The sequence below is a fragment of the Rana temporaria genome, chromosome 4 (genome assembly GCF_905171775.1).
Source record: "Rana temporaria chromosome 4, aRanTem1.1, whole genome shotgun sequence".
In the NCBI taxonomy this organism is placed as follows: Eukaryota; Metazoa; Chordata; class Amphibia; order Anura; family Ranidae; genus Rana; species Rana temporaria.
Genome location: NC_053492.1, coordinates 461,199,915 through 461,272,003, shown reverse-complemented (window position 1 = coordinate 461,272,003; position 72,089 = coordinate 461,199,915).

The window sequence follows — 72,089 nt, the reverse complement described above, 5'->3', positions numbered from 1 at the left end:
GACATCTGTAATGCTGGAACAAGAAGCGGAGATCTGTCTCTGAGGCCGGGTACTCACGAGCAAACATGTACGGTGAAACCGGTCCGTCGGACCGTTTTCACCGTACATGCCTGCCAGAGGGCTTCTGTACGATGGTTGTACTAACCATCGTACAGAAGTCCGCGCGTAAACATTACGCGGGGCGTGTCCGCGTCGTCGCCGCGATGATGACGCGGCGATGACGCGCCGACGTGGGCGGGCCTGCCATTTAAAGGCTTCCACGCATGCGTCGAAGTCATTCGACGAATGCGAGGGTCGGCGGGCGCTCGGACATGTACGGTAGGTCTGTACTGACGACCGAACATGTCCGAGCGGGCAGGATTCCAGCGGACGGTTTTAAAACACGTCCAGGAATATTTATCTGCTGGGAAAAGGCCCGGCGGGCAAATGTTTGCTGGAATTCGGCCCGCTCGCGCCTACACATGACCGAACATGTATGCTGAAACTGGCCCGCGGACCAGTTTCAGCATACATGTTTGGTCGTGTGTACGGGGCCTGAGGATTAACAGGGGGTAATGCTATTTCAAATGAAAGGAAAACGCAGATAGGCCTGTTGCTTTTCTATGCCAGGAAAGTAATAGTGCTAAATTGGAAAAAGCCAGAGGCTCCTTCAATAGTACAGTGGAAAAATTTAGTAAACAGCAACCTGATATTATATAGAGAGACATATTGTAATAGAGGATATGGGGAGAAATATAGGAGAGTATGGGCAAATTGGATAGAGAATCCTATAACAGCGTCAGGATAAAGGGGGGAATTGGGAAGTTAATCACACCATTGGGGGGAGATAGAGGAATGTATTGTATTGGATGGAAGGATATTGTATGGATGTTTTGAAGAAACAGAGGAAGGTTAATGTCATTGGAAATTAAGTGAAATATGAATGTAATGTATATAGTATGATTTTACTTTTTGTATGGAAAAAAAAGAGAACATTTAAATAAAGAGATTTAAAAAAACAAAAACAGGACTGTAAGCTATCCATGTTGTAGCATTACTCCCAGTGGAGCTGCTGGATTTTTAGGCGGCGTGTTACCTCGTGGCTCCTCCGAATTCTCTGGGGGCGAATGATGCGTATGTGCATAAACAGAAGTAAAGGAATGTCCACAACAGGTGCTCTTTTGCTGTGCTCTTTATTACCCAGCCAGGTAAAAACAATAAAACTTGTGGTGAGGAAAGTAAAGTTGAAAGGAGGAAGAATAGCAGATTCAGGCGTGATGATAGGAAACAGTCCTGCTCCCAAACATAACACTTCTCTGCACCACTCCTCCTGGAGTGGGGTCAGTGTACCCGGACAGGCCTCTCTCACTGACCTGGCAGCCGGAGTATCACTCGGACAATTATAGGATGAAGTCTTTGCCACAGACCCTCCTTGGTGAACTTGAACTTGGGAGAAATTCTCTGCCACAGACCCCTCTCAAAGAGCCTCAGAAGATCCCTCTGTCACAGGTCCCCTCTGGGTATGATTCTTGGAGATATGCCTCCTTGGTTGAGTTACGTCTGGATCTCCTTCAAGTTGTCGCCCAGGTACCGACTGACAGGTGATCAGTCCCGCAGTGTCCGGCTTCCTGTGATCCCTGGTGGTTTTGTCTAAGCCCTATGGGACTGCCATCCTCCTCAGACCGACTCCCCACCGAACAGCGCCCAGCTTGGGATCTTCAAAAGAGGGAACCCAGTCGCTCACTGGATCCCCATCGCTGGTTCAGATGTTCCGGGCCAACATGGTCCCAGAACCAGGAACACTGCCTGGCACGCACGCCCCGGCCAGGTAGGCCATAACAACGGGGCGCCGTGATGTGGCCACCCTAAAGGTGGGTGCCACACTGGATGAAGAAGAATCCAGAACCAATGACGTCTGTCCCATAAATACCCCTCCCAGCATGCACAGCGAGGACAAACCCTTGTGATTGGCTGCTGGGAAGAGCACCCAAACCTCAACTCCTCTGCTGCCACCTACAGTACCGGGGCTGGAAGAACACCCTGATACAGCAGAATGACCCACAGCACAGCCAAGCTGAGACAGAGGCCCTATTCTCACACCTAACAATCAGGATCGGAGTCTAACTATACTCTGATCTATACTTAAATTTGACTAGCACCAGTACTATAAAGTACATAGGCGCTACAATGTTATTTAGTGACAGGAGCTTTGACAGAGAGCTTTAACAAAGCCTGTACGAAGACTTGTTTTGAAGCCGTTAATGTGTGTTGAAGCCGAAGCAAGTGCAAATGAGCCCTTATGCCCCGTACACACGGTCGGAAATTCCGCCAGCAGTCCGATGTGAGCGTTTGGTTGGAAATTCCAACCGTGTATATGCTCCATCGGACTTTTCGAATTTCCGCCAGCAAAAGATTGAGAGTAGGTTCTCAATTTTTCAGACGGGAATAATTCCAATCGTAAATTCCTGTCTGTAGCAATTCCGATACGCAAAAATCTGAAACGTGCTCGGAAACAATTCGACGCATGCTTGGAAGCATTGAACTTCATTTCTCGGCTCGTTGTAGTGTTGTACATCACCGCGTTCTTGATGGATGAAAGTTCAGAGAACTTTTGTGTGACCGTGGCCCAGATTCAGCATAGCTTGCGCTATATTTGCAGGGGAGCAGGGCAACGATTTTGCCCTGCGCCCCCGCAAATATTTTGCGCTGCCCTCGATTCACGGAGCAGTAGCTCCATGAACTGCGAGGGCGCGCCGGCAAATTTGCCTGGCGTAACCGCGCGCAAGTTAAATGATCCCGCCGGGGGCGGGAATCATTTAAATTAGGCGCGCTCCCGCGCCGAGCGTACAGCGCATGCTCCGTCGGGAAACTTTCCCGACGTGCATTGTGGCAAATGACGTCGCAAGGACGTCATTTGCTTCAAAGTGAACGTGAATGGCGTCCAGCGCCATTCACGAAGCACTTACGCAAACGCCGTGAAATTCAAATTTCACGGCGCGGGAAGGCCGGCTATACTTTAGCATTGGCTGCCCCTGCTATTAGAAAGGGCAGCCTTGCGCTAAAGTTGCCGTACGGAAACTCCGTACCTGGCTTGCACGGGGCCCGCGCAAGCTTGTGAATCAGTGGTAGTATGCAATTTGCATACTACAAGCTGATACACAATGGGAGCGCCCCCTAGCGGCCCCCGCAAGAATGCAGCCTAAAATCTGCGAGGCATAAGAGCCTTATGCCGCGCAGATTTTAGGCTGCAGCCGGTGTAACAAGGTTCCTGAATCAGGAGCACTCGTTACACCGGAGCAAGTAAGCAATTGCGCCGTGTAACTTATGGTTACACGGGCGCAATTGCTTCTTGAATCTGGGCCCGTGTGTATGCAAGCCAAGCTTGAGCGGAATTCCGTCGGAAAAAACATCCAAGGTTTTCCCGATTTAAAATCCGATCGTGTGTACGCGGCATTACACTTTTATCTACTAGATGCCCATTGTGCTACTCCTACTTTTCCAGGATGTCCACAGACCTCCAAGGGAGATTGGAAAGACAAGCAGAATCCAACTGCCTCGTGGCACATGGACTGGTAATCAGTCACAAATAGAAGAAGAACATTTGTGTGAATGTAAAGAGGGAAAGGGGTGAGCTGCTTTTCATTAAGAAAATGTTTTACTTTCATGTACGTAGCACAATAAGTCACTGTGGCTATGCAAGCAAGGTTGACCATAGACAAGCAGATGTCTCAGCTTTAGAGATGGCAGTGGTGAGACATCTGTCTTTGATCTCTCACATTGCCAGAGCACATGCCCTGCTCAGACTGCTCTCCAATGCACCCAACATACTACTAGAATATTCCCTGTTAAAAAGAGGAAAACATACAAAATACATGCCCCAACATGTTGGACGACATCAGCATGTAAAAACAAGCACTTCTGACACTTGGAAGTATAGTGACAGCATCCTGTTAATGAGAACTTACATAAAAATATGAAAACATAGGGCTAGATTCAGGTAGGGGCGCGCAATGTTACGGCGGCGCAACGTATCGTATTTACGCTACGCCGCCGTAAAATATAGAGGCAAGTGCTGTATTCACAAAGCACTTGCCTTCTAAGTTACGGCGGCGTAGCGTAAATGGGGCCGGCGTAAGCGTGCGTAATTCAAATGTGGATGAGAGGGGCGTGTTTTATGTAAATTCTTGGTGACCCGACGTGATTGACGTGACCCGACACATGCGCCGTCCGTGGAATTTCCCAGTGTGCATTGCTCCAAAGTACGCCGCAAGGACGTCATTGGTTTCGACGTAACAATAAATGACATCCAGCCCTATTCGCGAACGACTTACGCAAACAACGTAAAAAATTCAAATTTCGACGCGGGAACGACGGCCATACTTAACATTGCGTGCGCCTCCTAATAGCAGGAGTAACCTTATGCCGAAAAAGCCTAACGTAAACGACGTAAAAAATATCGCCACGAGCGTACGTAAATTTGTGAATCGGCGTATCTAGGTCATTTGCATATTCTACGCCGAAAACGACGGAAGCGTCACCTAGCGGCCAGCGTAAATATGCACCCTAAGATACGACGGTGTAAGAGACTAGCCATTCGCATCTTAGGCTAATGTCAGCGTATCTTGCTTTCTGAATACAGAAAGAGGATACGCCAGCGCAGATTTGAATTTACGCGGCGTATCTATAGATATGCCGGCGTAAATTCTCTCTGAATCTAGCCCATAATTTATTGTGTATTGCCCAATAGCACAGCTACATACCAGAATTACCATATGTGAGAACCTTCACCTTGTAAAACAAACCATTCTGTTTAAAATAGAAAGAAAAGGCAAAACTTTTGTGTATACATAGAAAAAACATTATAAATACCTTTTTCCCCTGTTATAAGTGATCACATACCCTCTGCATAAGGAGGGCAATGAGCTAGGGGAGAGAAACAGCAGTACATTGATCTTCCCAGTAAATGGCTGTTCTTTGGGGGTAAGCACATGTCCATAGCTCCCAACTGTCCCTGATTTCGAGGGACTGTCCCTGATTTGGAATAATGTCCCTCTGTCCCTCTTTCCTTCTCATTTGTCCCTCATTTTAGTCTGATCAATGTAGATGTACTGTATATAAAATGCACTTTTTATCTTTCAAAAAGTGTTTCCCAGTGCTAAACCTTTCATCTGATTTCTAAATTGCTGCATTTGTACATTTTAGAAGTCAATAAAAAGGAATAGTAGTGTTAAAATAAGCAAGCCCTTGTGGATTCAATTAACTTTTTTTGGGGTTAATTCTCCTTTAAGGGGGGTGTGGCAGGGGGTGTGTCCTATGCCTACATATGTTTGTTAGTAGATGTCCCTCATTCCCATCTCAAAATGTTGGGAGGTATGCAAGTATAATCAATCGAGGAGAACAGACTGAGGGCCAGATTCACAGATGAAATACGCCGGTGTATCTACTGATACGCCGGTGTACTTTCAAATTTCCCGCGTCGTATCTTTAGTTTGAATCCTCAAACCAAGATACGACGGCATTTGGGTAAGATCCGACAGGCGTACGGCTTCGTACGCCTTCGGATCTTAGATGCAATACTTCGGCGCCTGCTGGAGTGGAGTTTGCGTTGTTTTCCGCGTCGGGTATGCAAATTAGCGATTTACGACGATCCACGAACGTACGCGCGGCCGTCGCATTTTCTGACGTCGTCTGTAGTCGGCTTTTTCCGGCGTATAGTTAAAGCTGGTATTTTGCGGCGTATAGATAGACTTGCCATGTTAAGTATGGCCGTCGCTCCCGCGTCAAAATTAGAAATATTTTTTTTTGCGTAAGTCGCCCGTGAATAGGGATGTTCGTAACTCACGTCTAAGTAAAAAAAAATGACGTCGTTGCAACGTCATTTCGCGCAAAGCGCGGTGGGAAATTTCTGGACGACGCATGCGCAGTTCATTCGGCGCGGGGACGCGCTTCATTTAAATGAAACCCGCCCCCTGATCGCCAATTTGAATTCCGCCGCCAGAAATACACTACGCCGCCGTAACTTACGGCGCAAAATCGTTGAGGATTCGAAATTCCGCCAGGTAAGGTACGGCGGCGTAGCATACCTCTGATACGCTGCGCGGATCCAAGTCTCTCTGGATCTGGCCCTTAGTTCCCAGCACAGACAGACAACTGACCACGCTGAGTTCCCATGCCTAGTGTAGTCAGTTTTTAATAGGAGAGCAGAGATACTGTGACAAACACCAGGTATTTCATACAAAGGAAGCAATACAAAGAGAACAGGAGACTTTTTCACACAAGCACATGGTACAGCAGGCACATATCAGGAATAGGGAATGTTGGGGTAACATATTCTTAAAAATGTTAAGAAACGCAAATTGGATGCGTAGGTCAAAGCAAACAAGTTTCTAGATGTCATTTTTCTAGGGCAGGCTAGAAAATAGGAATTCATTCTGGCAAAATTTTTATTTTATTTCTACAATAAACAGCTGGTTTTCCTTCCATCTGTTGGGCACCTTGTTGTCCTGGCTTCACCTAGAGCTATGGTCTGTACCACATGGTGAGGAATCAAGTTAAGGGGCCAGATTCACAAAGAGATACGACTGGGTATCTCCTGATACGCCGTCGTATCTCTGAGATCCGACGGTCGGATCTATGCGACTGATTCATAAGAATCAGTTCCGCATAGATCTCCCTTAGATCCGACAGGTGTAAGTGACTTACACCGTCGGATCTTAGGATGCAATCTCCCACCGGCCGCTAGCTGTCGCCTCGTTTTTTTACGCGTCGGATATGCAAATGAGGAGAGCCGCCGATTCAGTAACGAACGCCCGCCCGTCGCTTTTTTTTTTTACGTCGTTTGCGTTCGGCTTTTTCCGGCGGATAGTTACCCCTGCTATATGAGGGGTAGCTAATGTTAAGTATGGCCGTCGTTCCCGTGCCGAGTTTCAAATTTTGACGTCGTTTGCGTAAGTCGGTCGGGAATACGGATGGCCGGAATTTACGTTGCCGCCGAAAACAATGACATCCTAGCGACGTCATTTGGAGCATGCGCACTGGGAAATATCGCCGGCGGCGCATGCGCAGTTAAATCGGCGCGGGAACGCGCCTGATTTAAATTGTACACTTCCCCTAGCCGCGGAATTTGAATTCCGCCAGGGGAGTTACGATCCGCCGGCGCAAGTTTGGAGGTAAGTGCTTTGTGAATACTGCACTAGCCTCGCAAAAGTGCGCCGGCGGATCGTAAATCACATAGATTACGCGGATCTAAAGATCCGCTAATCTATGTGAATCTGGCCCAATCAGTTTTCTCCTTCAGTCAACAATTTTTTTTTTTTATTAAATATATAAATGAGGTGAAATAAATGTCAATGTAATAAAGAGAAAGCGACAAATAATTCCACAGTAGCGCACTAAATGGTATTTACAAAACTCCTAAATATTAACATAGTAAAACGATCAACATAAACACCCATAGATAATGAAAAGTGTCCATATGGCATATCCAAAAAAATATATACGCTCCAACATATGCAAATCAATATGGTAATACAGTCCAACTAAAAGTGATGAAAAAATTGTGAATCAAAATCTTGTTGATCCACCAAAATCCTTCACCAAAGTGATGTGTAATGTAATGTGTGCCAATTCTACTCCCTAAGAACAAAGCTCACCAGATGCTGTGGCCATTCACTCTCGTGTCTGGTAAATATCGCCTTATTAGATGTAATTGAAGAGCCGCTTTTACACGCCAATCTCCATCCACATTAATAAAGACCCTCTCCACATGTGGGGATAGAAATTGAGACAGAGCCTCCAATAGTGTAAAAACACCTTAACCCCTTGACGACCGACTCACACGATATACGTTGGCAGAATGGCACAGCTGCGCAAAGTGACATCTATATACGAGCCCTTGCCGCAAGCGCGTGACCGTGCCTGCGGGACCCGCGGACTCGATGTCCGCTGGGTCATGTCACAGAGCTGCAGAATGGGGAGAGGCAAGTGTAAACAAGGCATCTCCCCATTCTGCCTATTGACAGGACACTGATCTTCTGTTCCCTCTCATTGGGAGAAACGATCAGTGATGTGTCACAATATGCCACGCCCCCTAACAGTTAGAATCAATCCCTAGGACACACTTAACCCCTTCCCAGCCCCCTAGTGGTTAACCCCTTCACTGCCAGTCACATCTATACAGTAATCAGTGCATTTTTATAGCACTGATCGCTGTATAAATGTGAATGGTCCCAAATTAGCGTCAAAAGTGTCCGATATGTCCGCCATAATGTCGCAGTCACGATAAAAATCGCAGATCTCCGCCATTACTAGTAAAAAAAAATATTAATAAAAATGACATAATCTATCACCTATTTTGTAGACGCTATGGCCCGGATTCACAAAGCACTTGCGCCGATGTATCTCCAGATACCCTGCGTAAGTGCAAATATGCGCCGTCGTATCTGTGCGACGTACCCACAAACTAAGATACGCCTAATTCCGCCGCCGTAGGGTGGGCGCACATTTACACTGGCCGCATGGTGGCGCTGCCATTGATTAGCCATTCAAATATGCAAATGAGGAAAATACGGCGATTCACGAACCTGCGCCCGCCCGACGCAGGCTACGAGAGGTGCGCGTAACTTGTACGTCCGGCGTAAAGTTAAGCCCCATAAAGGAGGTGTAACTCAGCAGCAGACATGCAAAAGTCTGCATCAGGGAACAGAAGACGGCGGTTTTTACGTAGTTTACGCTGGACGTGTGTCTGGATGGGCACAGATTACGTTCATGGCGTAGGCAGAGATCTGGCGTATCTTAGGCAGTTGTTCCGACGTGGTTATGAGCATGCGCACGGGGATGCGTCCACGACACGACGCATGCGCAGTTCGTTCAACAGACTTGTCTGGCTCTCAAACCATCATTTGCATGGGGTCACGCCTCATTTACATGGCTTTGCATGGGGCAAGCCCACTTCCACCTACACCGGCCTGCGCCTTCTAAATATACGCCACACCGACGGAGCATTGGGAGCACTGGCTTCCTGAATTCCATGCTTGCCTCTCTGCGCTGCGTCGGCGTAGCATACAGGAGATACGCTACGGCGGCATAAATGGGCGCCGCTGTCTGTGAATCCGGGCCTATAACTTTTGTACAAGCCAATCGATAAACGCTTATTGCGATTTTTTTATCAAAAATATGCAGAAGAATACGTATCGGCCTAAACTGAGGAAAAAATCGTTTTTTTTATATATTTTTGGGGGATATTTATTAGACCAAAAAGTAAAAAATATTGCTTTTTTTTCAAAATTGTCTCTTTATTTTCATTTATAGCGCAAAAAATAAAAAACGCAGAGGTGATCAAATACCACCAAAAGAAAGCTCTATTTGTGGGGAAAAAATTACAATTTTGTTTGGGAGCCACGTGACACGGCCGCGCAATTAAGCGACGCAGTGCCGAATCGTAAAAAGTGGCCCAGTCATTTGGCAGCCAACTGGTCTGCACTTACATCATAAAAGTTTCAAAATCGCCTTGTTTAAGATCCAAACATGCCAGGTGACTCAGCGTTGCGATCTCCTCACATCTTCCTTCGTACACATGGAGTCACCATCTCAGCATTGCTGTGTAGCCACAAACCAACACGTTTTGTCACTTCTGACTTTGTCACATACCCCCTGTGACAAAGTCCGAAGTGACAAAACGTGTTGGTCTGTCTCAATGCTGAGACGGTGACTCCATGTATACAAAGGAAACTATGAGGAGATCGCAACACTGAGTCACCTGGCATGTTTGGATGTTTAACAAAGCGATTTTGAATCTTTTATGATGTAAGTGCAGACCACTTCGTCACAGACCCCCTGTGACAAAGTCCGAAGTGACGAAACGCGGCGGTACGTACAGGGCCGTCTTTACCGCAGGGCAAATGGGGCAGGTGCCCTGGGCCCTGTCACTGTTGGGGGCCCAAAGCAACCCCCTTTGAAAAAAAAAAAAAAAAAAAAATTTTTTTTTTTTTTTTTTTTAATTTTTTTTTTTTTAGGGGTCCGGAGGCCCCCAGGGGCCCAGAGGACCCCAGGGCCCCAGATGGCAACCCCCCCTTTTTTTTATTTATTTTTAAATAAAAAAAAAATTATATATTTTTATTAAAGGGACAATTTTTTAATATATTTTTATTTTATTTTTTATTAAAGGGCCAATTTTTTTTTTTAGAGGTCTGGGGGTCCCCAGGGGCCCATAGTTCCCCAGGGACCCGGATGACAACCCCCCTTTTTTATAAAAAAAAATATTATATATATATATATATCTATATATATATATATATATATATATATAAAAATATAAATGTTTATTATTATTATTATAGGACCCAGAGGTCCCCAGGGCCCCGGATGGCAACCCCCCTTTTTTTTATAAAAAACATTTTTTTTATATATTTTATTTCATATATATATATATATATATATATATATATATATATATTTTTTTATTATTATTAAAGGGCTCAGAGGTCCCCATGTGGCAAACACCCTTTATCTTTTTTATAAATGTTTATTTTTTTATTTTTGTTTATATATTTTTTTTATTTATTTTTTATTTAAGGGCCCAGAGGTCCCCAGGGCCCTGGATGGCAACCCCCCCTTTTTTTTTATAAATGTTTCTTTATATATATTTTTTATTAAAGGGCCCAGAGGTCCCGGATGGCAACCCCCCTTTTTTTGTAATTTATTTTTATTAAAAAAAAAATATTAAAGGGCCCAGAGGTCCCCAGGGCCCCAGATGGCAACCCCCTTTTTAAAATATATTTTTTATATATATATTTTTTATTTCTTTTTTTCTTTTTATTAAAGGGCCCAGAGGTCCCCAGGGCCCCGGATGGCTACACCGCTTCTAAATTTGCGGCAGCCCCCCCCTGCTTCTCAATTTCAGGCGGCAGCACCCCCCATCCCGGTTCTCTGCTCCAGGGGGCCATGCCTGAAGCTGTGTAAGTGGCCCCATAATTCCTGATGGCGGCCCTGCCTCCCGTTAAGCCCCTGTGCTGCCCACAAATCAGGCTGAAAATCATCAGCGGCACGCAGCCAGTGACAGTACTGCTTCCCTTCCCAGTGTTTTAAAATGTACAGCACCCCTGGCTTCCCTTTAGACGTGCACTTCTCCCTTCCTGCCACTGGGTGCTGCTTGCATATAAAAGTGAATTAGAATGTGATTTTATAACATCCCCAGTTTGCTCTTCCTGAGGCTGACTTCTTCATGTCCTGCTCCTCAAGGTATGTCACTGTTTGCTAATCTATATTGTAAATAGAAGTTTTCTGTAGAGTGTGCCCAAAGTCTTTATAATATTTGATGATTCACTGCAGGTCTGGTCAGTGTTTTAAAGAGTTCCTCTATTTTACACATGGCATGGCATGGGGTCACAGCACCATCTGTCCATTCTGCTTTAGCACCATGGGACCCCCATGCCATGCCATGTGTAAAATAGAGGAACTCTTTAAATCACAGACCAGACCTGCAGTCCAGGCTGAGTAAGGCCTCAGAGCACATGGCATTACTGTCTGTATTTAACTGCTTGATGGGCTTATTTTGGGCCTGGCTGGTTCACATGTATGTGTTTTGGCGGCCCACATTCATTTGAATGGGCCGCCATGCCTGCGTTTCCTGCAAAGAAAAGCGCATGCCTCATGTAATAGGCTGCGTACAAGGCACACCTATGCCCATCAAGCAATGAAATACAGCACTGTCTGTCCATTCTGCTGTCTGCTGTGACTTATCTGCAGTTCCCGCACTGTCAAACTTGCTGCATTTTTAGACGTTTAGGTCACGCTTTTAAAAACACAGTGCGTTTGTGTGTGCAAGAACTGCAGGTAAGTAGCATGGTGCAAAAGCAGAATGGATTTCAAGGCAACTGTATTTTTAAAATGCTGAATGCACCTTTTTTCTGCAGGAAACAAAGGCATGGCGGCCCATTCAAATCAATGGGCTGCTGTACCTGCACAAATGTGGGCCGCCAAAACATACATGTGAACAAGCCAGGCCCAAAATAAGCTGGAGGGGGGCCCAAAAAAAATGTTTGCCCTGGGCCCAAACCATATTAAAGACGGCCCTGGGTACGTAGCTACAGGGCAACGCTAAGACAGTGACTCCATGTGTACAAAGGAAGCTATGAGGAGATCGCAACACTGAGTCACCTGGCATTTTTTGAATTTTAACAAGGCAATTTTTTATCTTTTATGATGTAAGTGCATTACTTTTATTAAACCGATTACCTTAAGGTGTTTTTACACTATTGGAGGCTCTGTCTCAATTTCTATCCCCACATGTGGAGAGTTTCTTTATTAATCTGGATCGAGATTGGCGTGTAAAAGCGGCTTTTCAATTACATCTAATAAGCCAATATTTACCAGACACGAGAGTGAATGGCAACAGCATCTGGTGAGCTTTGTTCTTAAGGGAGTAGAATTGGCACACATTACTTTGGTGAAGGATTTTGGTGGATCAATGAGGTTTTGATTCACAATTTTTTAATCACTTTAAGTTGGACTGTATTTCCATATTGATTTGCATATGTTGAAGCGTATATATTTTTTTGGCTATGCCATATGGACACGTTTCATTATGTATGGGTGTTTTATGTTAATCATTTCACTATGCTAATATTTAGGCGTTTTGTAGATTAATTTAGTGCGCTACTGTGGAATTATTTGTCTCTTTCTCTTTTTTACATTGACATTTGTTTTACCTCATTTGCATGCTTATTGAATATTAAGTGGTAGCACAGATGGTGTTTTTCATTAGCGCAGTGCACACATATATATATATATATATATATATATATATATATATATATATATTATTAGCCACTTGCCGAACAGCCACTGTCATTATAATGCGGCAGGTCGGAACGTTCCAGTGAACCGTCATAGCTGTACGCGGCTCCTTTAAGTGGGGATAGCTGGTGCGCGTTGCAGAACTGCGGCTGTGCCGATGTGCGTGGCCGGCGGTCGCGGTGACCACCGGCCACGCGCGATCGCGGGGAAGAGAGCCAGAACGGGTATGTGTGTGTATAAACACACAAATCCCTTTTCTGTGAGGTGAGGAGAGACAGATCGTGTATTCGTACTAGGAACAACGATCTGTCATCTCCTCTAGTCACTCCCATCCTTCTACAGTTTAGAACACACACTAGGGAACACAGTTAACCCTTGATCGCCCCCTAGTGTTAACCCCTTTCCTGCCAGTAACATTTACACAGTTATCAACGCATTTTTATAGCACTGCTCGCTGAATAATTGTCAATGGTCCCAAAAATGTGTCAAAAGTGTCCGATGTGTCCGCCATAATGTCGCAGTCCCGATAAAAATCGCTGATCACCGCCATTACTAGTAAAAAAAATAATAATAAAAATACCATAAATCTTTCCCCTATTTTGTAGACGCAAACTTTTGCGCAAACCAACCAATATACGTTTATTGCGATTTTTATTACCAAAAATGTAGAAGAATACATATCGGCCTAAACTGGGGAAAAAATTATCTTTTTTTAAAAAAAAAAAAATGGGGATATTTATTATAGCAAAAAGTACAAAATATTTGTTTTTTTTTTGCTTTTTTTGTTTATAGTGCAAAAAATAAAACCGCAGAGATGATCAAATAAATGTAGCGCCTGTGTACTCTCGTACAGGTGCTATATTTAAATTTAGTGGGAGAATGAGAGAGTTATGTTGCTCTCATTCTTTAATTTGTTAAATTTAGCTGTCGCCAAATCTGGATTGTCCTGTGGGTCAGTCTGTGCTCCAGAGATGCAGTCTCATCTCTGGGTGGCAGGTGGCATCAGAGGGGTTCAGGCAGAGCCGCTTCTTCCCAGCAGCCAATTGGAGGAGTTTTCCCTCGCGGGGCATGCTGGGGAGGGATATTTCTGTGGCGGAGGCCGTTGTTCGGGGTTCTTTGCGGGTTCCTGGTTCCAGGTGCGGCACCCACCTTTAGGGTGTGCGCACATCACGGGCCCCACCACTATGGCCTACCAGGCCGGGGTCGCGTGCTACGCGGAGTTCCTGACTCTGGGCTCTCATAGCCCGGAGCAACTGATGCTGCCAGGGGACCCCAGTGATTTACTGGGTTCCCAAACCTTTTGAGAAGATCTCAAGCTGGGTGCTGTTCGGTGGGGGATCGGTCTGAGGAGAACTCGGAGGCAGGTGATCCAACAGGGCTTGAACGAACCACCGGGGATCTGGGCGACCAGACACTGACAGGTCGTATTCAAACTGTCAGTCGGTGACCCCAAAGACATACTGGGAGGATTTGCTCTACCGTCCTAACTTCCAAGCACTAGGCCTGTGGCAGAGGTCTCATCTGGACATCCCAATTTAAATTAGAGCCAAGTCGGTGGCAGAGACTTGTTCCTCTCAGAAGCTCTAAGTGGCGCTCTGGCTGCCAGGCCTGTGAGAGAGGTCTGTCCGGGGGTCACTTTGCCCACTCCGGCTGGAGTGGCGACGTAAACGAATACAATTTCTAAAGGGCAGGACTGCCTTACTATCCATAGCCTGATTCTGTGCAGTTGCTCTTCCTTCACCAACCTCTCCTGTCTACCTTAAGTTGACATGTTGGTCGTGTTCGACCGGAGAATAAAAGCATTGAAAACATCAACCAACGATCTGGACATTCTGTTACTGCTCTCAACACCACCATCACCCCTAGACACAGTATAGAGGTAACTTAAATACGCCGATCCCAAATCTAACCAGCGGCTCCTCGGGGGGTAGCGTTACATACAAGAAGAAAGCTCTATTTGTGGGGAGAAAAAGACATACATTTTATTTGGGTGCCACGTCAAACGACCACGCAATTGTCAGTTAACCACTTCCGGACCGCCGCATGTACATTTACGTCGGCAGAATGGCACAGACAGGCACATCAACGTACCTGTACGTGCCTGCCCAGATGTGGGTCGATCTACATGCGGCGGTTCCCGTGGCTTCAGGAGCGATTCGGGACGACGGCGCGGCTATTCGTTTATAGCCGCCCCCTCGCGATCGCTCCCCGGAGCTGAAGAACGGGGAGAGCCGTATGTAAACACGGCTTCCCCGTGCTTCACTGTGGCGGATGCATCGATCGAGTGATCCCTTTTATAGGGAGACTCGATCGATGACGTCATTCCTACAGCCACACCCCCCTACAGTTGTAAACACACACTAAGTGAACACTAACTCCTACAGCGCCCCATGTGGTTAACTCCCAAACTGCAACTGTCATTTTCACAATAAACAATGCAATTTAAATGCATTTTTTGCCGTGAAAATTACAATGGTCCCAAAAATGTGTCAAAATTGTCCGATGTGTCCGCCATAATGTCGCAGTCACGAAAAAAATCGCTGATCGCCGCCATTAGTAGTAAAAAATAAATAAATAATAAAACTATCCCCTATTTTGTAAACGCTATAAATTTTGCGCAAACCAATCGATAAACGCTTATTGCGATTTTTTTTACCAAAAATAGGTAGAAGAATACGTATCGGCCTAAACTGAGGGAAAAAAAATGTTTTATATATTTTTGGAGGATATTTATTATAGCAAAAAGTAAACAATATTGCATTTTTTTCAAAATTGTCGCTCTATTTTTGTTTATAGCGCAAAAAATAAAACCTGCAGAGGTGATCAAATACCACCAAAAAAAAGCTCTATTTGTGGGGGAAAAAGGACGCCAATTTTGTTTGGGAGCCACGTCGCACGACTGCGCAATTGTCTGTTAAAACGACGCAGTGCCGAATTGTAAAAACCCCTTGGGTCATTTAGCAGCATATTGGTCCGGTCCTTAAGTGGTTAAAGCGACGCAGTGCCGTATCGCAAAAAATGACCCGGTCATTGAGCAGCCAAATCTTCCGGGGCTGAAGTGGTTAAATATATAACCACATTTTTTTGTTAAATATAAGCCTGTAGTTTTATCTCCAACAAAAAACACCTGTAGCAATAAAAATGATTTTTTTCTAGCAGAGTGAGGAAGGTTTATAATAACTTTCATTGCTAACTGGGTACCCAGAAGGGGTATTCGCCTTCATTTCCTGTACAGGTGACAGATAAACAGAAAGATAATACAAATCACAAGGACAGCATTTAAAATCTGAAAAACCTCTCCTTTATATGAGCCAAAATATAAAACCCAACAGAAATACTAACCCTCCCCAATTGATACAAAACTACAAAGGCGCTCAGTTTGACTTTGGGTTTTAAAAATATATTTTATCATCTGAGAACTTCTATAAAAATATGTGTTTGCGCTCCCTTTGTACACCCATTAATCACGGAGCCATTTCTGGGTTACCAAATCCATTGCAAATTTAAGATCCAAATACTTTTTTAATGGGGCCTCGTTGGTGTACGTCTCTAAGACAATAAATATCTTTAAAAAGCTTTGGAGAAAAACACTGATTAGATTAAGTCAGCAGTCTTCACCGGACAGCCCATGTCTGATGGCATGCAGATGTTAACCGCAAAATGCACATTTCTTTGTACTGTAACTCTAATTACTACAGAAAATCTGGTCAATGAATGGCCATCCACTGACATACACTATATTATCAAAAGTATTGGGACACCTGCCTTTACATGCACATGAACTTTAATGGCATCCCATTCTTAGGGCCAGATCCACAAAAGAGTTACGCTGGCGTATCTATGGATACGCCGCGTAACTTCTATTTTGCTCCGGCGTATCTTTGTTTTGTATCCACAAAACAAGATACGCCTGAAGCTGTGCTAGATCCGACTGGCGTACGTCTTAGTACGCCATTGGATCTTAGGTGCATTTTTCCGCTGGCCGCTAGTTGGCGTTTCCGTCTAATTCTGCGTAGAGTATGCAAATTAGCTAGATACGACGATCCACGAACGTACGTCCGGCCGGCGCATTTTTTTACGTCGTTTGCGCTTGGCCGTCGTTCCCGCGTCGAATTTTGAAAATGTTACGTCGTTCGCGAATAGGGATTTGCGTGGAATGACGTCACCGTCGTAAGCATTGGCTTGTTGCGGGTTAATTTCGAGCATGCGCACTGGGATACCCCCACGGACACTCACGACGTATTAACATAAAACACGCCCCCATCACATAGATTTGAATTGCACGCTCTTACGCCGGGAGAATTAGGCTACGCCGCCGTAACTTTAGAGGCAAATGCTTTGTGAATACAGCATTTGCCTCTCAAAGTTGCGGCGGCGTAGCGTTACTAGGATACACTAAGCCTGCATAAAGATACGATCCGCTACGTTGATCTGGCCCATGGTCTGTAGGGTTCAATCTTGAGTTGGCCCCGCCCTTTGCATCTATAACAGCTTCAACTCTTCTGGGAAGGCCGTCCACAAGGTTTAGGAGTGTGTCTATGGGAATGTTTGACCATTCTTCCAGAAGAGCATTTGTGAGGTCAGGCACTGATGATAGACAAGAAGGCCTGGCACGCAATCTCTGCTCTAATTCATCCCAAAGGTGTTCTATCAGGTTGAGGTCAGGACTCTGTGCAGGCCAGTCAAGTTCCTTCACCCCAAACTCGCTCATCCATGTCTTTATGGACTTTGCTTTGTGCACTTGTGCTCAGCCATGTTGGAACAGGAAGGGGCCGCCCCCAAAACTGTTCCCACAAAGTTGGGAGCATGAAATTGTCCAAAATGTCTTGGTATGCTGGCACCTTAAAGCCTCGTACACACGATCGGTCCATCCGATGAGAACGGACCAATGGACCGTTTTCATCGGTTAACCGATGAAGCTGACTGATGGTCCGTCGCGCCTACACACCATCGGTTAAAAAAATTATCGTGTCAGAACGCAGTGACGTAAAACACAATGACGTGCTTGAAAAAAAGGAAGTTTAATGCTTCCAAGCATGCGTCGACTTGATTCTGAGCATGCGTGGATTTTTAACCGATGGTTGTGCCTACTAACGATCGTTTTTTTCCCCATCGGTTAGGAATCCATCGGTTAAATTTAAAACAAGATTGCTTTTTTTTTAACCTATGGTTAAATAACCTATGGGGCCCACACACGATCGGTTTTGACCGATGAAAACGTTCCATCAGACCGTTGTCCTCTGGTTAACCTATCGTGTGTACGAGGCCTAAGAGTTCCCTTCACTGGAACTAAGGGGCCAAGCCCAACCCCTGAGAAACAACCCCCCACCATAATCCCCCCCCTCTACTAAATGATTTGGACCAGTGCACAAGCAAGGTCCATAAAGACATGGATGAGCGAGTTTGGGGTGGAGGAACTTGACTGGCCTGCACAGAGTCCTGGCTTCATCCTGATAGAAAACCTTTGGGATCAATTAGAGCGGAGACTGCGAGCCAGGCTTTCTCATCCTACATCAGTGCCTGACCTCACAAATGCACTTTTGGAAGAATGGTCAAACATTCCCATAGACACTCCTAAACCTTGTGGACAGCCATAGTTGCAAAGGATGGGCCAACCCAATATTGAACCCTACGGACTGATGCTGGCCATACACTATACGTACCCATTTTCGAAAAATGGACATTCGACAGTGAGAGCAAACAATAGTGCCATCATTTAATGCCTGATAAACCGTTCAGAGGACATAAATTAATCAATTTTTTGTTCGTTTTTTTTTACATATACCTACATATGACCACGTAGGTTTATTGAAAATATGTCATTCATCAAATGACGACAGGTAAACGTGATCACAAATATAAAAACATGTAAAAAAGACAATGTGGGGTGCAGAAAAAAAATGCTCACCCGACGCGTTTCGACGCAAGGGGTCTTCAATTGGGGCATATGGCACATTGCCTTTTTTATATGTTTCTATATTTGTGATCACTTTTACCTGTTGTTCTTTGATGTATGACATATTTTCAATAAACCTACATGGTTGACCTGCACCATCTGGAGCATCTTTTTTATACTTTTTTCCATTGGAGTCTTTGAGGAGGTGTACAACCATTTTGACCTTGCTGCCTCTGCGGTGTTCGTCAGTGGAGAAGTGGAGACCCTACATCTCGACCCACCAGACCATCCTTTCCTTTCAGCACGAATCCAGACCATCTAGGATCACAAGGATCCACTCAGCACTGATTCAGACCATCTATGATCACAAGGATCCACTCAGCACTGATTCAGACCATCTAGGATCACAAGCTCGCATGACTCACTGTCGTACGACATGTGCGTCCATCCCATTTGGTAAGAGTACCTTATACACCTATGTTTGAAGATATAAGAGTGACTACAGGCAACTTGTCATCCTCTTGTTTGCTGTCATCCTAAGGCCCCTTTTACACCTGTGGACCATGGGCCAGATTCAGATAGGAGATACGACGGCGTATCTAGTGACAATGGTCAGTCCGCCCCTGCCAGTAGCGCTACACTATATTTTTCATGGAAAATACAAACATGTCTAAAGCCATCAGAAACATCCACCAAAACTTTTTTTCTGATGATGACATTTCTGATTATGTTCTCATGCCGCGTACACACGACCATTTTTCATGACGTCAAAAATTGCATTTTTTAAATTGGTGATTAAAAACGATCGTGTGTAGGCTCCAGAGCATTTTTCTCGATGTGAAAAATGGGCATTCAAAATTTAGAACATGCTCAAATTTTTCTCGTCGTTTTTCACGTCGCGTAGGCTCTAACGACGGGAAAAAAATCCAGACCATCTAGGATCACAAGGATCCACTCAGCACTGATTCAGACCATCTATGATCACAAGGATCCACTCAGCACTGATTCAGACCATCTAGGATCACAAGCTCGCATGACTCACTGTCGTACGACATGTGCGTCCATCCCATTTGGTAAGAGTACCTTATACACCTATGTTTGAAGATATAAGAGTGACTACAGGCAACTTGTCATCCTCTTGTTTGGTGTCATCCTAAGGTCCCTTTTACACCTGTGGACCGTGGGCCAGATTCAGATAGGAGATACGCCGTCGTATCTCTGAGTGCGGGCCGTTGTATCTATGCGCCTGATTCAGAGAATCAGTTACACATAGATTTCCCTAAGATACGACTGGTGTAAGTGTCTTACACCGTCGTATCTTAGGCTGCATATTCACGCTGGCCGCTAGGTGGCGCTTTCGTATAGTTACGTGAGGAATATGCTAATTAGGTAGATACGCCGATTCAGAAACGTACGTCTGGCCGGCGCATTTTTTTACGTCGTTTACGTTAGGCTCTTTTCGGCGTGTAGTTACCCCTGCTATATGAGGCGTAGCTAATGTTAAGTATGGACGTCGTTCCCGCGCCGAGTTTTGAACATTTTACGTCGTTTGCGTAAGTCATTCGCAAATAGGGCTGGACGTCATTTACATTCACGTCGAATCCAATACGTCCTTGCGGCGTACATTGGAGCAATGCACACTGGGATATTTCACGAAGGGCTCATGCGCCGTTCAAAAAAAGCGTCTAAAAACGTGGGGTCATCCTAAATTTAAATAATATACGCCCACAACATCCCCATTTGAATTAGACGGGCTTACGCCGCCACACATACGTTACGCCGCCGTAACTAAGGGCGCAAGTTCTTTCTGCATACGGAACTTGCGGCCAAAGTTACAGCGGCGTAACATAGCTAAGATACGTTACGCCCGCAGATAGATAGAGCATTCTATCTGAATCTGGCCCTGTATGTCCGCTTTTTCATCCGACCGTTTACGGATGAAAAAGGGACATACATGTATCCCTATGGGATAGCGGGTGTCAGCGGATGAACATCCTCTGACAACCAATCTCATCCGAGTCCACTATGCTCCGATTCTGCAGACGGAGGAAAATCCTATTTTTCCATCCGTCTGCGGATCGGATCGGGTGAACACGGACAGACGGTCCATGTTCATCCGATCCCCCCATAGGGGAGAGCGGAGATCTGACAGGGCGGTCCCTCCACAGTGTGCGGGGACCGTCCTGTCATCTGCCGGCTCAGCGGGGATCAGCAGGGCGATCCCCGCTGAGCAAGCGGAGGATCAACACGTCCCGTGTGAAAGGGCCCTAATGGGAAGAATTTCCTTTACCTTTTCTGTTTATATGGACTCATACTTTCACATTATATTTTGAAGCTCACAGGCTTGATTGGATTTCAATTTCTAATTGCATATGTGGTGTTTGATTCACTAGTTCATATTCACTTGAAGTTTATTCACCATGTATTCACTTTCTGTTGGTTTGAGTACACTCATTAGTACTCTCTTACATTGTTCACCAGTAGCGCTACACTATATTTTTCATGGAAAATACAAACATGTCTAACGCCATCAGAAACATCCAATCAAAACTTTTTTCTGATGATGACATTTCTGATTATGTTCTCATGCCGCGTACACACAACCGTTTTTCATGACGTGAAAAATATAATTTTTTAAATTGGTCATTAACCACTTAAGACCCGGACCTTTAGGCAGCTAACGGCCCCAGCCAGTTTTTGCTAAACGGCACTGCGTCGCTTTAACTGACAATTGCGCGGTTGTGCGATGTGGCTCCCAAACAAAATCGGCGTCCTTTTTTCCCACAAATAGAGCTTTCTTTTGGTGGTTTACTTTTTGCTATAATAAATATCCCCCCAAAAATATATAAAAAAAAATATTTTTTCCTCAGTTTAGGCCGATACGTATTCTTCTACCTATTTTTGGTAAAAAAAAATCGCAATAAGCGTTTATCGGTTGGTTTTCGCAAAATGTATAGCGTTTACAAAATAGGGGATAGTTTTATTGCATTTTCATTAATTATTTTTCTTTTACTACTAATGGCGGCGATCAGCGATTTTTTTCATGACTGCGACATTATGGCGGACACTTCGGACAATTTTGACACATTTTTGGGACCATTGTCATTTTCACAGCAAAAAATGCATTTAAAACGCATTGTTTACTGTGAAAATGACAATTGCAGTTTTTGGAGTTAACCACAAGGGAGCGCTGAAGGGGTTATGTATGACCACATCTGTGTTTCTAACTGTAGGGGGGTGTGACGTCATTGATTGTGGTTCCCTATATCAGGGAACACACAATCAATGACAGCACCACAGTGAAGAATGGGAAAGCTGTGTTTACATACAGCTCTCCCCGTTCTTCAGCTCAGGGGACCGATCGCGGGACTCCAGCGGCGATCGGGTCCGCGGATCCCGCGGTCACGGTCACAGAGCTTCAGACCGGGTCGCAGGAGCGCGCTGCATTTGCGCGCCCGCGACCCACGGCTGGGCAATTAAAGAGGACGTACCTGTACGTGCTTGTGCCCAGCCGTGCCATTCTGCTGACGTATATGTGCAGGAGGCGGTCCTTACGTGGTTAAAAACGATCGTGTGTGGGCTCCAGAGCATTTTTCTCGACGTGAAAAATGGGCATTCAAAATTTAGAACAGGCTTTAATTTTTCTCGTCGTTTTTCACGTCGTGAAAAACGGTCGTGTAGGCTCTAACGACGGGAAAAAAAGCGCATACTCAGAAGCAAGTTATGAGACGGAAGCACTCGTTCTGGTAAAACTAGCGTTTGTAATGGAGATAGCACATTCGTCGCGCTGTAACAGACTGAAAAGCACGAAGACTGAAAAGCGCGAATCGTCTCTCACCAAACTTTTACTAACACGAAATCAGCAAAAGCAGCCCAAAGGGTGGCGCCATCCAAATGGAACTTCCCTTTTATAGTGCCGTCGTACGTCACTGCGCTTTGCTTGAGCATTTTTTTTTTTCACGATCGTGTGTATGCAAGGCAGGCTTGAGAGAAATCACGTTGAGAAAAAATTTGTTTTTCCCATGACATGAAAAAAATATTGTAAGTTTGAAGTTCGCTACTTTCATTTAAAACACTGGCCCGGATTCAGATAGCAGTTACGACGGCGTATCTCCGGATACGCCGTCGTAACTCTGAGTTGCGGGGTCGTATCTATGCGACTGATTGATAGAATCAGTTACGCATAGATTTCCCTAAGATCCGACCGGCGTAAGGCTGCATATTTACGCTGGCCGCTAGGTGGCGCTTCCGTAGATTTACGCGATTAATATGCTAATTAGGTAGATACGCCGATTCAGAAACGTACGTCCGCCCGGCGCATTTTTTTACGTCGTTTACGTTCGGCTTTTTCCTGCGTAAAGTTACCCCTGCTATATGAGGGGTATCCTATGTTAAGTATGAACGTCTGCCCAGCGTCTAATTTTCCGTTGATTACGTCGTTTGCGTAAGTCGTTCACGAATAGGGCTGTACGTAAGTTACGTTCACGTCTAAAGCGATTTGCGGTGTAATTTCGAGCATGCGCACTGGGATTCTTTCACGAACGGCGCATACGTCAAATACGTGGGGTCACAATTAATTTGAATAAAACACGCCCACATCATCCACATTTGATTTAGGCAGGCTTACGCCGGACCACATACGTTACGCCGCCGTAGCTTAGGGCGCAAGTTCTTTCTGAACATGGAACTTGCGCCCTAATTTACGGCGGCGTAACGTATCTGAGATACGTTACGCCCGCCGAGAGATACACCATTGTATCTGAATCCGGGCCATTGAGATTCTGAAGATATAAAATTTCAGTCAAATTTAATTTTTTCTTCTCCTACCACTTACCAATACACATTTTTGGAATTTTTCCACTCTTTTGAAAAGTTAGTTTAATCATGAGAAAAAGAAATAGCCGAGCCGATGCAGAAGACATCACATGGCAATGCCAAAAAAAAATCCAAGGCTTTGTACCCGCATTCCGACCGCTAGAATAATATTTAACGTCTGCTGAATGTGTTCATTTCCACTTGTGTGTGCAAAGTACATGGACATTGACTTTCCCATAAGAACAATTGTTCTGTCTCTTATCTTTACCTTGCCAGCCAATGCTTTTTCCTTTTAAAAAAATGTAAACATTGTTCTCTTTGTTAACTGAAAAAAAAAAAAAAATTGATGCAATCATTAAAGGTTATAATGCCCTTAAAGATGGCCAGCGGCTGACTTCAGATTATTTAATGATATAATATATACACGCTTTGGACGCACACAGGAAATTTTCTGCAGCGCACAATCACATTTAATGGTTTGAAGATAATTAGGTTTCCGGTACACATGAGACTGTTTAAAAAAAAATGATTCCAGTACCATTAAAATTAGTGCCTTTTGTCTTGCCTTTGTCTTCCGTGGGCACGGTGTTTCAGCATATTATATGGCGCTGATTGGAATTTTGCTAGGTCACACAAATGTCATGTTTTTTCTTGTTCCGATATTTTAAGCCAGGTTCACACCTATGCGAATTGAGTGCGGCTTAAACCGCATCCAATACGCAGAACATTTCTAAATACATTGGGCCAGATTCAGGTAGAATTGCGGCGGCGTAACGTATCGTAGATACGTTACACCGCCGCAAGTTTTCATCGCAAGTGCCTGATTCACAGAGCACTTGCAATGAAAACCTACGCCGGCGGCCTCCGGCGTAAGCCCGCGTAATTTAAATGGGCGTGTGCCATTTAAATTAGGCGCGCTCCCGCGCCGGACCTACTGCGCATGCTCCGTTTCGAAAATCCTGCCGTGCTTTGCGCGCAGTGACGTAATTTTTTCGAACGGCGACGCGCGTAGTGTAATTCCGTATTCCCAGATGGCTTACGCAAACGACGTGATTTTTTAAATTTCGACGGCCATACTTTACACAGCAATACGTTTGCTGTGTAAAGTTAAGGCACCAAAAACGACGACTAACTTTGCGACGGGAAACTAGACTAGCGGCGACGTAGCGAACGCGAAAATCCGTCGTGGATCGCCGTAACTCCTAATTTGCATACCCGACGCTGGTTTACGACGCAAACTCCCCCCAGCGGCGGCCGCGGTACTGCATCCTAAGATCCGACAGTGTAAAACAATTACACCTGTCGGATCTAAGGGATATCTATGCGTAACTGATTCTATGAATCAGTCGCATAGATATTCTGAGAGATACGACGGAGTATCTGAGATACTCCGTCGTATCTCCACTGTGAATCTGGCCCATTGTTTTCAATGAGGCTGGTTCACATATGTGCGATGCATTTGCACTGCGCATTGCAGTAAAACCTTGTGCGTCTTTTAGGCATTGCGGTGCGGCTCAGGTGCGAATTCAAGACCATTGTCTTCTATGGGTACGCAGCTGATTCGCAGATGTGTTCAGTTCTCTTCAGGAAATTCTCTCATTCAGCTCAATACACCTCTCCCCCACTCTCCTCTCACCCGTAACTTCTCCCAGGTCTCCAAATTAGCATCTAAAACCTTGCTAATCTGCTGAACACTTCTCTTATCTCTCTGCAGAGATAAGAGAGCTGAAATTCGCACCGCACTAGTGTGATTCCGGCCTCAAAGTTTGCAAAAGTTAAAGGGCTAGAGTCACATAGATCAGCGGATCTTTAGATCCGCGTGATCTATGTGATTTAAGATCCGCTGCCGCAAGTTTGAGAGGCAAGTGGGTAATTCACAAAACACTTACCTCCAAACTTGCGGCGGCAGATCGTAAACCCCCCGGCGGAATTCAAATTCCGTGGCTAGGGGGAGTGTACTATTTAAATCAGGCGCGTCGCCGCGCCGATTTAAATGCGCATGCGCCGTCCGCAAATTTTCCCGGCGTGCATTGCTCCCACTGACGTCGCTAGGACGTCAGTGGTTTCGGCGTGAGCGTAACTTGCGACGAGCGGGTTTGAGAATCGGCGTACGCAAACGACGTAAAAAAAAAATCGACGCGGGAATGACGGCTATACTTAACATTGGCTGCGCCTCATAGAAGCAGGAGTAAGTATACGCCAGGAAAACCACTACGTAAACGTCGTAACAACACTGCGTCGGGCCCACGTACGTTCGTTAATTGGCGTATCTCGCTGATTTACATATTTCTCAGCGTAAATCAGCGAGAACGCCCACCGCGGCCATTTTTAAATTGCAGTTAAGATCCGACGGTGTAACACAGTTACACCTGTCGGATCTTAGGCATATCTATGCGTAACTGATTCTATGAATTAGGCGCATAGATACGACCGGCCTAAGTCAGAGATACAACGGTGTATCAGGAGTTACACCGTCGTATCTCTCTGTGAATCTGGCCCAAAGACTTCAGTTGCATGCCAATGCATGATGGAAATAACATAATTGCGATTGTCCTACTAGTTAAATTGCTTTGTCCTAAAGTGACTCTAAAGTCTAATGCCGCGTACACACCATCGGATCTTCCGTCGGAAAAACCTTGGATGGTTTTTCCGACGGAATTCCGCTCAATCTTGGCTTGCATACACACGATCACACAAAAGTTCTCTGAACTTTCGACAGTCAAGAACGCGGTGACGTACAACACTACGACAAGCCAAGAAAATGAAGTTCAATGCTTCCGAGCATGCGTCAAATTGTTTCCGAGCATGCGTCAGAATTGCTACAGACGATCGGAATTTCCGATCAGAATTTTTCCCGTCTGAAAAATTCAGAACCTGCTCTCAATCTTTGGTTGGCGTAAATTCCCACAGCAAAAGTCCAATGGAGCATAGACACGGTTCGGAATTTCCGATCAAAATCTCACATCGGACTTTTGCTGGCGGAAAATCTGATCGTGTTTACGAGGCATTACATGTTTGTTTTTTTTTATTCCTTTATTGAACCAAAAGTTTCAAATATACAATTTAAAGCGGGGGTTCACCCCAAAAAAAATGTTAACATTAGATTCAGGCGAGTTGTTGGAATCACAATCGGGTGTTTTTTTTTTTAAATCGTTGCCGTTCATACCGTTTTATAGATATATGTTCACCGCGGCTTCCGGGTATAATCTGCGGGACTGGGCGTTACTAAGTGATTGACATGCTTCCGACCGTCGCATACAGCGCGTCACGAGTTGCCGAAAGAAGCCGGACTGCTAGTCGGCTCTAAAAGGCGCCTGCGCACCGACGTTCGGCTTCTTTCGGCAACTCGTGACGCGCTGTATGCGACGGTCGGAAGCCTGTCAATCAAGTAGGAATGCCCAGTCCCGCAGATTATACCCGGAAGCCGCGGTGAACATATATCTATAAAATGGTATGTACGGCAACGATTTAAAAAAAAACACCCAATTGTGATTCTAACAACTCGCCTGAATCTAATGTTAAAAAACATTTTTCTGGGTAAACCCCCGCTTTAAGGCATGAGTCAGGCAAGTTACAAAAGCATACGTATACTAGAGACACATATTGAATATTCGCCTCAGCTTCAGCGGTAACTTAACCGCTTGCCAACCAGCCGCCGTCATTATATGGCGGCAGGTCGGCACGATCCTGCGAACCGTCGTAGCTGTACGTTGGTCCCTTTAAGGGGGATAGCAGGCCCGAGAGAGATTGTGAGTTCCTACGAGCTGGGAACCACGATCTCTCATCTCCTATAGTCAGTCCCATCCCCCATAAGAAACCTTCATTTGTTTGCAAATATTAACCGGTTCCCGACCGGCTCACGCAGATTTACCGCGGCAGAATGGCTCTCCTGGGCAAAATCCCGTACATATAGGGCTTCACACAGGTGAGCCACCAGAGAGCGTGCAAGCGCCTCCGGAATACACGTGCGCGTCGGCCACACGTGATCACGTGCAATAGCAGCAGTATGGGGGTTTGCTGTCAGAGGAGAGAAGACAGATTGTGTGTTTCTACAAAGTAGTAACCACAATCTGTCACCTCTCCTAGTTAGTCCCATCCTCCCACAGTTAGAACACACACCCAGGGAACACAGTTAACTCCTTGATTGCCCCCTAGTGTTAACCCCTTCCCTGCCAGTGACATTTTTACAGTAATCAGTGCAGTTTTATAGCACTGATCGCTGTATAAATTTCAGTGGTCCCAAAAAATTTTGCATCCTCACCACTAGAGGCTATGGTGAACACCTGCTACACCTTAGCCCCTGCGCCCTGGGGAATCTTGGGCTCACGTTTCCTTTCCATCCGCAGCAGTCAGCTATTGGGTTCACTACCTTGCGGTGCACCCCTGTCTTCAACGGGGTGCATTTGTCACCTGGCCACAGGTGACCTGACAACGAGGAGGCGTAGAACAGAAAACAAAAGAGAAGGACATGAAGAGCCAGAAAGAACGAGCGAGGCAGATTCTCTCACCCAGAGCCTTACAAAAAGCCAGAGAGAAAATCAGCGGTGTTTCAAGACCACCTGCAGATATGCGTCTGTGAAGACGAAGTGTTGCCATGGTCTCCATATGTCACGAAAGGACTCCTCCCGATTGTGGAAGGTGGCTGTAATGTCCTCCATGTCCCTACGTTCGTTGATTTTAGAAAACCAAAGAGACCCCGAAGGCAGGTTCACAGACTTCCAGCACAAAGGAATACATGCCTTGGCCGCATTTAGTAGCTGGATGGTGAGGGAGGACTTGTAATTTTGAATGGACCATTGTGTGAGGTGCAGCAAGCATGCCAAGGGATTATCAGCTAGATCGACATTGGTCAGATGTTTGTTAGTGCAAGCCACCTCTTGCCAGAATGGTTTAATTTTAGGGCAGCCCCAGAAGATGTGTAGCATAGTACCTAGCCCAGCATTACATCGCCAGCATGTGTCATGCACTTGCGGAAAAATACGGTGAAGGGTGGTGGGTACCCTATACCCTAAAAGTTTTTTTTACTTCAAACCCCTTTCACACTGAGCAGTGGCGTTGCTAGGGGGTGCGGGGGGTGCGGGCCGCACCGGGTGACACCCACTAGAGGGGTGACACCATCCCGATTTAAAAAAAAACAAAAAAAAAAATTTTTTTTTTTTTTTTTTTTTTAGCTGACATGACCAGAGGTGCAGGTGGCTGTGTAATGTAAAAGGGGTGCAGTGATGCAGGGTGTTGTGTAATGTAAAAGGGTCCAGAGGTGCAGGGGGCTATGAGATGTAAAGGGGGCCAGTGATGCAGGGTGCTGTGTAGTGTAAAAGGGTCCAGAGGTGCAGGGGGCTATGTGATGTAAAGGGGTGCAGAGGTGCAGGCGGCTGTGTAATGTAAAAGGGGTGCAGTGATGCAGGGTGCTGTGTAATGTAAAAGGGGTGCAGTGTTGCAGGGTGCTGTGTAATGTAAAGGGGTCCAGAGGTGCAGGTGGCTGTGTAATGTAAAAGGGTCCAGAGGTGCAGGGTGCTGTGTAATGTAAAGGGGTGCAGAGGGCTGTGTAGTGTAAAAGGGTCCAGAGGTGCAGGGGGCTATGTGATGTAAAGGGGTGCAGAGGTGCAGGCGGCTGTGTAATGTAAAAGGGGTGCAGTGATGCAGGGTGCTGTGTAATGTAAAGGGGTCCAGTGATGCAGGGTGCTGTGTAATGTAAAAGGGGTGCAGTGATCCAGGGTGTTGTGTAATGTAAAAGGGTCCAGAGGTGCAGGGGGCTATGAGATATAAAGGGGGCCAGAGGTGCAGGGTGCTGTGTAATGTAAAAGGGGTGCAGTGATGCAGGGTGCTGTGTAATGTAAAGGGGTCCAGAGGTGCAGGTGGCTGTGTAATGTAAAGGGGTCCAGTGATGCAGGGTGCTGTGTAATGTAAAGTGGTCCAGAGGTGCAGTTGTGGAGAGGACTACACAGTAGTAACAAAAAGATATTGAAGGATGCAGAGGTATGCAGGGGGCACAGTGGGGTGTTTTTACATTTTAACGTGGGGGGTGGGGTGCCAGATATTGGATCCGCCCCGGGTGCCAAATGCTCTAGGTACGCCCCTGACACTGAGGAGTTTTTCAAGCGAAATTGATGCTTTCACACTTGGGCTGTGCGCTGGTGGGGAGGTAAGTAAACTCCTGCAAGCAACATCTTTGAAGCATACCGGCAATATCAATCTAACATGAATTTATTAGAACACAATAGTCCTCATGACTGCCAACCAAGACAATAACAACGGAGAGGTGACGCGTTTCACACTGCAATAGTGCTACTTCAAACATAAGGAACCACTTAAAGGAGTTGTAAAGTCAGAAGTTTATTTTTTATCTTAATGCATTTTATGCATTAAGATAAAAAGCCTATGTGCAGAAGCCCCCTCACACCTATCTGAGGTCCCTCTCTGTCCAGCGATGTCCACGAGTGTCTCAGCCATCCCAGATTCTCCTTCCTGATTGGCTGAGACACAGCAGCGGTGCCATAGGCTCCCACTGCTGTCAATCAAAGTCAGCTAGCCAATCAGGGGAGAGAGGGGATGGGGCTGAGTCGGGGCTCGGTGTCTGAATGGACACACATAGCTGTGACTCAGCTTGGGTACCGCCATAGCAAGCTGCTTGGGGGGAGGGGCCAGGAGCATTAAAGAGGGACCTGAGACTGCTCTGTGCAAATATACTGCAACAGAGCAGGTATGTATAACATGTTTGCTCTTTTTATAGGAAAAATACAAGACTTTACAATCACTTTAACCACTTCCAAACCGCCCCCCCGGTGGTGGTTATACATTGGTACTTTGAAGAGGAATATCGATGTTATGGCAGCAACTAGCTACTATAACCCCGGTATCCTCTTCTTCAGCAGGTGGTCCGCTTACAGATAAAAGGGGTCTCGCAGTTTCGCCACAAGATCACTTTTATCGGCGGCGGGAGAGGGCATTTTTATTGGACCGCTTGTTCCAATGGTACTTTACCATTGGTCCAATGCTCCAAGCTGTCCAATGAGCTCAGTACCTCTAAGGCCTCGTACACACGACCAGGTTTCTCGGCAAAAACCAGCAAGAAAACTGCTTCTTGCCGAGATTCTCATTTGTGTGTACGAGGCATTCAGGTTTCTCGTCTGGAAATCTGTCCAGAATCTCGACGAGAAAAAAGAGAACCTGCTCTCTTTTTTCTCGTCAAGATTCTTGTCGGCCTGTTTCACGATGAGAAACCCGAGAGTGTGTATACTAACCTGTCGCCGGTGGAAACCCGCCCATGCTCGAAATGACTTTGACGCATGCGCAGTAGCTTCCACGGCATAGGTAGGGTGAAGCAAGATGGCGGCGACGGCATCGAATGTGATGACCTTACCGCGTTCTTTCCTTTCAAGAGAACCGCGGTTCTTGTGAAATGAAAGTCAGTACACTCCAGCGGCAAGAGTTTCTTGCCAAGAATCTCGTCAGGGAAAACAACGGGTTTTTCCTGACTAGATACTCGGACGTGTGTACGAGGCCTGACAAGAAGTCATCCTCTCAGTTTTCTGCAAACAGAGTGTGCCAGCTTGTATTTAAACTGGCCCTTCTGTATGTAACTTCTAACAGGCTGCCCAAGAAGCCCCGTATCTCCGGAACCATAGGTCAGAGGAGCCCCAAATCTTGACCAGTGGTAGGACTTCGACTTTGGGTCTCTGTGACCACAGGTCGCTGAGCTACAACCATTGAAGCTCAAACTTTTTTTTATGTTCATGGCATCACCTGCCTCCCCTGACTGCATGTCCCTGAGATATATATATATATATATATATATATATATATATATATATATATATATATATAATCTCAGGGACATGCAGTCAAGGGAGGCAGGTGATGCCATGAACATAAAAAAAAAGTTTTTTAGGAAAGGGAGGGTACTAGAACCAATTATAAACAGTTCGTTTTTAGGGAGAAGGTCTGCTTCAAGGTATGACTAACAATATAACCATTGTTGTGAGCCAACCTGAGTCTTAAAATAAACCTTTAATTTAAGAAAATACAAACCCATGCCCCTACCCTGTGGTTGGCGTCCACCAGTGCTTATACTTACCTGTGGTTGGCATCCCCCACTGCTTGCTTAACACTTCAGTGAATCAGGTTAGCTGATACTCACTTCTAGCTTCAGTTGGTGTTATTTGATGCAAAATTTATAATTTCATGGGTTATATTAATACAAATCTCTACTCAGATATCAGTGACAAAGATTTAACTTTCCTGATAAGGACTTTTTCAGCCCATAACAGATAACATGCACTCGGAGGTATACTGGGGTTCATTGCCCTGCCTGGTGCATACTGCTGACATATCATATTTGTCATCCATTGTCTTAGACTAAGCATTTCCCAGGAATAACACATTATCATGAAAGCTGTGATAACTTCCACTAAAATCACACTCCACGGCCAAAACAATGGTGGCACTTACAGTCTCTAACCTTTCACAGCTTGATTGCAATGATAAGCTCTATAGTATATTTACATTGCCACGTCCTGTTGTCAAATAATGCTGAAATGCACTAACAAGTGAAAATTGGGCTGCACATTAGTTGTCTGTTTTACAAATATAAAGAGTTTTTGGTTTCTCCCAGCAAGCAAATATATAGAGGTAGATTCACGTAGGACTTACGCCAACGTAGCTTCTTATACGTGTAAGTCCACGGATGCGCCGTCGTATCTATGCGCCGTATTCTTTAAACCAGATACGCCTGAATTCTGGCTCCATCTGACCGATGTAAGTCTCCTACGCCGTTGTATCTTGGGTGCATATTTACGCTGGCCGCTAGGGCGCTTCCATTGATTTACGCTTAGAATATGTAATTGACCTAGATACGCCGATTCACAAACGTACTTGCGGTCGTCGCAGTAAGCTACGCCGTTTACGTAAGGCGTACGTCCGACGTAAAGTTATCCCACGTCGGAACAGCCGTCGTATTTTACGTTGTATACGTAAGTCATACGTGAATGGGACTGGGCGTAGGTTACGTTCACGTCGTACGCATTGAGCCGTCGTTTCTTAGGGAGTATATGCAACGTGATTGTGAGCATGCGCGCGCATGCGCTGTTCGTTCGGCCATTCATTTACATGGGGTCAAGGTTAATTTTAATACAACACGCCCACTACCTTCCAAATTTAAATTAGGCGGGCTTACGCCGGCCCATTTACGCTACGCCGCCATAAATTAGGGAGCAAGTGCTTTGTGAATACTGCTCTTGCCTCTCAGAGTTACGTTGGCGTAGCGCATATGAGATGCGCTATGCATGCTCAACGATACGCCGAGCTACCTGAATCTAGCTCATAGTGTCACAAGTCAAGAAATTAATACATCCTAGACTGACCTTTACAATGTATTATTTGAAAAAGTAAATGTAAAAAAGATATACCGGTATATCGTTTTATTTTTTTACTTATTTTCTGTAATTGTTCTGGACTAGAAAATCCATTTAAAAAATGGTAAATATGATTTTCTACACTTATATATTATGTAGTGTTTTATCCAGCCAGCAGGTGTCACTCTTGTCTACCTATTATATCATTAACATTGTATCCTTTTCAGCTGTGCTCTATAAAGCCTACAGTTTGACCACGTGCCGCAAAATCACGTACCTCTACATCATTCTGTTTCAAGTGGTTGAGCTGCAGAGATCATCTCCATAGAGCCGACGGTCAGCTTTCTTGAAATAACAAACTATTGTTATCACAAGCCCCTCTTGCCACCATCGGCTGATGCGTCTGGGCTCTTGTTTGGGTACAACGTCACTCAACGTGTGCGCAATTGTCAGTTAAAGCAACGCAGTGCCGAATCGAAAAAAATGTTATGGTCAGGAAGGGGGTAAATTCTTTCGGGGCATTTTAACCTGTGTGTCCCACCTTCTGTGTCTGTACCAAGGCCAAACATTCAAGGGTATGTAAACTTTTTATCAGCACCATTTGGGTGATTTCTGTTATCATCATGATTTAAAAAGGATCCAAAAAACTATGTCATAATAAATGGCGGAGTTCCACCCAAAAATGTAACTTCCGCTTTTCGGAACACCCCCCCCCCCTCTGGTGTCACTTTTGGCACCTTTCAGGGGGGAGGGGGTGCAGATACCTGTTTAATAGTATAATACAGGTATTTGCACCCACTTCTGGGAATGACTCCCATTTTTTTGATCGATCAAAATTCTTTTGATCGGTACTCACCTCTCCGTTGGCTTCCAGGTCTTCAGGGAGTTCCCGTCGGAGATCCGGTGACATCACGGACACCGGCGGGGCTTTGCCATGTCCATCTGAAGGCTCCTTTGCTGTGCCCAATATCTGCATGCCGGCGGGACCTTACTATCTGCCACACGCAAGAGCTGTTACACTTCCCTCTATCACTTCCCTCTATCTACCTGGGATTCTACAGCCATTCACTGGGAGTTGTGATAGTTCCCTTCACGGGACATCTACATGCCGACGGACTGGTGTTAACCCCTCCTCATCTGGATTCAGCAGTGGTATCGTTGTACACATTTTTATACCAGTATACACGAAACAAAAATGGGCGAATTCGCTTCCACATTTAATGAACTGGTTGATGCCCATAATGATAGAGACGATGAGATTTTGCAAATACAACAAAAACTGGAAAATTTAGAGGATAGATCTAGGAGGAACAATGTTAAAATGAGGGGAATACCTGAAGCAATCAAGCCTCCTGATCTAAAAGATTACTTTTGCAATGTCATGAAAGCGGTACTCCCCGAGGCCCCTCTGGATGACCTCATTGTGGACCGGATCCACAGGCTTCCTAAGCCCAAACATATTGCTTCACATCTGCCAAGGGATACCATTGTTAGGATCCATTTTTATCATACCAAGGATCTCTTCATGACCGCGGTTAGAAACCGCGGTAATCTACCCTCTGACCTGCAGGAACTCTCTTTTTTCGTCGATTTATCAGCGTTCACAATGCAACGGCGCAGGCAATTAGCTTCCATCACGAAACCTTTGCTTAACCACAAAATAGTGTACAGATGGATTTTTCCGGCAAAGTTGTTGATAATTAAGGGTGGCAATAATCACATGATCTCCAGTGTCAAGGAAGGTATGCGCCTTCTATGAGATTGACAAATTATTCCCTCTGGAGATACAGGAGGGAGCCGTCCTGGAACACCTACTTCACCTAGAGGTGACTCGGATGCCGAGACAGGCCAATATTTGGGCCCCCATGCCCTATTCATTAATCTCTCTGTTGGCCCAGGGGATGGCTGTGCTAATTATCCCTTTTCTTGATCCCCCAAGTCGAGCGGTTGTTCTACCGCACAGATTCTAATTGGAATCGCATTTTGTTCCTCAATTGTGTTTTTGCCGTGTGTTTTTTTTTTTTCTCTCTCTCTCCTTTTTCTTTGCTTTATTCTATTCATTTTTTAACGGTTCTTAACGAGGTGATTCTATAGGAAATATCAGACCTGTATTCCGAGCCCAGAAGACTGTAACTCAACGCCCTTCGGGATTCTACTTTGAGTGGATATCCAACGCACAGTCTAATACCAGGTAATTTTTTCAGCATATGCACATACCTATCAGTTGTGCTCTCACCATCTTATACTGTATCAGCCTGCCCATCGCAATATCATCTCTCAATGTTAAAGGACTGAATAGTCCTCAAAAGAGGCAAATGGCATGGAAAGAGGCTATCAGACTCCATAGCGAAGTTTTTTGCGCCCAGGAGACTCATTTTTGTTCCCTTAAAGGGGTTGTAAAGACAAAAATATTTTCCTCTTAAATTAAAGTCTGACAGTAGCTGATAAAGTAAAAAGTAATGTTTTGCATTATAACTAGTTTGATACCTGTTGAAATCGAGCCGTTTTATTCACCTCCGTCACTCCTGAATCGTTATTCTCACTGACTTTCTGGTTTGCGGTGCGCATTCATTCTTGCTACATCACGGCCTAATGGAAACTACAGTTCCCATTAGGCTTAGCCTCCATGCCTGTGAGGGATAAGAGAGCATCTTCACGCAGGGCTGTAGTCATAGGGAGGGGGTGAGCACATTCTGCTTTCCACCATGCAAAACGGCTCAGATGCTGGTGGAAAGCAAGAAGAGGAGAGACAGGAAATGGCATTTTCAAACCTGGATTACTGTATTTTGGAGGTCAAAAGGAAAAACGAGGTAAGTGATATTTAAATGCTCTAGCTTACAGCAATCAATTGATCTAATAAAAAACAAACCTTTAGTGTTCCTTTAACCTCCCTGGCGGTATGATTCTGTCTGGAATTACGTACCAAAAGCGGTACATTTTTTTTCATGGAAATTTGGTGATATGTATTATAGGCCTGCAATTCTTAGTAATTACTTACTTAAACCTGACCAAAACAAGACTCTAGTAGACATTCCAGATGTGATAAATTTGAAACACAAACACATGAATTATAATTAATCAATAATATAATTTTATTCAACAAAGCAATGAAAAATAAAGAAATTAGTCAAAGAAAGAAATTCAATACACATCCATAGTGTGAAACACTTTGAAGCAAGGAAATAGACAAAGTCCGACATTGCAATCTGGGCAATAGTACCTTGATTCTTTTCGGACTTTTTTCCCATTTTCATCCCTCTTGGAGCAACAAACGACGCACATCCTGGTAGGCGCTAACTTTCGTGCGGTTGGCGGTACAGGTTCCAAAAAATGACGACCTGTCAGGCGCTCTGGATTCCCAACGTCAACAGAGCGTCGTCCGTGTCTGTTAGCAGACACTGATGCCGTCGGGTGATTGATAAAGATCTGCTCAGCCAACTTCCATATAAAGTCCGAATGAACAAGAGGTATGTTCGTGTTTTCTTTGTAAAGGATATAGGCGTTCCAAAGACATTGTTCAAGGAGATGCCTAAAAATCTTTTTATAGTACTTATTTTGTTGTTTTCGCATCGCCGGGTAAAAAGTCATCGCCTGATCGGCTCGGTCGACACCTCCCATTGTGTGGTTATAGTCGATCACGACTTGTGGTTTCAGCACTTCTTTTCCGTATTTTGTGCGGACCATGGCAGTGGAGGTGCTGTGCACGGTGCTCATGAGACACACGTCCTTTTTGTCTCGCCAGCGCATTGCCATCATTTTGCCCTTTTGAAAGGCAACCATCTCTCCTTTTTTTATTTTTTTCTTGCCAAACGTAGATGGCATGTCACGCCGGTTTGGCCTCACGGTACCATACCCGTCCGTTTTATTGAGGAGCAAAACCTCATAAAGTTCTGGTGACGTGTAAAAATTGTCTGTTGTCACGCAGTATCCCTGGTTCAGCAATGGGTCCAGCAGTGACAGGACAGAAGATGTGGCCATCCCATAGCGGCTGTACCTGGGATTGAATTTGGTACCTTTCCCGGTGTAAATTACCGAATTCCATATATAGCCGGTGGATGATTCACATAGCATGTAAAATTTTATCCCAAAGCGCGCTCTTTTGGACGCAATAAATTGGATCCAACTCAGGCGTCCCTTGTAGGCCATCAGACTTTCGTCCACACTTACGTCCCTTTCTGGCACATAGGTCCGCTGAAAGTTGGCAACAATCATCTGGCACACCTCCCAGATTTTTTTCAGCTTTGGCGCAGGATGTGTGGCCTCGTCAAATTCTTCGTTGTTGGCGAAGTGCAGGTTTTTCATTATTAGTGAAAAGCGATACTCGGACATCACAGTGCCAAAAAACGGAGTGGCCAGCATCTTATTGGTGGTCCAGTACCACTTCTGGAGCGGTTTGCCCACCACCCCCTGAAGGATGATGAGTCCCAAAAAATTCCAAATGTCCTCCTCGGTGACCGGTTCCCATTTTCTGGACCTGGAAAATCTGCCACGCAGCGTAGCAGATTGCTGATCGTGGTAGCGATTGGTCTCCGTCACAATTTGTAAAATGACCTCCTCAGATAAAAAGAGTTTCAAATACGCCATAAGGTTGTCGGCCTCCACATCTACCTTCATCCCAGGAGATCCAGTAAATCGGAACCTCGGGGGCGCTGTCTGGTCCGCATCGCTGTCTATAGGGCACCAAGTGCGCACATCACTCAGGTCAGGTGCGGGATCATCTGCGGCGTCACTTTCTATATCAGTGTCAGATCCAGATGATAAATCTCCATATGATTCACTGTCGCTCTGATCTGCGAGCAACTCCGTGTCGCTGCCGCTATCGCTGTCGCTCAGCTGGTCCAAAAGCGCATTTGGAGGACAGCGCTTTTTTGATGCCATTTTTTATATGGTTTATAAGGTTTTATATGTCAGCAATGACAATGGCAAGGGGCAATGAAAGGGCACTGTGTCAGTTTTCAAAGTGATACAGTGTAATCCTCTCAGATTACATTGTATCACCACCTTTTTATGTGTTTGTGTTGGTGCAACATTTGAATTTCCCTCCCAGTTCCGTTCCCATGCACCATTGCGGTGCAGGGAACGGAACCAGGAAGTCAGATGACTGATGGACGGCGCGGTGTGTGTCTCGGCGGCGATCACAGCAATGATAGATCATCGCTGGATCGCCTGGACAAGGTAAGGAACACCGCTGCGCTCTCTGCACATTCACCCCGAGTGTGACTCGGACTAACCGATAGTAACATAAAAAACCAGCCCCGAGTCGCGCTCGGGTTTACCGTAAGGGGGGTTAAGCCTCCTACCTTCAAGCACCGCAAATTTCCTCATGTGTATACTGCAAACGGCCCTACAAAAAAGGAGGTGTGGCAATAGCTATTAGAGACTCTATCTGTTTTAAAGAATTGGACGTCTATCTGGATAGCACGGGCAGATACATAATCTTAGTATGTGAGCTGGAGAACACCATATACACTTTGGTTAACGTTTACCTACCTAACACAAAACAGCTGAAATTTTTGAAGAAAATTTGGAAAAAAGTGTCCTTTATGAAACAAGGGGCTACTATTTTGTGTGAAGACTTTAACATGATCCCTGACAGAGATATGGACTTGTCCAGTGGAATTAATTCTCAACATCGAAGAGCCTCATTGGACTGCTTCATCTCTTCTTCAGGCCTGTATGATGTGTGGAGGTGTCAGCACTCCTCAGAAAGGGACTTCACGTTTTTTTCTAATATGCACAAAACGTATTCTCGCAAAGATTTGTTTTCAGTGGATACGTTTCTTTTGCAAACAATTGTTGAATCAAACATTCACTGTATAACATGGTCTGACCAATTTCCATAGTTGTGGGGGATCGTCGGACTGAAACCAGGGCTAACAGATGGCGTATGGACATTTACACACTGTGCCAGCCTTGAAATTTAGAAAAGATACGCTCAGCACTTACTGAATTTTTTACTATTAATGGTCCTTCGGTTGACGATCCGTTCATGCTGTGGAATACTCACAGGGGCAGATCCTCAAAGAAATTACGCCCGGCGTATCTCTTGATACGCCGGCGTAATTTCAAATTTTGCGCGTCGTATCTTTGTTTTGGTATCCACAAAACAAGATACGACGGCATCTGTGTTAAATCCGACAGGCGTACGTCTTCGTACGCCGTCGGATCTTAGATGCAATTTTTCGGCTTCCGCTAGGTGGCGTTCCCGTCGTAATCCGCGTCGAGTATGCAAATTAGCTATTTCCGACGATCCACGAACGTACGACCGGCCGTCACATTTTTTTAAGTTGTTTCCGTTCGGCTTTTTCCGGCGTATAGTTAAAGCTGCTATATGGTGGCGTACTCAATGTTAAGTATGGCCGTCGTTCCCGCGTCTAATTTAGAAAATTTTACGTCGTTTGCGTAAGTCATCTGTGAATTGGGCTGGACGCCATTTACGTTCACGTTGAAAACAATGACGTCCTTGTGACGTCATTTGGAGCAATGCACCCTGGGAGTTTTTACGGACGGCGCATGCGCAGTTCGTTCGGCGCGGGGACGCGCTTCATTTAAATGAAACACGCCCCCTACTCGCCTAATTTGAATTCCGCCGCGAGAGATATACTACGCCGCCGTAACTTGCGGCGCAAATTCGTTGAGGATTCAAACCAACTCAAAGTAAGTTACAGCGGCGTAGCGTATTTGACATCTGCGCCGGGCGCAGCGTATGTATGTGGATCTGCCCCATAAAGTGTACATTAGGGGGCTGTTTATACAGATGAGCTCTAGGTTCAAAAAACAGAAATCGAAAAAGCTTAATAATTTATTGGCCAATATTAGTCAATTAGAAGCTATTAACAAACAAAACTCCACCCATACAATAAGAGATGAGTTGTTTACTGCGAAACAAAGGACCACATAGCAACAGTGCTGAAGGGGTGAGAAAAAAAATTCCAAATGTTTTAGCTGATGCTGTGGATTTCTGAAAAATTTTTTTTTTTTTTGGGTGGAACTCCGCTTTAACTACTTCAGCCCCGGACCATTTGGCTGGCCAAAGACTAGAGCACTTTCTGCGATTCGGCACTGCGTCGCTTTAACTGACAATTGGTCGTGCGACGTGGCTCCCAAACAAAATTTACGTCCTTTTTTCCCCACAAATAGAGCTGTATTTTGGTGGTATTTGATCACCTCTGCGGTTTTTAGTTTTTGCACTATAAACAAAGAACGACAATTTTGAAAAAAAATTCAATATTTTTTACTTTTTGCTATAATATATATCCCACCAAAAAATCTATTAAAAACTTTTTTTCCACAGTTTAGGCCGATACTACATATTTTTGGTAAAATAAAATTGCAATAAGCGTTTATTGATTGGTTTGCGCAAAGGTTAATGCGCCTACAAAATAGGAGATAGTTTTATGGCATTTTTATTAATATACTTTTTTTTCACTTGTTATATCGGCGATTTTTATTGTGACTGCGACATTATGGCGGACACTTTTGACACATTTTTGGGACCATTCGCATTTATACAGCGATCAGTGCTATAAAAATGCACTGATCACTGTGTAAATGTGACTGGCAGTGAAGGGGTTAACCCGTAGGGGGGAGGGAAGGGGTTAAGTGTGTCCTAGGGAGTAATTCTAACTGTTAGGGGGCGTGGCTATGAGTGACATCACTGATCGCTGATCCTGATGAGAGGGAACAGACAATCAGTGTCCTGTCACTAGGCAGAACGGGGAGATGCTTGTTTACACCTGCCTCTCCCCATTCTGCAGCTCTGTGACCCGATCGCGGGACACCGGCGGACATCGAGTCAGCACGGTCACAGAGCAAACGGCAGGGGCGCACGTGCGCCCACACGGCGGCAAATTTAAAGGAACGTACCTGTAAGCCCATGTGCCTGTCCGTGCCATTCTGCCGACTTAAAAGTGCATGTGCTGGTCGGCAAGTGGTTAAAATTTTTTTTCATGAATATCGTTTTTTTTATTAATCTTATTTAGATTTTACGGAATGATCGCCGCTAAGTTGGCGATTTCCCAAAGTAAAATAACTTATATTTTGCCTTGCTGGCATTTTCCATATTGCTTGTGGGCATGTGAAGCCCACAAGCACAATTTTTCTGGGACAAGGTGCAGCTGATCGACCAGCATGCACCGCCCGTCCTCGCGCATGCGCGGTATCTACGACTCGCATCGGCGTACACTTTAAAGGGTTGCCATCACGACGGGCGTCGGCGTAGAAAGTGCTTGCCCCATTGTGATGGCAACGAAGAAGAACGCCTTTTGCCGCGTCACTTCTGGTTTTGAAGTAACGCGGTTCATTCCAGCCCTCGACGCTGCCCACTGGCTCCTGGAAAATGACAAACATCTCCCAGGAGCACCAGCGAGCACGGGTGCCGAGGGAAATGACGTCAGGCGCCACAGAGAGGAAGTGGCAGAATACAAAGGACCACATAGCAACAGTGGCACAGAGAGCAAGTGGCAGAATACAAAGGACCACGTAGCAACAGTGCCACAGAGAGGAAGTGGCAGAATACAAAGGACCACGTAGCAACAGTGCTTAAGGAGTGAGAAAAAAAATTCCAAGGGCTAGATTCAGCACTGATTTACGCCGGCGTATCTATAGATATGCCGCGTAAATTCAAAGCTGCGCCGGCGTATCTTCTTTCTGTATTCAGAAAGCAAGATACGCTGACAATAGCCTAAGATCCGACTGGCGTTAGTCTCTTACACCGTCGTATCTTAGGGTGCATATTTACGCTGGCTGCTAGGTGGCGCTTCTGTAGTTTTCGGCGTAGAATATGCAAATGACCTAGATACGCCGATTCACAAATTTACATACACCCGGCGCTATTTTTTTAAGTTGTTTGCGTTAGGCTTTTCCGGCGTAACGTTGCTCCTGCTATTATGAGGCGTACGCAATGTTAAGTATGGACGTTGTTCCCGCGTCGAATTTTGAATATTTTACGTCGTTTGCGTAAGTTGCTCGCGAATAGGGCTGGACGTAATTTACATTCACGTCGAAACCAATGACGTCCTTGCGGCGTACTTTGGAGCAATGCACACTGGGAAATTCCACGGACGGCGCATGCGCCGTTCGGGAAAAACGTCAATCACGTCGGGTCACCACCCATTTACATAAAACACGCCCCCCTCATACTCGTTTGAATTAGGCGCGCTCACGCCGGCCCCATTTACGCTACGCCGCCGCAACTTACGGAGCAAGTGCTTTGTGAATACTGCACTTGCCCGTGTAAGTTGAGGCGGCGTAGCGTAAATAACATAGGCTACACCCGCACAAACTTACGGCGGGCTACTTGAATCTAGCCCCAAATGTTTTAGCTGATGTTGATTTTTGCAAAGTTGTTTTTTTGGGTGGAACTCTACTTTGGTAATAAATATGACATTCCATTTTCAATTTGCGGTCGTATTTTTCTGTAAAATTCAATGCAATATGACACAGAGGGATTCTGGTCAGCTTTAAAAATCAATTCCATATAGTAGGAAGAGATAACATTTATTGTTCCATATGACCTATAGAGCTGATTATATATCAGACAGGAGGCTCATATCTTGTGCATTAATCTTCCTTTATTAATGCTCACAGCAGAATACATTTCTAATAACTTTAATGTAAAAAACTTTTTTAAAACAGACTACCCCTACAGTAGTCCATACAATCCTTAACCACGCCCCTGATAGTGACCCCATAAAAGGGGCTGTCTGTGAATGTTCCTCCTCTTTCTTTCTGCTCACAGATCAGATAAGTACTCATTTATAGTGTATTGCTTATTTTTATAGGATTTCTAGAGAATGTCTCCTATTTTTCACATATTTGCGACTTACATATATATATATATGTATATTCTCCCTTATTACTTATAATCTCTTCAATGTTATAGCTCTTAGCTTTCTCAACTTTTCCTGTGTCCCAGGACTTTTTATTGTGCCTTTACCTTTAACGCTTCTGCTTAATATCGCTAGGTGTCTTTTTCTATACAGCGCGACACCAATCAACAGGGTGTCGGGAGCGTTTCTCCTCCCGACATCCTACACAGCTGTCTACCTGGCACGGCGCCATTAGTGTCCTCTTCTTCCTCACGACACTCGCGCGCTCTTAGGGGGCGTCTCCGCCCACGTGCGACGGTCAGCCAATCAGCGCGCACCGGACGAAATCTCGCGAGATCTCGTTCCCGGGCCGCTGCAGTTTCTGAGGCTCCCCTCTCCTCTGTAGCCACTCGGAGCCTACGGAGGAGAGGATAGGACAGGAGCCTGCCAGCACAATACTTAGCTAAGTATCTCCCTATTCTTAGCTAGCCCCAGCGCTGACTACTCCTCAGCCACCTTAGACCCTGTGCTGATCACATAGTGCCTTAAATTTATACCCAAGGGGAACTAAATAAATAAATAATAAAAAAAAAAAAAAAAAAAAAAAAAAAAATATATATATTCATATCTAAACGGCCTGTGCCTATCTAGATAACACCCTTTACTGGCATACTGCCTTAAAGTCACTCACAGGATGGCTGATACTAATCCACTGAACCCCAGTGGGGATATGCAAGCTACAGGCACCTCACACACCCTGAGTGCCGCCCAACTCCAGGACATCATACAGATGTCTATTCAGGCCGCCCTGGCCGCCACCACCCCATCCCCCTGGGCATTACAACCCACGGATGTGACACCGACCCCGCTTCAGTGCGGTGAACCGCCTAATAAAAAGGGAAAATCCTTACAAAAAAGGAAGCACACCCTTGCGGTCCATGACTCCCCGGCAGGGGAAGTAACTAATATGCTACAGGTAGCACCCACCACGGTCTACCAACCCCAGCATCATTTAGACACAACTCGACCCCTGAATCTCAGGGAGACCCAGAAAAAGGGACCTAATGCCACCAGAAGAGCAAAACCTGACTCTTACGTGGACTCCTCTGAGGAGGACTCTGCCGACCCTTTAGAGGGATCGGAAGGATCCGTTTCTGATTCGGATACTGAAGATGCTGGGGCTACGGCTCTTAACACAGCAGCCACTCCTGCCACGCAGGACGAAGTCCTTTTGGACGCCCTCGGCGAACCCTTCTTTCACCCAGACGCCATAACACACCCGCGTTCTGGAGAGTGGACCCCTTTACCACATGTTTCGCAATACGTGGAACTATGGGCAAGGAAGTCTTTAGACAAGGGTAGCCGCAATAAATTGAGGGCCGAATGTCCCAGACCCTCCATTCCCAAGAAAGTGGTAGCAACCCCGGAAGTTGACCCGGTTTTAACGAAATACCTGCTAAAAACAGGAAAATTTCAAAAGAAGGGCATTGAACGGTCTTTCCGAGCCATACAGGACCGCGTCCTGGATCTGATGGGCCCGTTAACCAAAATACTCAACCTCTCAGAACAGGCGGCAGCTTCTGAACAACCAGTTGACTTGCCGCAGCTGAGAGGTTGGGCACAGAGAGCCCTGTGCCTGGCTGGCACCGCAAACACAGCATGCTCAATAGAAAGGCGCAGGTCAATCCTGATGCGCTTAGACCCCCAGTTATCCCACCTGGCGGAATCTGAACCTGGCCCAGCAGCCGAAGGCATGCTCTTTGGTGACATGGTCATCAAGGATATTAATAAATTTGTTGGACTGTTCTCCAGTCTGGATAAGGCTCAGAACTCCCTAAGAAAAACGGGCACAAACAAGGTTTTTAACAGGGCCGGCAGAAATAGAGGCCGTTCTGCCGGCCGCTCTTCCTTCTTCAGGCCACAGGGCAGATCCACTGCCCAATATCAGTACCAGGCTCCGTCCTACGCCACTCCTATGGCACAACCCGCACCGTTCTTCCCTCCTCGAGGCAGATCCTGGCGCGGACGTGGTGGACGAGGTTACCCACGATCCCGACCTCATACCGGTGAGCATACCTTACACCACACTCGATTACACTCCTGTGGGGGGACGCCTGAGGTATTTTTTCCAACATTGGTCTGCGATTACGGCAGACGCATGGATCCTACACTCCGTTACGGGGTTTATCATAGAACTACTATTCCCTCCGATTCTCAACATTATTCCCCCACCCATTCGGTTTGCAAAACAAAAAGAACGCCTCATAGACAAAGAGATTCTAGATCTGGTCATGAAACAGGCCATTATAGAAGTAGATCCCTCTTCCCCAGGTTTCATAAGCAACCTGTTTCTGGTAAGCAAGAAAGGGGGAGGCTTCCGCCCAGTGATAAACCTGAAGGGCTTGAACCAATATGTCGAATACCGACATTTCAAAATGGAAGGCATCCACTTTCTCCGAGACCTTCTCCACCCCAGCGATTGGCTGGTGAAAGTGGACCTAAAAGATGCATATCTTACGGTTCCCATTCATCCCAATTCGCAACATCTACTTCGTTTCCCGTGGAAAGGCAGAATGTGGCAATTCACTTGCCTTCCGTTCGGCCTCTCGTCTGCCCCATGGTGTTTTACCAAACTGATGAAACCAGTGGTGGCAGCTCTAAGGAACAGAGGTGTTCGTCTGATTATCTATCTCGACGACATCCTCATCATGGCTTATTCCAGAGATCAGGCCCTGCTACACATGTCTTGGACAATTTCCCTACTCCAAGAACTGGGATTCGTAATCAATCACGAGAAATCCAGCCTAACTCCAGCCCAACAAATAGAATTCCTGGGCTTTACGGTAGACACCATCCAGTCAACCCTCAGTCTACCCAAAACGAAACTTGCGCTCATCCGCAAAGAGATTCGGGCAGCACTGAACAGAGGTTCTTTATCCCTCCGCACTCTAGCACGGTTGGTGGGCCTGCTCGCGGCCTCCATCCAGGCCATTTTCCCAGCCCCACTACATTACAGAGCCCTCCAACGGCTCAAAATTATGCACCTGAGACAAGGCCTCAGGTATTCAGACGAAATTCCCTTATGTCAAGAGACTACCGAGGAACTGAGATGGTGGCTTCATCATGCCGTGGAATGGAACGGCAAAACCATCTTCAACCCCTCTCCGGACGTCGTGATAGAATCAGACGCCAGTCGCAGGGGTTGGGGTGCCCGGTGCGGGACGTCCTCCACAGGAGGGACGTGGTCCGCTACGGAAACCTCCCTGCATATCAATGCACTGGAACTTTTGGCGGCCCTGTTCGCTGTCAAGAGTTTTATGCCTCACACGTCCACATGCTGTATTCTATTTCGCATGGACAACGTGGCAGCAGTGCAATATGTCAATCGACTGGGAGGCACCAAATCCAAGACGCTGGCATATATCGCGAGGGACTTCTGGCATTTCTGCCTATCTCACAACATCACCCCTATAGCGGAGTACATCCCGGGGGTATCCAACTCGGTAGCCGACTGGAACTCTCGATATCTCCGAGATTCCAGCGATTGGACATTGGATCGATCAATTTTTCTTCGTTTGCAACAACTTTGGGGTCCGCTATCTTTCGATCTCTTTGCCTCACGCCTCAACCGTCAGCTACCTCGCTTCTTCAGCTGGAGGCCAGATCCGGAGGCACATGCGGTGGACGCTCTCCGCCAGCCCTGGCCAGAGGGGACACACTACGCGTTTCCCCCCTTTCAAATGATCCCCAGACTTCTCCCACGGATAACCTACCTGGGAGCGACAGTGGTCTTAGTTACCCCATGGTGGCCGACCCAACCGTGGTTTCCTCTGCTTCTGGGAATGGCTGTAGATTACCCCAGACTGATCCCCTTCTCCCCTCACCTCCTCACCAATCCGACCGGGGATCCTCATCCCATGGTTCTGGAGAACAACCTGCCACTTCTAGCGTGGTTAGTCTCGGGATCCCGATCGCAGATAGAGACCTTTCAGTCTCGGCTCGGAATCTCCTCTCCCTGGCCTGGGCCCCCGGGACTAGATCGGCATATCGATCAGCCTGGGGACTCTGGGTTCGTTGGTGTGATCAACGACAGGTTGATCCCATACAGGCCCCTGTTTCACTAGTGGCTAATTATTTGGCAGAGTCTTTCGAATCCGGCAAGGCATACAGTTCTATTAATATCTATCGATCGGCTATTTCAGCCTATCATTGCCCCGTGGATTCTTTGCCGGTGGGCAGACATCCTTTAGTATGCCGGCTGTTACGAGGCATAAAATTTCAACGTCCCCCTAGGCCTAGATATCAAGTGACCTGGGATGTTTCAAAGGTACTTGATATGTTCGCCAGTTGGGGGGACAATTCGGACCTGTCCCTGAGACTTTTATCTATAAAATTGACGGTCCTTCTTTGTTTAATTTCCATCAAGAGGGTCTCAGATGTTAGAGCTCTTGACGTCTCCAGAAGGCAATTTTCGCCACACGGCGTTGAATTTTCCATTGTACGCAGGACCAAGACTGCGATTCACTCGGTTTTCTACCCTTCTTTTCCTACGCATCCCCTCCTCTGTGTCGTTCGGTGTCTTCAGACATACGAATCCCTCACGGCTAATTTACGCCCTACAGGTTCTTCTCAACTCCTTATATCCTATGTCAAACCCCACCTACCTGTCTCGTCTGCCTCCTTGGCATGATGGGTGAGAACCGCCATGGAAATGGCGGGGATCGACGTCACCCTGTTCGGGGCTCACTCCACCAGGGGCGCCATGGCTACCAAAGTAGTCACTTCAGGAGGCTCTCTCTCCGATCTCTTGAGAGCGGCGGACTGGTCTTCCGAGACCACGTTCCGTCAATTCTATTTCAGACCTCAGGACCATGTATCTCTAGCGGTTCTCCCTTAGAGTTATGACTTGTGTTTTTTATCATATCTATTTATGTATTTGAGCTTTGAACTTGCACAAGATATGAGCCTCCTGTCTGATATATAATTTGAGATTTTCCTAGCTTGTGACGGAAAATATTGATTATATGATGACAGGAGGCGAGTATCTTCCCTCCCGACCCTCCCTATTACGATTGTTTTCTCATTTTCGCAGGTTACTGAGGGCCGAGCTGGTAATGGCGGACGGATAATCCGGTTAGGAGGTTGATCGTATTCTGCTTTCACGTTGGAAGACAGCTCGCTAGACAATCCTCGTTGTGGATTTATTGCTCCTGAAACCCCTGTTGGGTCATGGTTGATGGTGCACTTCCCGTTGGAAGCCATTCAGAGGTCGACCGGCCGGTCGTCGCTCCAAGGACACGCTCCGATCCTTCTTTCTGGTACCATTTTATATGAAGATTATCGCATCAAGAAAGAGGAGGAACATTCACAGACAGCCCCTTTTATGGGGTCACTATCAGGGGCGTGGTTAAGGATTGTATGGACTACTGTAGGGGTAGTCTGTTTTAAAAAAGTTTTTTACATTAAAGTTATTAGAAATGTATTCTGCTGTGAGCATTAATAAAGGAAGATTAATGCACAAGATACTCGCCTCCTGTCATCATATAATCAATATTTTCCGTCACAAGCTAGGAAAATCTCAAATTAAGCTTCATACCGTCATAAATGATTACACATTTCTGGAATTGCAGGCATAAAATATTTGTAACGTACAGTATATTATTTAAACAAGTCATATAAAATATCTTTAGACGCAGTCAAGAAGATAAGTTTAGCCATCTGGAGGAACGACAAGGGGAAGTTTATTTTCTGCGGATGATTTAATACGCTCACCTATAATAGAGGCAGTCAATCAGCGTCTCCTGTCAGCTTACTCACCTTCACTTCCTGCCGGTGACACTCCCGGAGAGTCAAGTCTGACCCGTTCCCATGCTGGGTCACAAAATGTTACTTGTCTGTCTCTGTCCAGTTCCCCTGACAGGAAAGATACCACTGAAATGTCACATTTTACACAAGCAAAAACATTTTAGCGTTGAGTTTTTAAAAGCAGAAATCCGTTTAATAAAATGTATTAAGAGTGTCAGGTTTTCTTCACGTATTGTTTATTCCTCCATTGTGAGTTGCTGCAGTCCTCCTCCTTGAAGGTCACAATATACAGTTCCTAACAGCTGGGGACAGGTTTCAGATTGATGATGGGGAAGCTTTCCTTGCTGGATGGAAATGACTAATGTGCAACGGCTGGAACCCAAAACAGCAGACCGTTGCCTAAGTCTGATTTTATTTCCTGTGTTGAAGTAGAAAAATTAATCTAACTGTTGTTGGCTTACACCGGTCTGGTGACACTGAGACTCGTGTGGTGGTGATCAGGAACACTGTTATTGGCTTGCACTGGTCTGGTGACACTGGGACTTGGGTAGTGGTGAGTAGGAACACTGTTGCTGGTTTGCACTGGTCTGATGACACTGTGACTGGTGTGGGTGGTGATCAGGAACACTGTTGTTGGCTTACACTGGTCTGGTGACACTGGGACTCATGTGGTGGTGATCAGGACATTGTTGCTGGCTACACTGGTTTATTGACACTGCGACTCGGGTGGTGGTGATCAGGAACATTGTTTTTGGCTTGCACTGGTCTGGTGACATTGGGACTAATGTGGTAGTGATCAGGAACACTGTTGCTGGCTGCACTGGTCTGGTGACACTGAGACTCGTGTGGTGGTGATCAGGAACACTGTTGTTGGCTTGCACTGGTCTTAAGACACTGCACAGGTGCTGATCAGGAACACTGTTGCTGGCTTAAACTTGTCTGGTGACACGTGTGGTTGTGATCAGGAACACTGGGCCAGATTCACGTAGAATTGCGGCGGCGTAACGTATCGTAGATACGTTACACCGCCGCAAATTTTCAGCGCAAGTGCCTGATTCACCAAGCACTTGCGTGAAAACTTACGCTGGCAGCCTCCGGCGTAAGCCCGCGTAATTCAAAGGGGCGTGTGCCATTTAAATTAGGTGCGCTCCCGCGCCGGACCTACTGCGCATGCTCCCTTTTGAATTTCCCACCGTGCTTTGCGCGAAGTGACGGAATTTTTTCGAATGGCGACGTGTGTAGCGTATTTCCGTATTCCCGGACGTCTTACGCAAGAAGGAAACATTTTTAAATTACCCGACGCTGGTTTACGATGCAAACTCCCCCCAGCGGCGGCCGCGGTACTGCATCCTAAGATCCGACAGTGTAAAACAATTACACCTGTCGGATCTTAGGGCTATCTATGCGTAACTGATTCTATGAATCAGTCGCCTAGATACTCTGAGAGATACGACGGAGTATCTGAGATACTCCGTCGTATCTCGGCTGTGAATCTGGCCCACTGTTCCTATTTATACTGGTCTCGAGATACTGTACAGGTGCTGATCAAGAACACTGTTGCTGGCTTGCACTGGTCTGGTATGCTGGCACTGGTGTAGCAGTGATCAGGAACACTGTTGCGGATTTACACTGGTCTGATGACACTGAGACTCGTAGTGGTGATCAGGAAGACTGTTTCTGGCTGCACTGGTCTGTTCACTCTGGAAGTGCTGTGGCAGTATTCAGGAACACTGTTCCTGGCTTACACTGGTCTTGAGACACTGTACAGGTGCTGATCACGAACACTGTTGCTGGCTTGCACTGGTATGGTTATGTCGGCACTGGTGAGGTAGTGATCAAGAACACTGTTGCTGATTTTCAATGAAAAAAGCAAAGCCGCCCCAGGTGAGTGAGTCTCTGGTTAATCCTCACACACACACTAGTCAGGTGCTAGCCCAGCTCGCATGCTGCATAACATACGGAAATGATTCCGGACGGCTGCACTTCCAAAAATCCTTTTATTGAAGCTTCATATGACAAGTTGAATGGTTGACAGATGGAGCAGGGGACAAAGAGGTAGACGCGTGTCACGTAAATGTTAGTGCTTAGTCAATACTGTTGCTGATTTACACTGGTCTGGTGATACTAGGACAGGTGTGGCAGTGATCAGGAACACCGTTGATGGTGTACACTGGTCTGGTGACACTGGGACTGGTGTGGCGGTGATCAGGAACACCGTTGATGGTGTACACTGGTCTGGTGACACTGGGACTGGTGTGGCAGTAATCAGGAACACGGTTGATGGTGTACACTTGTCTGGTGACACTGGGACTGGTGTGGCAGTAGTCAGGAACACTGTTGATGGTGTACACTGGTCTGGAGACACTGGGACTGGTGTGGCGGTGATCAGGAACACTGTTGATGGTCTACACTTGTCTAGTGACACTGGGACTGGTGTGGCAGTGATCAGGAACACTGTTGATGGTGTACACATGTCTGGTGACACTGGGACTGGTGTGGCAGTGATCAGGAACAATGAGCTGGCTAAACTGGTGTGTTTACTCTAGTATTGCTGTGGCAGCTATCAGGAACACTGTTCCTGGTTTACACTGCTCTCATGACACTGTACAGGTGCTGATCGGGAACACTATTGCTGGCTTGCACTGGTCTAGTTACAGTGGCACTGGTGTGGCTGAACAGGAACACTTTTGCTGATTTACACTGGTCTGGTGATAGTGGGACTGGTGTGGTGGTGATTAGGAAAACTGTTGAGTGCTTCACCACCACACCAGTCCTAGTATCACCAGACCAATGTAAATCAGCAACAGTATTGACTAAGCGCTAACATTTGCACGACAGGCATCTACCTTTTTGTCCCCTGCTCCATCTGTCTTAAATACTTTGGGTCAGCCCAGCTGGGGCAGTGGAGTTTGTTTGGAAGTTGGAGATGGAGTGTTAGGCTGTAGGTGGCCCTAGAGGGTAAACCCCTAGTCTGGGGTGTGACCTCGGGCCTGGGCTCGGGTGTGGACGGGACCCTCTTCACGACATATGACCGGAGGCATGAGAGCAGAAGAACACTGCTGGGCGAATCTCCAGCGGGGAAGACAGTCAGGTGTGATGGATGGATGTATATGCATCAACTGTCTTTTCAGCTAGAGTATTTGTGGACTGGATTATACAAAGAGGGACACAACTGTCATCTTGAGCCTTTTATATTTCCTGATATCTTTAGATCTATTTCTGAGTTTCTACTTACACTGTATCACAATCAACTGAAAAAAAAGAACGTTCTTTCAAGCCAAGTCCAGAGAGGTCATTTCCTGTAGAACATTGAAGGAAATGGAATTCTGGTATTCATACAGTTTCTGGATTATATTTGTATGAGTAATTACTAGTAGCAGTGCAATATGCTTACTCATGTGCCATGTAAAACATTATGTGCAAAAAATAGGTTTTGGATGTGTTTTCAACTGACCAGTTATGGACTATAAAACAGCTAAAATGTAACAATAATTGTGCCTAAAAAAAATTGAGTGTTTTCAGTATGTACATTTCATATTTTTCTATTGGTTTAGCATATACTGCTTACATATCTCACAACTTTCTGAGATCGTAACAAGGGAAACCTATTAGGAAAAGTACCGTATGTAGCGCCCCTTTACCTTCAGAAAGGACGCTATGTTAAATTTAGTGGGGGAATGAGAGAGTTATGTTGCTCTCATTCTTGATTTTGTTCAATTTGGCTGTCGCCAAATCTGGATTGTTCTGTGGGTCAGTCTGCGTTCCAGGGATGTGGTCTCATCTCTGGGCGGCAGGTGGCGCCAGAGAGATCCAGGCGGAGCCGCTTCTTCTCAGCAGCCAATTAAAGGAGTTTTTCCCTTGTGGGGCATGCTGGGGAGGGGCATTTCTGTGGCGGAGGCCGTTGTTCTGGGTTCTTCGCGGGTTCCTGGTTCCAGGTGCGGCACCCACCTTCAGGGTGTGCGCACATCACGGGCCCCACCACTATGGCCTAACTGGCCTGGGGTCGCGTGCTACGCGGAGTTCCTGACTTTGGGCCCTCCTGGCCTGGAGCAACTGATGCTACCAAGGGGCCCAAGTGACTTACTGGGTCCCCACTTCTACTGAGGAGATGCCAGGCTGTATGCCGTTTGGTGGGGGATCGGCTTGAGGAGAACCCAGAGGCAGGTGATCCAAAGGGGCTTGAACGAACCATCGGGGATCTGGTGATCGGACATAGACAGATACATTTACACTGTCAACCGGTGACCCTAGCATGATTTACTGGGAGAATTCGCTCTATCATTCAACTTAACCTTGTACTAGGCCTGTGGCAGAGGCCTCAACATCCAATCAGAGTCAAGTCTGTGGCAGAGACTTGTTCCTCCCAGAAACCTCAAGTGACGCTCTGGCTGCCAGGCCTGTGGCAGGGGTCTGTCCAGGGGCACTTTACCCACTCTGGCTAGAGTGGCGACGTACTAATACAATTACAGAAGGCAGGACTGCTTTCCTTATCCAAAGCCTGATACTGCAAAAGTGTTCTATTTTCATCAACCTTTCCTGTCTACCTCAAGTTGATGTGTTGGTCGTGTTGGACCAGGAGAAATAAAGCATTCAGAAAACGTATCTACAGATTGGACATTCGTATACTGCTCTACTCACTACCTTCACCCCTAGACACTACATAGAGGTAACTCAATACGCCGATCCCAAATTCAATCATCGGCTCCTTCGGGGGTAGCGCTACACGTATATAAACCGAGTTTTTCAGCACTGTGCCCATCTCCCGCTGCCTCACTGTGTCCATCTGCAGCCTTAGGATCTCCCGGCGCTGTGATATGCAGTCTAGTCAGCGGCCATCCAGTGTAACAAAGCCCTGCCTTCTCCTCGCTCTCGTCCGTGATAGGCTGAACACTGACTCACTGCTGGGCAACTGAGTCAGTGTTCCATCACGAACGAGGACGAGGAGGAGGCGGGGCTTTGTTACACTGGATAGCCGCTGACTAGACTGCATATCAAAGCGTCGGGAGATCGTAAGGCTGCAGATGGACACATCGCCAGGAGATCAGGTACATGAGGCAGGGAGATGGGCACAGTTAGGCAGGGAGATGGGCCCAGTGAGGCATGCAGATGGGCACAGTGAGGCTAAGGCATGCAGATGGGCACAGTGAGGCTGCCAATGGGCACAGTGAGTCTACAAATGGGCACAGTGAGACTGCAAATGGACACATTGAAGCTGCAAATGGGCACAAAGAGGCTGCAGATAGGCATTGTTGACCCCCTTTTCCACTTAGAGTAGCTGCTGCATTTCTCACCCTAGGCTTATACTCGATTCAATACGTTTTCCCATTTTTGTTGTGGTAAAATTAGGTGCCTTGGCTTATATTCGGGTCGGCTTATACTCCAGTATATACGGTAGGCAAAGGACACACACCCTGCCATGCCCCCTTAAAGGAGAATTCTACAAAAAAATGATTAGATAAACAACAAGGGCTTTTTTTTTACCACTACTATTGCTTTATATTGGCTTTTGACATTTTCAATTGCAATTTAGAAATTGGATGAAAGGTTTAGCACTTGGAAACACTTTTTGAAAGATAAATAGTGCATTTTATATACAACTCTATAGATCAGACCAACATGAGGGCCAAATGAGGAGTAATGAGGGACAGAGGGACACTGCTCCAAATAAGGGACAGTCCCTCGAAATCCGGGTTCAGTTGGGAGCTATGTGATTTGGGACAGAATAATAGGTACCAAAACATAATAGATTTTTATTTAAAAGAAAGCCTAAAAACTACTCACAAGTGTAGCAGATAAGTTCACCGTGAAAAGGTTATTTTCCATAGATGGCAGCTGCATGTAGAACCCAAACAGCACTCCAGATGATCATAGAGGACGTAATGAGGACCACTGCCGGCTTACGCGTTTCGAAGCGCAAAGCTTCTTCCTCAGAGCCCAGCCCATGCTTTCTTTTAAATAAAAATCTTTCCTAATGATAATACACTAGGCTGGTGTGATCTTTTTCTCTTTTTTCGATTACTCTCTACTCCCCTGACAGAATGGGGATCTCTTTATTGACAGATCCCGTTCTGCCTCTCTGTGTAGCAATCGCGGGTGGACAATCGCTCTGCAGCAGGCGCACGCGCGTACCTCCGGCGACACGCGCGTGCCCACGCCTGCTATAGCTGTTTAAAGGGCCGACGTACCCCTATGGCGATTTGCGGGGACGAGCCGACCTGCTGCAGTATAATGGCGGCGGCTGGTTGCCAAGTGGTTAAAGACATATTAGCAAATAGTGGAAAAAAAAGAAAAATGAAACTTGTATTTAGATGACACGACAGTGAATTAATTGAATCCCAACTGGGATCAGCCTGTTGGAATCTGTAGACAGAGCACACAAGATGACTGACAAACTATCTGCAATGTTTTGACAAGGAAGGCAAAAGGTCCATAGAGATCACCACAATGTTCTATTACAACATCAGAACTGTTATTTCTCAATAGCAGAATAATAACATAATGACAGTTCCAGCAATACGTAATCCCCTGGAAGAGATGGATGATGTTAGGAAAGAGAGTTGCGACAGGTGAAAAAAAAAAATACACTTATTAAATAGTTAGAGCAAAGAGTTTTTTTGTTTTTTTTGGGGGGGGATAAAAGTTTTACATAAAATAATTAAACGGTAATCATTTGTAAGCACCCTGGTCAGTGGTAAATGGTTTGTCTCTGCCCTCTAAGGCCCCATACTCATGACCAAACATGTCTGCTGAAACTGGCCCGCAGGCCAGTTTCAGCAGACATGTTTGGTCGTGTGTGGGCGCGAGCGGGCCGAATTCCAGCAAACATTTGCCCGCCGGGCCTTTTCCCAGCAGACAAATATTCCTGGACTTGTTTTAAAACAGTCCGCTGGAATTCTGCCCGCTCGGACATGTACGGTCGTCTGTACAGACCTACCGTACATGTCCGAGCGCCCGCCGTCCCTCGCATGCGTCGAATGACTTCGACGCATGCGTGGAAGCATTTTAAAGGCGGGCCGCCCACGTCGCCGCGTCATTGTCGCGGCGACACCGCGGACACGCCCCGCGTATTGTTTACGCGCGGACTTCTGTACGATGGTGTGTACAACCATCGTACAGAAGCCCTCTGGCAGACATGTATGGTGAAAACGGTCCGACGGACCGCTTTCACCATACATGTTTGTCCGTGTGTACCCGGCCTAACTGTCACTTTTACTGGACAGCTTGGCCTGTTACAGGAAGTTGAAAAATAACAGACTTAGGCCCAGATTCTCGTAGGAGTTACGCCGGCGTATCTCCAGATACGCCGTCGTAACTCTGAGTTTGAGGCGTCGTATCTATGCGCCTGATTCTTAGAATCAGTTACGCATAGATTTGTCTTAGATCCGACCAGCGTAAGTCTCTTACGCCGTCGTATCTAAGTTGCATATTTACGCTGGCCGCTAGGTGGCGCTTCCGTCGTTTTACGCGTCGAACATGGTAATGAGCTAGGTACGCCGATTCTCAAAACGTACGTGCGGCCGGCGCTTTTTTTTACGTCGTTTACGTTAGGCTTTTTTTGGCGTAAAGTTACCCCTGCTCTATGAGGCGTACCAATGGTAGGTATGGACGTTGGAACAGCGTAAAATTTTTCACGTTTTACGTCGTTTGCGTAAGTCGTCGGTGAATGGGGCTGGACGTAAGTTACGTTCACGTCGACTAGACATTGAGCGGGTGCAATTTAATTAGAAAATTTGACGTGATACTGAGCATGCGCGCGCATGCGCCGTTCGAAAAAAGCGTCAATTAAGGGGGGTCACAATTAATTTCCATAAAACACGCCCACCACTTCCACATTTGAATTAGGCGGGCTTACGCCGGCCCAGTTACACTACGCCGGCGTAACTTAAAGCGCAAGTTCTTTGAGAATACGGGACATGCCGCTCTTAAGTTACGGCGGCGTAGTGTATCTCAGATGCGCTAAAGATAGGCGATTCTACGAGAATCTGGGTGTTAGGCTGCATTCACACCTGAGCGTAGTGTCTTTGAGTGCTTTTCCAGCGTTTTTTTGGGACGTTTTTGGGGCGTTTTTGCACGTTTGTATGCAGCATTTTCGGGCTTTGGCATTTTTTTATTAGCCAATAGAGAAAACTATTATCTGTTGCATCATTTGTTGCTAGGTATTTTAGCTTTTCCATTAGCTTTTATTTCTTCTTTTATTATTATTCATTTATTATAATGTTTTTTCCTTAGGGTAAGGGGTTTCGAGTTCAGTTTACTGTAGGTTAGGGTTACGATTAGGAGTTGGGGTTAGGGTTATTTATTATTATTTTATTCATTTTTAATTGTATTCATTATTATTATTATACAAATAATAATAAATTATGAAAATAAATGTAAAATAAATACACAAAAACAATTATAAATAAAAAATAAATTAATTAATACTAAGTAACAATAAATAAATAATTAACCCTTAACTTTAACCCTTACCCCTTAAACAAAATAATAATAAATAACTAAACATCCTAACACAAAAATATTATTATTATTATTATTATTATTATTATTATTAATAATAATGTATTTTTTTGTCTTAGTTTGGATGTTGTTTTTTTAAGTATTATTATTATGATTAGTATTATTAACAATAATAATAATGTATTTCATATTTTTGAGGTTAGAAGTTAATTATTATTTATTTATGTATTATTACATATTATTCATTTATTTTACTTATTTATAATGAATTTTAGTTATTTGTGTATTTATTTTACATTCAATTTTTTATATATATATTTATATATATATATATGTATATATGGCTATCATTTATTTCCAGCTTCTTCCTATTAATCCGAACAACCCTGAACTTACCTAGTGAAGATTCCCACATATTTATATTTAATTCTGTGACACATTGTCGCGATGTGAGTGGGCACTGCTGAGTCACACATTTAACAGATAATAAATGTAGAAGTGATCTTGCGCTAAAGAAAACATTTATATAAATCACTAAAAACAACGCCCTACTACAAGTATGTACAAAAAGTGCAATATATAAATGAATAAATAAGTGACCATTGAAACAATAAGTAAAAATTCACTGAACGTGTAAATAAAATGGTAATAAAGTGAATAGTCCTAGAACGTTCACTCGCTGGATATGGGTCATCCTGTGCAGTGAAAGGATAGTTCTATATGATGGATTGCTATCTGTAAAAATAAGCCAGTCCCCGTGGGGGTCTTTCTTATAGGTCTTCCACACTGGGGATAATGAGTTAAAATGGGTTGTCCACCGACTAGTCTCCCAGAACTCTCACCTCACATTGATTGAAAATTCATATATTGCAGCCTTGAGTAATATTCTCTCCCATTCCTCTCCTTTCTCTTCTGTGTCAGTGTCTCCCATGGTAGTTAGCTCCCGTCGTTCCCGCGGGTCTCCAAATGACTCTTGTTAGCCTATCCTCAAATGCGTCCAATGTCAGAGCATCAAGATGGAGGAAAAGAGAGAAGAGGCGGCCCCCAATAGTGTAGTAAAGTTAAAGTAGGTGACTTTATTAAACTTAGTGGGCCAGATTCAGGTAGATCCACGCAATATTTGCGTGGGCAAAGGGCAACGATTTTTGTTCTGCGCCCACGCAAATATTTTGATATGCCCGCGATTCACGGAGCAGTAGCTCCGTAAATTGCGCGGGCGCTATGCTAAATAGCCGGGCGTAAGGGCGCCTAATGTAAATGATCCCGCCGGGGGCGGGAATCATTTAAATTAGGCGCGCTCCCGCGCCGAGCGAACAGCGCATGCTCCGTCGGGAAACTTTCCCGACGTGCATTGCGGCAAATGACGTCGCAAGGACGTCATTTGCTTCTAAGTGAACGTGAATGGCGTCCAGCGCCATTCACGATTCACTTACGTAAACGACGTGAAATTAAAATTTCACGAGCGGGAAGGGCGGCTATACTTTAGCATTGGCTGCCCTTGCTACAGCAGGAGCAACCTTGCGCTAAAGTCGCCGTACGGAAACTCCGTACCTTGCGTGCGCAGGGCCCGCGCAACTTTTGTGAATCGGTGGTAGTATGCAATTTGCATACTATACGCCGATCACAATGGCCGCGCCCCCTAGCGGACAACGCAAGAATGCAGCCTGAGATATGAAGGCATAAGGAGGCTTATGCCTGTCATATCCTAGGCTGCAGTCCGCGTAGCGATGTTCCTGAATCAGGGGCATTCGCTACGCGGGAGCAAAACAGCTATTGCGCCGCGCAACCTATGGTTGCGCGGGCGCAATAGCTTCTTGAATCTGGCCCAGTAAAATTGGACTCTTACATGGGAAGAAATAAAAACGGACATATGAAAAATTGCAGTGGGCTGGCTCTTCTTCTAGGCGAACTAGGCAGCCGCCTAGGGCACACTGCTGCCTAGGGGGCATAGCTACAGCTGCTGACTTCCCCACTAGCCTGGCTGGGGAACACAAGGGGATGAAGAATGCCACCCTACACAGAGAAAGCAGCAGCCATGAAGGAAATCCGTCATGGCTGCTGCCGAGGAGGTCAGCTGCAGCTAAGTCTGTAAGAAGGGCTACAGCTGGGGGGGTTGGAAGAGGTGGGCACAGCTGGGGAGGCAGAGGTGACAGTGGGGAGGGGACACTGGGGAGCCAAACGAGACAGGCACAGCTGGGGAGGTGGAGGAGAACAGTGGGGAGGGGGACATTGGGAAAGCTGGATGAGGTGGGCACAGCTGGGAAGGCAGGGGTGGATAGTGGGGAGGGGGCATTTGGGAGCCGTGCAAGGCAGGTATAGCTGGGGAGGTGGAGGTGGATAGTGGGGAGGGGACACTGGGGAGCCAGATAAGGTGGGCACAGCTGGGAAGGTAAAGGAGGACAGTAGGGAGGGGACACTGGGGAGAGAGACAAGGTGGGCACAGCTAGGGAGGCAGAGGAGGACAGTGGGGAGGAGACACTGGGGGAGCCAAACAAGGTGGGCGCAGCTGTTGAGGCAAAAGAGGACAGTGGGGAGGGGACACTGGGGAGCCAGACAAGGTGGGCACAGCTGGGGAGGCGGATGAAGTCAGCTGCAGCTCAGCCTGTACGAAGGGCAACAGCTGGGGAGCCAGATGAGGTGGGCACAGCTGGGGAGGCAGAGGAGGACAGTGGGAAGGGGACACTGGGGAGCTGGAAGAGACGGGTACAGCTAGGGAGGCAGAGGAGGACAGTGGGGAGGGGACACTGTGGAGCTGGATGAGGTGGACACAGCTGGGAAGGCAGAGGAGGACAGTAGGGAGGGGACACTGGGGAGCCAGACAGTGTTGGCACAGCTGGGGATGTAGAGGAAGACAGTGGGAAGGGGACACTGGGCAGCTAGACAAGGTGGGCACAGCTGGGGAGGCTGAAGAGGACAGTGGGGATGGGAAACTGGGAGCTAGATGAGGCGGGCACAGCTGAGGAGGCGGAGGACAGTGGGGAGGGGACTCTGGGGAGCCAGATATGGTGGGCACAGCTGGGGAGGCAGAGGAGGACAGTGGGGAGGGGTCACTGGGGAGCCGAACGAGGCAGGCACAGCTGGGAAGGTGGAGGAGGACAGTGGGGAGGGGACACTGGGGAACCGGACGAGGCGGGCACAGCCTGGAAAGCAGGGGAGGACAGTGGGGAGGGGATACTGGGGAGCCGTAGGAGGCAGGCACAGCTGGGGAAGTGGAGGACAGTGGGGAGGGGACACTAGGGAGCTGGATAAGGAGGGCATTAGGACAGCTGGGGGAGGCAGGCACGAGGTCAACTGGGGAGGCGGGCACCCTTAAGTTAATATTTTTTGTTTTGTTATATTAGAATGATTAGTTTTCGGGAATTAGTTTCGTAAATTTATATTCAGTTACTATATTTGTTGTTTAATTGATTTGCATTTCGGAAGATGGTTATATTTATTCTATTTTTTTCTATTCCATTCTTATAATTTTGAACAAAATGGGAGTATAGCCTCATATAAGAAAGTTATAATCAAAATAATAACGTACCATCGTCCAGATTTTGGTAAAAAAATAGAGGGGAAGGGTGGGAATAAGGGAAAAGTTGCTGAGGCTAAACCTGGAGCATGCCCACCCAATTGATGTATGGACTATCTTGGTACTGATAAGACATAGTAAACAATATTGAGTAACAAAAATAATATTTTTATTATAATTAAAATGTTGCAGACATTGAACAACAATGTACATCAAAGATTGGTCGGATTCTCTACTAGTTTCGCGGGAGACCCGCTTCTTCAGGAGAACCAATCTAAAGGAAAAATAATACAATAGTAAAATACATATAATGCAATTCAGCGATAGAGTTAATAATACATAACACATAAAATAAGGATTTACCCGATGAGTAGTAGAGTAGGCGCGGAGCCAAACTGCCCAAGAAGTTAACCCCCGCGGCGGACAAGGGGGATAGTGCGTTGATCTCTAAAAAAAATTGGAATACGTTATTTTGTTTTGTTGTCATTTATTTCGGATTTGTTGAAAGTCAAAATTATTGAGATTGAGAAATTCGGATACATCCAAAAATAACTTAAATTGCATCTGAATTTCGATTTGTAAAGAAACAAATTGCACATTTTTATCTTATAGTACAGATAATATACAGATATATTCTTTTTAATAGAATTTGACAATTAGATGAACAAAATACAAGAAAAAGAAGACGATGTTGCTTACTGTATATCAAATAGGTGGCATTTCAAAGTTTTGGCTCTTTATCAGAAATTAAGTTATCACAGAGAAAGTTATTATCTTGGCTGAAAATATTTCCCTGCTGGAACCGTGTTTCATATTCCCATCAGAGGACATCTCAGCCAGATTTTGCAGGCATGAAATGACTAATAAGATAAAGTAAAAGATTGGACAGAGCTGCATAAGAAATCTTACAGAGCAAAATACCTTCAGTTATATCAGCTTATCAACTCCATAGGAGTAACCGGCTGCCAAACTACAAATACACCCGCCAACCAGGCATGCAGCAGAATTAGCGTTACCCATATATGACCCATATAATGATATAAAAGGATGGATAAAGAGTATCTGTAGCCTCTCTGTGTTATTCCCTACGACCTACTGCAGCCTCCACTTGGAGAGATGGAGAACAGCTATAGCGTTACCTCCATAGGGGCCACTAGTAATAGCTGGATCTCCCCTAACAGTACAGAGGCTGCCAGCCACCCTAACACCAGTCCATACACTCCGGGTCCAATAAATCAATCTAAGGGATGTCTTTTTTTTGTCAGTTTATTGCTTGCAGTGACAGTGGGTGGTAGACAGGAGGCAGCGTGGTGCAGCGAGCTCCGGTCCTCTCCTCCATGATGGCTTGCAGCTCCTCCCCTCCTCCTAAGCATCCAATAGGAATCTGAGGGTTCCTAGATAGGAACAAATGGGTGATTATAGTGTATAAAATACCATGTAGAGTGAATCACCTGTGAGAGTGACCACAATAATTGTGTGTTTCAACATAAACCAAACAAGTTAAGTGAACAATAATTATGTGAACGTCCCAATAAGAAAATAAGTTAAAATCCAACAGCCAAAGCGATAGAAACAACACTTGAAGGAGATTCTTCCAGAACTTGTCATGCAATCTGAGTTCAACGTCATAGTAATGCCTTCACCATATAACACAGCTTCACCCGAAGTGCTCAGGATTTATATTGCGCTTACCACAACATATGGACTACTTTAGTGAAAAAGATAGTCATATACCGCTGAACAGGATAAGTGCCTGCACACTAGATAACATGGACTAGACCTGGAACTCCAACCTCATAGACCAATTGTGGTCAAACCAAAAAAACAAAAGGGGAACTCATAGCATAATTCCATTTATTTAAAATAACATTAAAAACAGTTGAGCCGATTGGCCTCTTACTTTAAAAGGTGCCTACCCGGCACTGGAGCTGTAAGCGTGATAGGTTCCTGGGCAGCAGCCTCGTTCGTCTAGCATACGGCTTGCTACGTGGTTTCCTGTGGTTCAGCTAGCTTGTCAGATGCCGGGACCGGCTGGGGCATGGATGTGACCAAGTACTTGCCGCCGACGTACGTTTCGTGTGTAAGACATCATCAGGGGGCGTGCCTGGTCGCTAGGGATCATGGTATTTGTAGTGTATTGATTGAGGCCAATTAGATGCAGTTGCGCACAGGAGGAAAGACAAGGTTTATCCTCTTACAGCTCCAGTGCCGTTCAGCTAGTTATCTAGATTGGGTGAACTCCTAAATCATCATGGGCCATACACAAGCATCAAGGGCCAGATTCACGAAAATATGCGGCCGTGTAACGTAACCCATTTACGTTACACCGCCGCAAGTTTTCAGTGTAAGTGCCTGATCCTCAAAGCACTTACCTGGAAACTTGCGGCGGTGTAACGTAAAGTCGTCCGGCGCAAGCCCTCCCAATTCAAATGGGGCGGGTACCATTTAAATTAGGCACGCTCCCGCGCCAGACGTTCTGCGCATGCTCCGTTCGCAATTTTCCCGAAGTGCTTTGCGCGAACTTACGGCAGCCCGACGTGTTTGTGAATCGCGATGTGCGTAACGTACTTACGCCGGAAAAAAAAGCGACGCGGGAACGACGGGCATACTTTAACATGGTGGAGTAATTTTACACCATGTTAAAGCACCTAACTTTGCGACGGTAAAAAAAGACTTGCACCGACGTAACGACGGGAAAAACTTTTGTGGATCGCCGTAACTGCTAATTTGCATACCCGACGCTGGAATACGACGCAAACTCCCCCCAGCGGCGGCCAAAGTATTGCATCCTAAGATCCGACGGTGTAAGTCGGATCTTAGGGCTATCTATGCGGAACTGATTCTATGAACCAGCCGCATAGATACGACAGGAGATACGACGGTGTATCAGGAGATACACCGTCGTATCTCCTCTGTGAATCTGGCCCCAAGATCCTAGATTAGATTGAAGAAACATCAGAAGGACATAATAACATATACATACTATTTTGCTTAGTTACTTCTTTCTAGTTTAACAAAGCGAAAAAACTCTAGCTTTTGCTCAAGTAATGGCTATATAGATATATATCTGTGACCAATACTTGGTGACAACAAATTGGTCATACGTTCCTCATCATAGAGGTGACTCTAAATATGACCATTGATGAATTACAGACTGCGCTAGTGACATACATGGGCGTAACCAATATATATACGTGGATTCATAATACACATTATTACAAATATTATAGAAATATATGTAATTATAAGTGAAAAGAAGGAGGGGATAGTGTGTCTATAAAACCTTGCTTATCTTCACAGACCCCACAGTGGAAATTTTCTTTTGTATACTGGTTGCAGTAGCCATCACAGTCTAAATACCGTAAGATGGCCCCTGTCTATGTGTGTGTATCTGCTTCATGTTAGAAGATCATTCCTGTGCCATACGTGGAATGAAGGTTAGGGAAAAAATAAATAATAACTACAAATAAAAATAAGTGGAGGGAAAAAGTCCCAACTAATCATTGGCTAAAAAACAATTTAGATCCAATTCTATATTGAGTCCAAGAGGGTGCAAATTCTCAGTCTGTGCACCCACATGGTTTCATTTTGTGACACACTGCGTGTCATGTGTGTCCCCCGCCAGTGTTTTGAAATTTTGTCGATCCCGTAAAAGGTGCACAAACTATGATCGCTATTGTGGTGACTAGTGAAATGACGGGATACACTGTGATTAGGAAACTTTTTTCTAATATTGGCCAGGTGCTCATTGATCCTGATTCTTAACTTGCGTGTTGTCCTACCTACGTATTGGCGCAAGCACGGGCACTCCAACACGTATGTGACATGGTCCGAATCGCATGTGATTAGGGGTTTGATCCGAAACTGTTCTCCCGTCACATGCGACTTGAACTGTACACGTTTTTTGGGGGCCCCTGATTTTCGGGTGGTTTTGCAGGCTTTGCACCTGGTACAGTGATGAAAGCCTGGTATGTCGAGAAATGTTAAAGGTTTTTCAGGAGGATCTGGTACATTCCGGGCTATTTGATTTCTTAATCCAGGCGCTCTACGGTATATAAACTTGGGGGTGGCGGAAATGCATGTCTGTAGATCCCGATCTTTCAACAGGATAGGCCAATGATTCTTATAAATCGATTCAACTTGTTTGTATTGCCTGTTGAACCCAGAAATAAGCGCTACTTCCCCTAGATATTCTTTTTTTGGTTTAGCCATTAGAAGAGATTGCCTTTCCATCCGGTAGACCTGTTCTTTGACTTTGTCCAGTATCTCTTCTGAATATCCTTTTTCAATAAATTTTGTTGTGAGGAGTTCTGCTTGCGTAAGATAGTCTCTATCTGTAGCACAATTCCTTTTGAGTCTCATATACTGTCCCTTGGGTATTGCTCCAAGCCACTGGGGGTGATGACAGCTGGATGTTGGTACAAACCCATTACGATCAGTAGGCTTGAAAAAGGTGAGGGTTTCAAACTCTGCCCCATTCTTTCTGATAGTCAAGTCCAGATAGTTAATAGATACAGTGCTAACTTCCACAAAATTTTTTAACCCATAGTTGTTTTGGTTCATGTGGGCGATGTACAGATGTAAATCTATTTCGCTCCCCTCCCAGAAAATGATCACGTCATCGATGTACCTTTTGTAAAACATGAGCGAATCATGCCTGTGAAGGAAGATTGTTTCATGTTCCCACTTGTTCAGGACTATGTTAGCCACACTGGGTGCATAACGTGCCCCCATGGCTACACCCCCTACTTGTCTGTAATACTGGTTATTGGCCCAAAAATAGTTGTTGCTCATGGCTATTTGCAGCCCTTGGAGCAGAAAACGAATTTGTTCTGTTTGCAGTTTGGCGTCCTGAGTCATAGCCCACCTTAGTGCTTCGATCGCGTCTAGGTGACGTACGTTTGTATACAAGGATTCAATATCCACTGTAGCCATTAGTGTGTTATCTGAGGCTTTCAAATGCTGTAGATCTACTATAAGGTCATGACTGTCCTTCAAATAGGAGGGGCTTTGAGGGTTTGAAAAAGGTTTCCAGGTACTCTCCTAGCCTTAAAAATAGTGACCCAATCCCACTAATGATGGGTCGTCCGGGTGGATTGACTAAGTTTTTGTGGATCTTGGGCACTGTGTACATTACTGGGACTCTAGGTGCATGTGGGACCAGATAGTCTGCCTCTTTTGGTGGCTCCCTCAGTCACCCAATCAATGAGCTCTTCTTTTAACCTAGAGGTGGGATCTCCCATCATGCGTGAGTACGTATTTTTATCTTCAAGTTGTTGTTGAATTTCGTTGTAGTAATATTCTCGATTGAGGATAACTAGTCCACCCCCTTTGTCAGCTGGTCTGACAACTATTTGTTTGTTCTTTTCTATGGATTTGATACCTTGTTTGAATTTGGCATTAAACCCAGTCTGAGAAGTGGGCAATTCTCGAATTTCGTCTTGTACCATTTTCTGAAAAACTTCAATATGATGGTTTGCACCTTTTTGAGGGTTGAACACTGACTGGTTTTTCAGTCCGCTGTGCACATACGGGTCTTGTGAACTGGGAATCGGATCAATGGTCTGGTTAGCAAAATGTTTTTTGATATTCAATTTGCGGATATGTTTTTCGATATCGATAAATAAATCAAATTTATCTAGATCTTTATTAGGGGCAAATTTTAGACCTTGTTGTAGTACTTCAAGTTCTTGGTTGGTGAGGTCTACACCTTCACTTCGTTTTTTCTTTTCCTTTTTCTTTCCACCTCTTCCTCGCCGGCCTCTTTTCCTGACACATCTTTGGAATGTTGGGGCGACTTCGGTGGAATACGGTAGGTATCTTTCCCCCCCCTTCCTTCCTTTGGTCCAGGTCTCCCCCTAAAGTTTCCTCTAGATCCCCCACGAGGTGGTCTAGGTGGATTCCAGAGGCAGGGAGAAGGAATCAAACTCCCAGCCTGTGAAACCCCTGAGCAGACCAGGTCAAACAATTACTACTCCCTCGGTGCATGTGCTCTGAAGGAAGGGCCACCCAGGTTTTGGTGTCGCTTTAATGAATTGGCCTTTCAACTTGAAATAATGCACTATGGGAGCTTTTCCATATACTTTCTTGTAACATGGGCAAGGCATTATATGACCACATGAATATTAAAGAGATTTAAAGGGACCGCACCTATTATTCCATGGAACCATTGCTGATTCCACTAAGAGAGTCCCTAGTGGACAGGAGGCTTTGATGTGTCTAAGGAGAGGAGAGACCCTGGCGGTTTTTATATACACACGAGTCATTATTATTTTTTGGTTCTATCCTTACTTACTGGTAGTGCAGGAGTTTCATAGCTTGTCCATAGACACACATGGAGCTTCTGATCAGGTCTACCTGAAAAATAAACAAACAGACGTGATTAGGATGCCAATGTGAAGGGGCCCCAAGAAACAAAAATATGGATAGGGACATTATGTACCCCATACTCATTCACATGGGGAGGGGGGAGCTGGGACCTGGGGGCCTCCTTATTAAATGAGGCTTCCAAATTCCAATAACTCCCCCACCTGCAGACCCCCCCACCACCAGCCAGGATTGTGGGGAAGAGGCCCTTGTTTCCATCAACATAGGGACAAGATGTTTGGGGGGTAGAGTCCCCTCTGCCCCAAAGCACCCCCCCCCCCCATGTTGAGGGCATGTGGCCTGGTATGGTTGATGGGGGAGGGGGCACACGCTTGTCCTCTCCCTTTTCTGACCTGCTGGGCTGCATGCTCAGATGAGGGTCTGGTATGGATTTAAGTGGGGGCCGCACACAAATAAAATAAAAAGTTGGTGTGGGACTCCCTTCAAAATCTATACCAGACTCGAAGGGCCTGGTATGGATTGGGGGGGGGGGGTCCACGCCATTTTCCCCACAATTTTTTTAAAGCCAGCAATTTTAGTTTTTACATTCACCTGTCAGCTGGAAACCCCGCTGACGGCTGATGACTCATCGGTGGTTAAGGGCCCGGTTTCTTAACAACCAGCTTTACACAGTTCAATTATGGAGAGAGAAAAAAATGCAGGTAAAAATGCATCAAAAACGCAACACTTGTGGTTTTGGTGTGGGTCCATTGAAGTCCTATTACGCCCATAACGCAATCTGCTTCGGGAAAAACAGTCCCTGACCCTTTTCCGAAAACGCACCTGCAAACAAACGCATAGATGTGAAACCATGTTAAATGAACTGTAATGCGTTTTTGTACAAAAAAAAAAAAAAAAATAGGGTTAAAGCGGAGGTTCACCCTAAAAAAAATGTTTTTTTTCTAGCATGCCATCAAGCATACTAGCGCGATCTACAGTACTCCTTTATTTTATTTTTTGGCGCCGTACTCACAGTTTACTGCCGTAGTGAAGTTTCAGACTCCCCGCGGGGAATGGGCGTTCCTATGCAGAGGGAAGATGATTGACGGTCGGCTATGGCGCGTCACGCTTCCCGAATATAGCCGAAATAGGACTTGCCTCTTCACGGCGCATGCGCAGTCAGCTCCGATGTCTGTGCGCAGGCGCCGTATAGCGCCGTGAAGAGGTAAGTCCTATTTCGGCTATCTTCGGGAAGCGTGACGCGCCATAGCCAGCCGTCAATCATCTTCCCTCTGCATTCCCCGCGGGGAGTCTGAAACTTCACTACAGGATTAAACTGTGAGTACCGCGCAAAAAGAAAAAAGAAAGGCGTACTGTAGCTCGCGCTAGTATGCTTGATGGCATGCTAGAAACTTGTTTTTTAGGGTGAAACACCGCTTTAAGAATCTTCTTTCATAGTGAACAAAAAAAATTATAATATTTTTTTGATGACAACAAATCTTTTATAATAAAGGATAAAAATGACGCTCAACCTTTGTTACAAAACATAATCTTTCCATCCACTTATATATCCAAAGTATATTTTTCCTCGGGATGCGACCGCCGCCCCTGAACAATGAAAACATATCATCAGCAATTGCAAAGTTATCTTTTCTTTTAGTAAACTGTCAAAATAAATACAACTCAACAGAAAAGATGACCACCCTTCCTTGGGTGTTCCTCAGTTGTGGATTTACCTTTTGTGCCGTCGTTGTTCTCGGTCAGCACTTTGAGCGCTCCCTCCAGCCCATGTTATCTGAATACATACTTCCTGAGGACCGGCCTCCCCTGACCCCCAGCTCTTTTGTATTCTTTCCTGTCACATTCTTCACCAGGGTGACCCGCAGCTCTGTGAAAAAGCTTAAAGTAGTATTAAATCCCCAGCGGGTCTTTAGCTTAAAGGGGTTGTAAAGTCAGAATTTTTTTTTTATCTTAATGCATTCTATGCATTAGGATAAAAAGTATTCTGGCCCGCCCGGATTCACGTAGATCCGCGCATTTTTACGGCGGCGTAGCGTAACGTATTTACGCTATGCCGCCGTAAGTCAGAGAGGCAAGTGCTGTATTCACAAAGCACTTGGGGCCAGATTCACGTAGAATCGCGGCGGTGTAACGTATCCTAGATACGTTACATCGCCGCAATTTTTCATCGCAAGTGCCTGATTCACCAAGCACTTGCGATGAAAACCTACGCCGGCGGCCTCCGGCGCAAGGCGGGCCAATTCAAATGGGCGTGTGCCATTTAAATTAGGCGCGCTCCCGCGCCGGACCTAACGCGCATGCTCCGTTTCCGAACTCCCGCCGTGCATTGGGCGAAGTGACGTAATTTTTTTGAACGGCGACGCGCGTAGCGTAATTCCGTATTCCCGGACGGCTTACGCAAACAACGTTATTTTTTAAATTTCGACGCAGGAACGACGGCCATACTTTACACAGCAATACGATTGCTGTGTAAAGTTAAGGCACCAAAAAAAACGACTAGCTTTGCGACGGGAAACTAGACTAGCGGCGACATAGCGAACGCGAAAAACCGTCGGGGATCGCCGTAACTCCTAATTTGCATACCCGACGCTGGTTTACGACGCGGACTCCCCCCAGCGGCGGCCGCGGTATTGCATCTTAAGATCCGACAGTGTAAAACACCTACACCTGTCGGATCTTATGGCTATCTATGCGTAACTGATTCTATGAATCAGTCGCATACATAGAAACAGAGATACGACGGCGTATCAGGAGATACGCCGTCGTATCTCATTTGTGAATCTGGCCCTTGCCTCCTAAGTTACGGCAGCGTAGCGCAAATGGGGCCGGCGTAAGCGTGCCTAATTCAAATGAGGATGAGGGGGCGTGTTTTACGTAAATTATTGGTGACCCGACGTGATTGACATTTTTTACGAACGGCGCATGCGCCGTCCGTGTACATATCCCAGTGTGCATTGCTCCAATGTACGCCGCCAGGATGTATTGGTTTCGACGTGAACGTAAATTACGTCCAGCCCTATTCACGGACGACTTACGCAAACAACGTAAAATTTTCACATTTCGACGCGGGAACGACGGCCATACTTAACATTGGCTACGCCACCTAGGGGGCAGCTTTATCTTTACGCGGCGTATGTCTTACGGAAACGGCGTATCTTTACTGCGACGGGCAAGCGTACGTTCGTGAATCGGCGTATCTAGTCATTTACATATTCTACGCCAAAATCAACGGAAGCGCCACCTAGCGGCCAGCGGTAAATTGCGCAGGCCGTCGTATCTTAGCTAGGTTTAAGTGTATCTCAGTTTGAGCATACACTTAAACTTACGACGGGCTTAGATTACGAGTTACGTCCGCGTATCTACTGATACGCCAGCGTAACTCTTTGTAAATCCGGCCCTTCTGTGTCTATCAGCCCCCCCTAATACTGGCCTGAGACCCCACTCTGTCCAGCGATGTGCACGAGTGTCTCGGGCATCCAGGACTCTCCCTCCTGATTGGCTGAGACACAGGGGCGGTGCCATTGGCTCCCACTGCTGTCAATTAAAGGCAGTTAGCCAATCAGAAGAGAGAGGGGGTGGGGCCGAACCGCAGCTCACTGTCTGAATGGACACACAGAGTTGCAGCTCGGCTCGGGTGCCCTCATAGCAAGCTGCTTGCTGTGGGGGCACTCAACAGGAGGGAGGCAATTATGACATGTTTGTTATTTATATATATATATATATATATATATATATATATATATATATATATATAAAAAGTGACTTTACAATCACTTTAAAGTAGTTGTGAACGTACAATGTAAGAGACACTTTCTATTACAGTTATAACAATGTCGGCACCATATCTGCCTTTTGCTTAGTTCCAAAAAAAAAAATCATACCTTTTTAACAAGGTTACAAATGACTGTCATGTGACCATGCATCTCGTCTTCCTGATAATGGGGGGAGGAGTTACAGGACACTGTGCAGATGTGTGGTGTGCCTGTATTTCATAGTCTGTTCAGGCTAGATGCAGGCTGTACTTCAGCAGGGGGAGTTCAAGAAGTGGGCTGTGTAAGGGAGGGGGGTGTGATCAAGAGGCGGGCTGTGATTGGGAGGGGTGTGTGTCAGAGGTAGACTGTGATTGGTCAGGGGGCGTGGTCAAGAGGCAGGCTGTGATTGGGAGGGGGTGTTCAAGAGGCAGGCTGTGATTGGGAGGGGGGTGTGTGCCATAGGCAGGCTGTGATTGAGAGGGGGTATGTTCAAGAGGCAGGCTGTGATTGGAGGGGTGTTCAAGAGGCAGGCTGTGATTGGGAGGGGGTGTGTTCAAGGGGCAGGCTGGGATAGGAAGGGGCATTGTTCAAGAGGCAGGCTGTGATTGGGAGGGGGGTGTGTGCCATAGGCAGGCTGTGATTGAGAGGGGGTATGTTCAAGAGGCAGGCTGTGATTGGAGGGGTGTTCAAGAGGCAGACTGTGATTGGGAGGGGTGTGTGCCAGAGGCCAGCTGTGACTGGAGGGAGGGGTGTTTAAAAAGCAGGATGTGATTGGGAGGGGTGTGTGCCAGAGGCAGGCTGTGATTGGTCAGGGGGTGTGTGCCAGAGGCAGGCTGTGATTGGTCAGGGGATGTGTTCAAGAGGCAGGCTGTGATTGGGAGGGGATGAGTGCAAGAGGCAGGCTGTGATTGGTCAGGGTGTGTGTGCCAGGGGCAGGCTGTGATTGGGAGAGGGTGTGATGAAGGGACAGGCTGTGATTGGGAGGGTTTTGTGTGCCAGAGGCAGGCTATGATTGGTCATAGGGCATGGCGGCTGAACGAACTCAGGAATGCTGTGTGTCTGCAGTGTACTGCACCTGAGAATGGCAAACCAAAAGATAATAACTGACCACGCTAACACAGATCAGTTTCTGTGCTTTGTGTGGTCAGTTTAGAACAAGGAAGAAGGGTGACTGGCAGGATTAACCAGGTACTTCAGGTGGAAAAAATACATGAAAATGATTGAGACTATGGGGGTTATCCACAAAAGGGATACGCCGGCGTATCTACTGATACGCCGTCGTATCCCTGTTTCTATCTATGGAACTGATCCACAGAATCAGTTTACCATAGATAGGCAGAAGATCCGACATGTGTAAGGGACTTACACTGTCGGATCTTAAGGATGCAATTCTAGGCCGGCCGCTAGGTGGCGAGGCCATTGTGGCCGGCCTAGAATATGCAAATGAACACTTACGGCGATCCATGAACGTTCCGACGGGCCCGTCGCGCTAAATCTACGTCGTTTATGTTGAGTTACGCCGCGTAAAAATAGGGCTGAGTCCTATTTGACTAAGCCCTACTAAGTATGGCCGTCGTTCCCGCTTCAAAA